The 72089-nt window shown below is 38.8% G+C and overlaps 1 protein-coding gene across 1 annotated transcript; it reads left to right on the forward strand.

The window, feature by feature from the left end:
• Positions 1 to 70699: 70699 nt before the first annotated feature.
• LOC141618691 (uncharacterized) lies at positions 70700 to 71050 on the forward strand. The gene has a single exon (XM_074435774.1). It carries the CDS (start codon positions 70700 to 70702, stop codon positions 71048 to 71050), a length of 351 nt encoding a protein of 116 aa, XP_074291875.1.
• Positions 71051 to 72089: the final 1039 nt, after the last annotated feature.

The raw sequence follows: 72089 nt of genomic DNA on the forward strand, positions 1-72089 counted from the left end.
GGTAAGCCTCATATGCTTCCCTAGTGGCCGCGGTGGACCTAGTGGAGGGCTCGGGTGGAGAGGCCTCGGTAAGGTAACGAAGCTTGTCGTCACCTTCGGCGGCTAATTTGAGTTGGGCATCCCATTCGGATAAATTTGACCCATTCTTTTCAAGTTTACATCGATCCATAAAGGATCGGAGCCATGACGACCTAGCGAGAGGTGTGGCGTTAGGAGTTGGTGTTGGTGTTGCCATTTGTTATGAAAAAGAAGTGGTCTACAAAAAAAAATATAAGGAGTAAAACAATTGTCGTTTTAATAATACTCGTAAAAATGTATGATTTAACCAAGTTTTATGCATTTTTCTAGTGACCTCTACCCAACTAGATAAATGATTCCAAGACCCAAATTCATATCGACTTAGGCACGGTAGGGCCGATTCATCCTTTATCAATATAACTCGGTGGATTAACGTTTAATCGATTCTACTTTTAGAACTCTTGGTTGATAATATTACATTAACAATTATCTTTAGCCCAAAACACATTCGACAAGGGCACGGTAGGGCCGATACATCCCTTATCAAAAACTTTTGTTGAGTTCAATCCAAATTTCGAATAAATGTGTCCATGATCCAAATCCATATCAACTTGGGCACGGTAGGGCCGATTCATCCCTTATCAATACGAATTCGGTAGATTAACATTCATCACCCACTTCCCCTACGTAACAAGGTTTGTACCCCGGTAGGGCCGAGTACACTCCCTCGCGAAATAGGTTTTCATGGTTTCTACTATTTGGTAAGGCTATGTCTCAATTAATTGTTTTAGCGAGAGGTCATGTCAATTTATTATCTATCACGTTTTAAGTGAACTAAAGCGGTGAACTACGATAATTCTAATTGACACGGTCGATAAACTCGATAAAATGATAATGCATGTTTAGTTATGGCGATTTAGCGATGCATGTGACATAAAATAAAATGCAAGCATAAAAATAAATAAATCCTAGTATGGCCTTTCCTAAAAAAGAAAAACTATTTAACTATTACATATTCGGAAACCAACTCCATTGGTCCCTTGAACTTCGGTTGTGGCACGCATCTCGAGGTAACACCGTCTTTATGTATCACCATTCTTGAAGAAATCCGTCTTTGGGAACTCCGGAATGAATAAAATTACATAATAAATTACATAATTTCCTATTATACATTTGTAACTAAAATAAAATAAATCTATTAAATTACAAAACGGTGATACGAGATCACAATAAAAATTACAACCGAATCGATATTCCCATACAGTTCGGGAAATACCAATTAAAATCTAAGGCCATACTAAGTAAAATTACATAATTCAAAATTACATAAATTAAAATTATGACAATCATAAAGGAAAAATGCAGCATTATAATATGTATGAACATGCTCAATTTTATGCTAAATCGCCTTTAATTAGCCAATATCGTATATTACTCGGTTTTTACGGATTTGCGTGATTTCAACATTTTATAATCACAAAAATACATAAACTCATACTTATGCATAAGTTAATTACCCTAACCTCTTAGGACTCAAAATTTAGTCTTCACTAATAATTTGACCATAATTAACCCATATTTTATAAAATTGTTCATAAATGGACCAAAAATTACAAAAATAGGCTATAAACTTCAAATAAATCACAAAATTTCAAATAAATTTAAAATTTGAAATTTAAACTTATGAACATTCTGGAAAAATACCATGACACTCATAATGTTCAAAATCTTAGGTTAAAAATTTCGAAATTTTTCAGGAAAAACAATGTTGCGGTTTATCGGTTTCTAATAAAATAATCATAAAAACATGGAAAAATATGTTCATTAACTTTTCAATTTTATATCTGAAAAAGATAATAAAATGCAACATTAGACGTTTTTCCTAAGTCATAGATTATGTTTTATTAATTTTCCACTAATAATGTCACTATTTATGCTATTTTTCTTCAAAAATCCATAAATCATGCAAAAAGACTTCTTTATAACCAATTATTTTACAGACATCTTGTAAAATTGCATGTGACGACATATTAATTTTCTATGACCAGATTCGAAATATAACTCATATTAACCTATTTTTCACTTAAATCCGAATTTAATAATGAAAAATTCATTTTTCGAGCATAACAAGTACAAAAATTATGAAAATTTACAGGTTATCTCAAAATAATATATGTGACAACATATCCAAAAATCAAATGAAAATTCGAAGTATAGCTAATTTTAGACCAAAAATGACATTTTTACTCATAAAATCATATTTAAATGCCATTATAGTATAATATGAACAATAAAAATCCGTAAAATTAACCAAAATATCCTAAAACATTTTAGGACCAGAAATATTAACATGCATGAATTAATTTCGTGATATCTCATAATAACACAAATTTTACAAGTTTTATATGTTATTCTTATAACTCGGAAAAACTTTTAACCGATTTGCATGCAAACAACCGTGGCTCATGATACCGATTGAAGGAAATGTAGATCTTTATACATACTAACATACTCATATATGTCTTAATTAATTTGTCATAAAATTAAATACGGATTTTATGCATGCAAACAATGATAAAATAGAGGAGAAATCATGTCCTTACATTGGTGATTTCGGTTTTATGGGCACAAAAGAAATCTCCTTTTCTTTTGTTCTTGTGCTATCCTTAAATGGAAGAAACAAGATCCAAGTATAGGATCTCTCCTTTGGATTAATACCCAAAGCTTACCCTTAATATAATTAATATTACATGAACTAGTATAATATTAATTAGTAGAAAAATGACCCAAAAATAATATAAACACTTAATTATTTTCGGTTTTGTAGAGAGAAGAAGAGGAGGATTATTATTCTCTCTAGAATTGTATTTTGGATGAGTGATTAGAATGAATTGTGATACAACACATTTTGTATATTATTAGGTAAAAATATATGAAAAACCATGATGGCTTTTGTCTTCTCAAAACCGGGTAAGAGGAGGGATTTTGGGGAGCCAATGCATGCACACATTTGTCTTCACAATGTTTGATAGGGTTGCATGGCTAGGTAATAAGGTAATCATTGTGTTTACCATTATCTTAATCAAACACAATATTAGCCCATTTCTTCCCCTAATTTCGGCACATATGGATAACAAGTAATCCATTTTATTTTTGTCAATTGTAAATATGTCACATGTCATATGTGACATAAATTTGTTATGTATTTTTAACATATTAAAAATCAACGTATTATAAAAATACATCACATACAAAATCGACTTAGTAATTTCATAATTACTTGTACCAAAATATTTTACCATTTATAAATCACAATAGATTGTATTTATAATAATTCATTCAATTCCGATTGTTTCTTTAAACAATAATTTCATCCGAGTAATGATACAATTCAATTACTCAGACCGTATCTCATTTAATCACATTTTAATGTGATACGTAAATTTTACTTCCAAAATCGTCCGTCAATTTTTCAAGTAATTTAATTAACTCGTAACATTATACGTTTAATTAAATAATCAATTAAGAGTGTTGCCCTATAGGTATGACCTAGGGGGTCAACTGATAACCACCGTCGCACGACACTAATGTCAAACTCTAGTCAGCCAATCATTACCGATATATGTTGACCAGTTGACAGTAACAAAATTACTTCCCAATTGTATTCTTTATAATGAGATTTAAACATGTGATCATCATGATCAACAGTCGTGATCGCATTATTGTCGGAGGACACATATTCCAACATCCTTACCTTGAATACCTCTCTAATTCTAATGTCTCTTACTGATGTTAACTAGTTACCTTTACTATTGACTCCTTTAATCTCACACCTCGTCATGTTCATGTATCCCCTTGAAATTTCCCATCATTTCTTGACCTAGTTATTAACCTTTGTTTCCTTAGTGTAGTGATGGCATTGTTGGCTACGTTGTAGAGCGAGTGAGATGCTCTTTGAGGGCCCTTTGTGAGCCTTTATTTCGTCGAATTTGGATTAGTGGAACTTGAGTTGAGTCGAGTAGAAAAAAATTGTATAACGAACCTATTTACTTTTGGTTGGTGGTCTTTATGAGTTGGGAAATGTGGTCATCTATGCTTGTGAATTCGGGTGTGAATAAGATTTTGGTTTGGAGTGTTAGAAAGTATAAATACCTTGAGATTTTGACCTTTGATTAAGGATTTTACCATAGTGAGAACTCCTAGTAGCCGATAGTTGGTTATGTGTGTAACTCTTTTAGTGGTTTTGATCTTTCGTGGAGTCGTTATAAATGATTTATATTTGAGAGTTATGGAATCACAATTGTGGTGGAGTGACTTGACCCACGTGATAGCATAGGAGTTAAGTGTGCAAGTATTTTGAGGAAATTCTTGGGAGTTATATGGTTATGAGTTTTGTGGTTAGGAAGTTTTCGGAACCGTTCAGGATGACATTGTTGTTTGAGACCTGAGTACTTGGCGTTTCCTTGCGGTTTAAATTCCTTCCTTCTTTAAGCATAAGCCTTTCAATTCATACCTCTCTTCCTCGTTTCATCATGCTCCTCCTTTAAATTTGATACTCGTAACTTGCGAAACTTTATCTTTGACATCCTTGTGAATCTGTCTTCAATTCTTACTCCTAGGAAGTTTATCATAGCTCTTTCGTTGGTTAAGTTTGAACCCTCTTAGCGTACCTTGTTTTCATGATATCTAAGTTCTCTTCATTTAGTACTATTTCTAAATATTTCAAGCTACCACTTTTTGATCCATTGTTAAAAGTTTATGTTACTCTTACAAAACCCTACCTATCTTAAAGGTTTGAAAATGAGAATTTGATTTAATTCTCCTTTTGTTCTACGAGTATAACTTCTTTTTATTGATTTTTAATTGCTAAACCCGAGTTACTTTTATCTTTGCTCAATTTCTAACTAGCTTTGATCTACTTATGATTTCGTTGTCAAGAGTTTAATATTATATTTTCAGGAATTTGACTTCCTTTTGAATTTAGAACTGAAACCTCTACTTCTATTTTAACCTTTGCAAAAGAAAATTTGAGTGAATTGCCTTTTTCTTTTGATTTTGACGTTGATCGGATGTTAGAACTCGTTATTTGAAACGTTTAATAACTTGTTCTACACTTGTCGGCGAATGATTTTTGTTTTAAATTTGTCTTTGACTTGGAAAGTTAGCGTTCTTGTGTGCACGACAAGAACAATTTCGTTCCATGAATGAGACTTATACTTTTGAAAACTCTTCATTAATGTTTTTGAAAGTATTTTGATTTTCGATTTATACAAATGATTTGCTTTTGACCATATCTTCGATTTGGAATGTGATGTTCTTGAATGCGCAACGAGAGCATTTTCGTTCCTTTGATGAGAATCTGGTTCTGTCGGAAAATTTTAATTGAGACTTTTGAAAGGATTTTTATTCTTACGATAAGTAACCTTTTGAATGTTTTGGTTACCGATTTTAAAAGTTTAGTTTTACTTTTTATAACCTTCCTTTTCTACCTTCAAGTTTCGAGGACGAAACTTTTTAAAAGATGGGGTGATTGTAACACCCGCGAATTTTCCTTTTTGACATTTATAATTTAATTAACCATCTACTGTCTTATTTATATTTTAAATTATTTAATTTAATTAATTTCATTATTAAATATGATTTTTATAAATATTATATTTTTAAAGCTTAAGTTATATAAAATAAATATTTTGGTCGGATAATAATGATAATAATAATAATATTTCCCGTCTTGAGTTATAGTAGGCTTGAGACGAAAATTCTAGTGGAAACCGACTCAATTTGAGTTGTTGGGCTTTTTATAACTCATGAGCTTTTCCCTTCTCTTTTCCCTTCACAAAACCCCCAACTAAACCCTCACAACTCCATCTCCCTCACTCCTAAATTCTGAAAGTTCCCAACAAACACACAACTACAACACCATTGTTACACAACTTCAACCCCCTTCACTAAAATGGCCATAAAACCTTCATTTCTCATTGGTTTTCAACGATTTTCGCGTCTATCTCTTCCTCTCATCGCCCTCCATCTTTCTAGGTAAGAAAGGATCCAACTTTCCTCCTTATATAGGGCTGTCGAGCCATTTATACACGGTACCCTTTTTCTAGTTTCGATTCTTAGTCTTATTTTGTGTTTTCTTATGTTTAGGAGAAAGTTTAGTTGACCCGGAAGTGGATTCTTGAAAGGTAGACGATTATATTGTGGATTAAAGAGCTAAAAGGTAACGGTGATGGGTTACTCGACTTTTATGTTAAAATTGTGTGAATTATGTAGTATTTGACTCATATGAATGTTAAAGTTGGTATCTTTCATGACTTATAGTGATTTGGTGTTGAGTAGAATACTTGTATGATGTTTTCCACATGTTAATGAGTAATTTTCATGCCTTGTGATAAGATGGTGAAATATGAGATTTGTCTTAAAGGAATTCCCTCATAATTGCATGATTAGACCTCACTTTAATGATTAATAATCAATCCCATATGTTAATTACATCTTGAATGTAGTAATTTTCCATGTGTTCATCATATTAAAGGAGTATAAGATGATTGAAATTAAGATGGTTGAAATTGGAAGACTTTAGATGGTTGTTTAATGGAATTTGCGTGTACAGTGATCCCCTGCCGGTGGGCCGGCAGCCGGCCTACCCAACCGGCAGCGAGTATATGCGATTTTGATGGCTTTTATAATAGGGTGTATTCCCTGCCGGTGGGCCGGCAGCCGGTCGACCGGCAGAGAATACATAATGTACAAAGTTGAGCTTGTTTGACTCTAGGGTGTATTCCCTGCCGGTGGGCCGGCAGCTGGTGGACCGGCAGAGAATACACATTGAGCATTGTTGACCTTGTTTACCTTGACCTGTATTCCCTGCCGGTGCAGCCGGTGGACCGGCAGAGAATACACTTTCAACTATTTTGGCTTTGTTTTATCTTGGCTTGTATTCCCTGCCGGTGGGCCGGCAGCCGGTGAACCGGCAGAGAATACACCTTCACCTAATTTGACCTTGTTCTACCTCAGCATGAATCCTCTGCCGGTGGGCCGGCAGCCGGTGCCCACGCCGGCAGAGAGCACTTGGTAATCATTATACTCTTATGTTTATACACGCTTCACATGAATTATTTACGTTATGTTTGTATAATCATTGTTAGTCGTATTTGTGACCGGAGTGTGACGGTTTACATTGTGTGACGACTTGACATTCCTTACTTTGCCCTCGGACCTTGGGTCACGGTTAGGTGCCATTGTTTCCGAGTTGGGTTATTCCTTCCGCCTCTTCGGTTCGTGGGTCACGGTTAGGTGACAAAGTTCCGATTTGGGGTTACTCGACTATTCGGTCACGGTTAGGTGTACCATGTTTCGAGTCTTGGATGCGGATAGGTCACCGCATGTCGAATCGGGTGTCGCCCATCCCGAGAGTCTGGCCAGATTTAGACTAGGACCGTATTATGATCGTCGTCCTACCAGGAGGTTGGAGTCTAGGGGTTGTCTTGTTTTGAGTCAAAGCTTTGTAAATGTCTTGCTTGTTACGGTCATTGGCATGTTCTTATATACGAGAGTTCACGTCTCCTATTGTTTGTGAGAGTCTTGGTCCTATCGGATACTAGTGGTGAGATGCAAGCCCCTAGTTGCGATACGATCGCCGGAATTGATGTTCCCATCCGTTCTTATGGTGAGATGCAAGCCATAAGTATGAATGTGACATTAGTAGCCACGTCCCGTGCTATGGTTGTTAAGATGTTTTCAAAGTAATGGCTATGGTTTCCATCCATGTATTTTCTATTTAATTGATCCGTTATTTACCCTCTTCATATGATTTGATGCCTAATCTCATATCCATGTTTTGTTACCTTGAATGCATGTTTAATATAATGTACCATGCCTATCTCATTATGAATGCAATATGCCTATCTTATTATGATTATCCTTTATATTCCCTTGTTCATTATTATTCAAGTATGATGTATGATCAATATGTTTAATTAAGTTCTTGCTTACGTGCATTTCGACATATTGTGGCTGGGAGAACCCTGAGTTACTCCCCACTGACTGTGGCGTTCATGTTTACATGAATGACAGGTTTGTGATGCAGATTATGGGGAAGACGTGTGAGCTAGCGAGAACGTTGACCCTTGGACCTTAGTTATAGTTTGCTTAAACTCACCTATCGTTAGACTTGTGTTTATTCATGGGATATCTTTTTCCCAACGCACTTGTTTTAAATTGTAAAACTTAATTATCTTTCTTTTCATTTTTATTTGATCACTTATGGTGGATTTCGCACTTTAAACTTTTAAAAGTTTCAAAAATCTCGTATTTTCCGCCTTAAATTTGATGCCCTATCGAGGGGTGTCACAAATTGGAAGAGGGATAGATATGAAGAACTCATCCTCCTGGATGAACGTAGGCTACGCGCCTTGCATAATATCCAAACACATCAAGCACGTATCAAACGAGCTTTCAATAAAAGGGTTAAGACAAGGAACATCAAGGAAGGAGACTTAGTACTCAAATCGATTAGAGCTCTTTTACCTGTCGATCCACGGGGAAAATTCAAACCTAATTGGGCCGGGCCATTTCTAGTAAAGTCCATACTTCCAGGGGGTGCGGTTAGAATTACAGACCTAGATGGGAATGAATTTTCCAACCCAATACACCTCAACCAACTAAAGCGGTATTATGCCTAGAATAGGAACAAAAACGCGCCTCGCGTAACCTCACGTGTCGCTCTTGTGGCACTAAATAAACGGCCCCTGGCCAAGCTGAAATAAGCTAAAGCCACTCTGCTCTTGCATTTTGACAAATTTGTCATCCTCATATCATCAAATAAACTAAATTTGCACCTTAAGAGTAATTAAAAAGCTCATGCTTATTTTCTAAAGTTCATTACAAGCTCTTGATTAGAACAATTATTCTTTTACATTTACTCGAACTACGCACAAGGGTTTGATTACATTTTCTTAATGAATAAGTAGGCAATCCTTCACGGGATACAACCCATTATTTTCAAAATGTAAATAGAAGGACATTTGCATTGCATTTGGAATTCGACAAGAATAATAAATAGAAAATCACAACGGTTTCATAACCAATTAACCTTTTTTTATTTCATCCATTTTCTAATAATAATACGTCACATAATAAAATCATAAAAAAAAATATAGGCTAGGATTCTAAAAACCCCACCTTCGTATTACAAGAATAATAATAATAAATAATAACAAAGACTTAGGCTATTCCTCCATCTTCCCTTAGCCCTTGTCGTTCTCGTCATATTTCTTGTCACGACCTCGAGCCGGACGCTCTTGCGCTACTTCGGACCTAATCACCAACGGTTTTTCTCGAGGCCTAGCCTTCCCATTCTTATCAATCACTTTGTCCACGACAGGAGAGGTCTTCGGTTTCTTCGAAGGATGAACAACTCGAAACCCGGATTCCTCCTCTCCCTCAGTCAGATGCTTCTCTTTCTCCTTTTCCACCTCGCGCACCTTGTAGTCAACAGGCTCGCGCTTCCTCGATATCTCGCGCTCCTTCGGAGTAGTAGCCTTCCTCCATCGCAGATAGGAATCCGACACCCATAAGGCACTAACAGAAGAGTTCAAGAACCATACATTTCTTTGAGCCCATTTAATGGCCCACTCCCTTCGGCTCTCAGTAGTAAGCGCCGCGGCATTCTGCGGGACAGTGTCAAGCTTCGGGATCATCTGCTTCATTCCAACTTGCCTCATCAACCTCTCCGGGAAGATGCATACCATGAACTCCTATCCAGGAATGCGCACAGATCGAGTAGGATCCAAGGAAGATACTCCAGTGACAAATTTGAGGTGCCACCATGGTACAATCCACCTAATCAAGGGGCCATCATCACTCTTCAATTTATTCTCCCAATAATTGCAAACTCGAGTGAAGTCCACCATGTAAAGTCTGGTCCTCATTGCAATCGAACGAGCATGATAAGAAGGAACATGAACTGGGGGCTCGATCAATCGAAGACGCTCCATAAGCCAGACCTACCAAAAGCGAGTATTAGACATTTAAAAAAAAAAACAAAAAAAAAACAAAAAAAAAGAAAAACAAAACGAGCGAAAAAAAAAGGAAAAAGAAAGAAAAAAAATGTTCTTTTACCTGCAGAATAACGGGACTTCCCAAGTACGGTAGGTCGCGATTGGCTTTCCTATTATCCAAGCCCAAAAGGATCTCTCCTAAGCATAAACAAGCTGGGCTCCTACGCAGCTCCATTTGCTCAACTAGGCCCAGGAGACGGGGATTACCTATCAAATCTTCATCAACATGCCCTTGAAGGACATATACATGCAACAAACAAAATCCGAATGCCCTTCGCCAAGCAATATAAGAAACTGTGGGATCGGCCCTGTTAATGAATCGGTCAATGAAGTCCAACATTCGCACTCCTTTCGAGGTCACTAAACGGTCCACCTCGAGCCTTGTCAATCTAAGCAACTCTCTAAATTTTCTCTTATACCCTTGAGAAGTAGAAGGAATGGCAGGCAAGTGTTCTGGGTCCCACCCACCGATCGCAGCAATTTCTTCAGGAAATGGGCAAATATCGCCTCCGGGGAACGCAAAAACATGATAATTCGGGTCCCAATAATCAAGACAAGCATCTAGAAATGGTTTGACAAGCTTGATAAGCTTCAAACTCAACAACGATCCAAGATTATAGGCGCCCATGTCGTGCTTCTCCATGTTGGAAAACTCATTGGTCCACTCTTTTAGGTGAATCTCCAAAGTATTCATGATTAGTGATTATATTGAGAGTTTATGTAATAAGACGAAGAAGAGACAAAAGAATTGTGTGAATAAAACATCTATCAATGTCTCTATTTATACTAAACTGTGTTTCCTAAAATCGCGAGGAAAACAAAGCGCAAAGCACTGCGGCGCCTCTTCCAAGGGACGAGCTCTCGCCTGCGCCTCTTCCTCAGCAAGGTTTCTGTGATTTTCCGCGTTGGATCTTTCCTAAATTCCTTGGCAAATAATTTCCTATTCCTACGGGTTATTATTTTGGTAAATACGTGAAAATTGCCATATTTCATGTTTCCTAATCTCGCGGGCACGTATTTCGAGACAATATCAGCATTTTCGTCATTTTAACACACTTGTGTATTTTCATTTTAGGAAATAATTTTCATTTTTTAATGTAATTTATTTCAAAATCATATATACTTCTTTGTAATCATTTCATTTCTAACTTATAGGTTTATATTTTTTTCATTTTTTAGAGGTAACCCTCCCTACCGTCCGGTCATTTTCGGCAATTTTTTTGCATTTTAACGCTTTCTTTTGCAATTTTTTGCACTTTTGAGTCATTCATTTTGCGCTAATTTAGGCCATATGCATTTACAAATGTATGTTTTACGTGATTTCTATGTAAATTTCGGCAGCGTGACAGCATAAACCGTCATCTACCAAACCTGTTCAAAGCTAACCTGCAGATACAAGCAACACAACCCAGCAGCAAAGGCCCTCAGGCCATCATATATACAGCCAAAAAAGGGACATGTACAACAAACTGGGGGCTCGAGCCCCAAGCAAAGTCCAAAATGTCCAAAACGAAGGTCCAAAATGTACAAATGTGCAATACAAACAACAACAAAACAAAACTACTGCCAGTCGCCCTCTAGCTCCGCAACTCTTGCCGCGAGAGCAGCAACCTCGGCGTCACGAACCTCGAGCTCCCTCAACAAGCGAGCCGTCTTCTCCCGAGACTGGGCCAACTCTCGCTCTAGCTCGCGATCCCCCTACAAACAACAAAATTGGCTCATGTCAATCATTTCAAGCAATTACAAGAAAAATTGGAAAATCAAAATTCAAAAATGAAATAGACACAAAGTTCATACCTGACGACCTCGACCGCTGACAAGCGCCTCGATGGCAGTAGCTCGCAGCCGGTTGGCCACACTCCATAACGCCACAAACCGAGACGGTGCAACCTGCATTTTCTAAAAGAAGTTCTCAATAATTGAATAAACTCAATCAAAGGTGTTCTTACACAAAAATCATGCAAATTAGAGGCTCACCCTCCGAATCAGATGCTGCCAATCGTCCAGGCCAGCATCCATCACAGCCACGTCAAAGTCACGTAGCTCGGAGATCGTCGTCCTCCTGGTCGTGTCAGTGTACTCGAGGGTCTCGGGGTACTCTGGGGGCTCGATGCCTGCCGCCTCGACCTCCTGCAAAGTCAAATGTTTCTCGTTAATTGATAATCTTTCATCGTATTCTCAAAATCAAGGATAAAGAAGGATAAAGCACTTACCACAATCGGCCAGTACGCCAACCTCCCGTAGAGGAACGCCGAGTAGTCCTCACCAGGATGAAGGAGGGCGTCACCACCAACGCCAGCCAAGTCAGCCTCCCTCTCAGCCTCAGAAGGCTCCCTAAACATCATCCTAGGAGGATCGATGGGAACCGTCAGGACATCCCGAGAGCACTGACGAGCCAAGCGCTCGCCCAAGTACCACACAGGACCCATCGACGTCCTCAACAACAGCCGGCTCGAGCTTCTAGGTCGAAGGACCTCAACCACAAAAGGAGGCGCTCCAGCGTACTCCACCCAAGGCCTGGGCACCCACTGGGACAAGACAAACACGGAATCATTCTTATGATCGGTTAAAAGTAATAAAGAGTCAAAATGAATATAACTGAGATGTTCACGCTGTCCAGCTAAAGAGCGTTCACGTCCCACCGGTAGACATCGTGAGAGGAACGCTTGCTCCTCGTCCGACACGTCACCTAATTCCTCACGACGGGATAGGCCTTCTCCAGCGGTTCCGTCCTCTTGGGCGAGAGGCTCGGAAAGTAGGAGTACACCCATGCTTGTGAAACAAGATAGTCAATAACGATATTTCGTAATTTGATAAGGAAAAGAATTGATTTTATTCTAAATGAAGGTTCATACCTCCAACAGTAGTCTAGGGCCGACAGCACCAAGAGAAGTCCCTTTCTCCATCAACTCCGGATGAACCATGGCCTTCATGAAGCGGATGAGGACCGCAAAACCAGCAGTGACCCAGTCCCAACGCCCTAGGGAGCTCAGGTCAGAAAGGAAGGGAAGAAGCTTCGTCGACAGCCTCTCTCCCTTGTCTCCGAGGTAAATCGAAGGCAGAAACCACCAAAGCCACAAACGGGCCCTCTGCTCAGTTGTACAGGGAGGAGGAGCCGTCTCTCTCCCATCGAACACCACCAGCGCCGGGGTCTTCCCCGCAAAGTAGTCTCGGACATAGAAATTGGGCACCAAACCAGGCATTGTAACAGCCTTGGCGACACGTTCCAGCCGATTAACCTCCTAGCCTTGGCCGAGTCCACCCTCATGGCAGTCTCCGGCCACTCCACCGTCTCAGTCCCACACGGCAGACCAAAAATCATGCTGTAGTCCTCCAAAGTGACTCCCACCTCACCAAAAGGCATGTGAAAAGTGGAAGTCGTGTCCCAGAATCGGTCCAAGAAAGCACGGACCAGGCTAAGGTTAGCCCGTAGCTTCCTCTTCGCGATATCCCTCCAAGCCTGCACCAAGGCACCGAACGCTCCCCGCTCAATCATGGCGTGATCCTTCGCCGACAGCCTCTCGTAGCACTCCATCGCCGTCGTGTAACCCGAGAACAACCTGATGTTCCCGGCCTCCTATTGTGATTTAAACAAAAGCTATCTTTAGTTTTGAAAGAAAATTGGGAAAGATATGAGCAAGTGAAATGAGGGAAGATGAATGATGGGTGATGAATTTAAAATTACCAAGCTCTTCACCGTCCTGCAGGACAGGTGACCCTCCGCAGCCCAAAGCATGTGCCTGTTGTCCCAGGTCTCAGCCCACGCGGGTGATCCCTTCAGCTGATGACCTCCTTGCCCAACGTTGGCCCGCCTCGGGGCCTCCTCCTCCTCAACAGCCTCCTCCTCGTGGACCTCGTCCCCAGCAGCCATCACCGCGACGGTGAAAGCCTCCTCCAAAGCCTCCTCGATAAGACGAGAAGGGTCAACAGTAGTGTCTATCTCCATGGGAGCCCTCCCAGAAGTAGAAGCCTCGTCGCCTGCAATGTTAAAGTAATTTTAGGCCGCGTCACGTGACAACAAGCCTGGATTAGGGGACTTTCGAGCCTTCAGAAGCCCTGAAATCGCTCTTTTCTCGCCATCTTTGGCTATATTCTCACAAACCCGATCCCTCATGTGGTAGTTTGGGTCAAGTCAAGCCTAAGTTGAAGCCTAGTCATGGGTTCGAGTCGAAATTTCGGCAGCATTTCGTTATAACGGCGATTATGCCCTAGAAAAGTGTCCTGAAAAACCCGTCACAAACCAAAATTCTGAGATGGTAGGAAGTTTACCCATCATCCAAGGATCCCAAATATCGAGTTTCATCGTAAATGGGAAATCCTAAGGCCATTTTCGAAGCAATTTACGGTTTAGCTGTGAAACCGTCTCAATTTCACTCAAATGCGCAAAACTCAACGAAAATTCGAAACAAATACATAGTTATGATCCTTATACTACCAATTAGCCATTTACATTATCAATTTTACAAGGCAAGATCATTTGGGGGAAAAGCCCCAAATTTTCGACATTTTAGAGTTGAAAACCCTAAATTTTGTCGATCAAATTCATCCATTGTTGAAGATTAATGCAAGAATGATATACATACCCCGATTAGTCATGATGAATGCAAGCTTTTGGATCACATTTTGGCGGAAATGGTTAAGATTTGAGAGAGAAATTGTTAATTTGTGTTCCGACCAAATGAATTGAGTCCCTCTGTTTATCGCGTTTTTACGCAGAAAAGACACACTAAGGAATAGACGCAGCAGGCGCTGCGCCTCTTCCAAGAGATGCAACTCTTGCTGCGCCTCTTCCTGAGGTTCCCTTCATACGAGTTTTCAAAAATTCGTTATGAGTTCGTTATTTGTGGGCCCATCTTTGGTGCGCCTCTTCCTCGATGCTGTTATATCTTTTTTTGGTCCGTTTGACGATTATTCTTCGTTCAGACCCGCATTCCTAAGCCAACTGCAGACTAATATACATTATTTATTGCTTCCAAGACTTTTGCTTATCACAACGAGCCAGTATTCCTTCACAGGTGTTTCGACACGCCTTCATTATATTCCCCCAGCGAGTGTAAGTGGACAGACAATCCCTCTCGAGACATGGAGATAAGTTCCTGATTATGTTCCCAGCGAGATTAAGTGGACAGACAATCCCTCTCGAGACATGGAGATACATTCGTGATGAAGTTCCCAACACGAGAGTTCGCGATATACAATCGTCCTTCTCAAGTTCTTCCGAAGTTTGTTTGATGACGACCCAAGCAGATTTCTCCCAGCAGTTCCCGCCCGTGTCCTGCTACTCGCAACATTTCTTGTTTTCCCGCGGAGTGCAATAAAGGTGTCGTTCTCCCGAGGTTCACAGACCGGTAGAGTTCTTACACTCAAGCCTTAGTTACCCTTTCAGATAACCTTCAGTTACCCTTTCAGATAAACCTTAGATGACCCTTTCAGGGTAATCCTTCCTTCAGCATTCCTCCCTTCAGATAATTCTTTATTTCTTCAGACAGTTTCAGACAATCCTTTCAGTATCCCTTCTGACAACCCCTTTCAGTCCTTTAGAGAGAGTTGTCATTCAGCCTTCCCTTTTGGAGATAGCCTTCAGAGTTAGCCTTCAGAAGTATTAAGAAGTTCCTTCAGAATCCTTGTGATCCCTAATGCCTTCAGACACCAAGTTATCTTCAGACCAAAGAGTTTTGCCGAAGCGTCTTCAGTCCCGTTTCACCCAGGGTGAAGGGAAATATCCGTAAAATTCCCTTAAATTTTAAGGATTATAACGCAAATTTAACATGCGATTAATTTTTTTTTTTTTTTGGTAGAAAGTAAGAATTTCCATTAGTCTTTGAAAGTCCACATACACTGTTTTATCAACCATACAACAAATTAACGAATTGGAGAATCCAATTCTGATCACCTACTCAAAACTAGTACAATACAAAGTCAGACAATAGGCCAACATAAAGCTCTCCTTGTCCTATCCTTGTTCTTACTATTAATACGAATCATAATGTCATTCTTAAGCCGTCGAAAAATGACTATAGGGGACCAAACCATCTGTGTGACTCTACACTGATTACGAGCCCACCAAATGTGGTATATCAATGCCAAGATGATAGCTGCCAAAACCTCTTTATGATCCTGCTGACAGTGCCACCAGTCCATAAATTGTTGAGATGGTATGACACCTTTGTGATGACTTCCATTCACCAACTGCAAACATTTCTTACTGAACTCACAATCAAAGAATAAGTGGTCATGAGTCTCAGTATGAACACCACATAGAGCACATAGAGAATCTGACCCAATGCCCATGGAACATAATCTGTCTCTAGTAAGCAGTCTCCCTTGCACCCAAAGCCAGCCAATGAATTGCTGCTTTGGCACATTAAAGCTATTCCAGATGAATCTATCCCAAGTGACACCAGGACAAACAGTACCCAGCCATTGATATCCCTTGGCAATGGAATACTCTCCATCCTCAACAAGCCAACTAGTATTCACATACCCTGCAAGAAGTTGATCCTTAACCCTGCAAATTCGTTTCCAAGCCCAACTACTCCCCTGAGCAGGTTTGTATTCAGGCCAGGCAACATTTTTTATATAGACACAGTGAACCCATTTTACCCAAAGATGATCTTTCTTGCTCATAATCCACCACACATATTTCCCTACTGCTGCCACATTCCATCTTCTCAGGTCACACACCCCTAATCCCCCTTGATTTTTAGGTAAGCATACCTTATCCCAAGAGACCAGAGCAGGAGAGTGAGAAAAAGCCTCCCCTTTCTAGAGGAAACTCCTGCAAATAGATTCAATTTTCCTCATGATACAAGAAGGGATAATATATATTCTGGCCCAATAGCTATGGAGAGTACCTAACACACTCTTGATCATCACCAGCCTGCCTGCATAGGACAGCTTTTTGGCCCCAAGAGCTCTAATACGATCAACAATGCGTTCCACCAAGATGCTGCAATCAAGGACTGACAATTTCTTAGCAGAAATAGGCACCCCCAAGTATTTAAAGGGGAGGGCTCCTATTTTCAAACCAGATACCAGGGAGAACTGATACAAAATCTCCCTAGGCATGCCATTCCCATAGATATTGGATTTCTGCTTATTCATTTTTAACCCTGAAGCAACTGAGAATGTATTAAAAGCTTTTATAGTAACAACCATAGACTCCCAATCTCCTCTGCAAAAAACAAACAAATCATCTGCAAAGCATAGATGTGTCAAGTTCAGTTTTTTACACTGAGGGTGATGCTTGAACCCATCAATATCTTTCATTCTGTTAAAGATTCTAGTAAGATATTCCATGCAAATAGAGAACAGAAGGGGGGACAGGGGGTCCCCTTGCCTTAAACCCTTTTTCCCTTTAAAATAACCAAAGGATTCACCATTCAAGGATAAGGAATAGTGAGGAGAGGTCACACACTCCATCAGAAGATTAGTGAAGTGAGGGGGAAACTTCAAAGCTTTCAACATACCCTCCAAAAAATCCCATTCAATAGAGTCATATGCTTTTTGCAAATCCAACTTCATTATCACTCTAGGAGAGCAATGCTTCCTGTTGTATAGCTTAGTAAGGTCATGACAAATCATGATATTCTTCACAATATCCCTATCTTTGATAAAGGCACTCTGTGTAGGACTAATAATATCAGGGAGGATTTCCCCTAATCTATTGCACATAACCTTGGCAATGCATTTATAAATTGTGTTGCAGCATGCTATAGGCCTAAATTGAGTAACATTTTTAGGCATATCCACTTTAGGTATAAGGGTAAGGGTAGTGTTGTTAGTCTCTTTAAGGAGTTTCCCAGTGATGAAGAAGTCCTGAACAGCAGCAATAACATCAGCACCAATTACCACCCATGTATCCTTAAAAAATTGGGAGTTAAACCCATCAGGCCCTGGAGATTTATTACTAGGAATAGAGAAGATCACTCTCCTGATCTCATCCCCAGTAACAGGTCTGGCAAGACAGCTATAATGCTGATCATTCAAGACAGGACCCTGCCTAACAGTAGGAAAATGAACCCCACTAACAGGACAATTGGTTCCCAACATGCGATTATTGTCATAAAACGAAATTACAATAGAAACGATAAAGAACAAAGAATCAACCTCGGGTCCTTGCAAATTCGGCCTAAGAACAGAAATCAAAGTAGATTTCCTCCTAATCGTTGCACCCAAGACCGTCTGAGACTATGCCCCTTGTGCTAGAAAGTGCTCTCTAATTGACTTGCAATATTGAGAGAGTTTATGTGAGTTTTCTGATGAGAGAGATCTAAGATTTTCAGAGAAAATTCTTCTCCAAAACCCTAATTTTCTTGCAAAATGATGCTTAGGTAAAAAAGAGAGGGACTCCCCTTTTTGTTCCATTCGGTCGACCAAACCGTGGGTTAGGGAGGAAGTGGGCTTTCCACTTTCTCTTTATTTTAACTCGTGGTTTGACTCGATTTTCGCTAAATGTATATGACGGGATTTTATCATAAATCGTCATCGGTTATCGGTTATTAAAATATCAACTAATAACATGACTCAGTCGATATATTAATACTTGTCCGACACAGACGATATTGTATAATAAATTAATTCAATATACATTAATTAAATATAAATCGTTTATATTCAATTTACGAATTAACCGCTTAATTCGCCTTAGCCCGTATTATTTAATCCGTATTAAATAATTATCTCAACATCGCATTTGACTAATTACTAGTCAATAACTCCGACTAACTGCTTAGTCATTTTAGGCATCAACATGACTGTATTTTCATACCGTCACATCTCTCAAACGTATCCTATAGGTGTGACTTTTAGGGACCAGTTGATCACCGCCATCTGTATGACAATAACGTCAAACTTATCTAGCAAGCCAACCGTTATTGATAAACGTGGACCAACTGATAATAATACAAAAGTATACCCTTTGATCCTTTTAGAGATTTAAATGTTATTACACTAACTGTAGAGGACACCAGCCCCAACAAGCTCCCACTTGTCCGTACAAGTGTATGTGTAATAATGTTATCCGCACTAACTGGAGGACACAGCTCCAACAAACTCCCACTTGTCCGTACAAGTGTATGTGCGATAACCGATTCTCATATTCATTTAAAATTTCTCCCACTCAATGTAAAACAATTTGCAGATCCGGATCCGCAAAGGTCGTATTTTACAATCGATCTGTATCTAGAGTGGTTTCCCCGACTAGAGAGTAACTTAACTGATAAAACGAATCCGTATTCGAGCATGGCCATGCATTTCGATTCTGACTCCTCGAGTGGCCCCGAGAAATATCAAGTACCTGATAAAGGCTGAATATTTCCTTCAACTCGACTCCTTCCGATCTAAGCACAACATGAAATGACCCAGAAAAAATCTACTTGGCCCCCTGTTACGGATGACCGTGAGAAAGAAACCAAAGTCACCCAAAATCTGCCTTAGTCTCAAGAGACAGTCGATAGTCAAAAGAATCGACTCTTAGGATCACCATGGAGGTCCTATCCATGACCTCGGCACCGAATGTTATAAAACATTTAGGACTCCACGTCGATGTCACAATTGTGTCCTACGAGATATCCGTATAACTCGCCTCTGTGATTGGTCGGTCAATAGGTTGACTTATGGCTCGTTGAACCCACCATCAACCAACGTCACAAAATAATTGCCGAGTTATCAGCTCATGTGGGCAATTAAGGACTAAAAATATAATGTTTGTTCAGTTCACTTTGTGGTGTTCAAAATTGTCGTACAATTCCACATGAAAAACAAAATATATAAATATCAAAACGATGATGTCGTATAGAGTACACAAGAAAATGAATCTAATCCATAAAAGAGTACTACAACTCAGGAACACGTTTAATTCCCATGGAATTAACATGCCCTTCATGCTTATCTTGTCGTAATGGTTTAGTGAGAGGATCTGCTATATTATCATGTGCAGCAATCTTTTCTATCACTACTTCCTTTTGCTCCACGTAATCTCGGATTAGATGAGCTGTCCGTTGTACATGTCTAGACGCGACATGGTACTCGGACTCAGTCGTAGAATCTGCTGTAACACTTTGTTTGTAACTCTTCCGGTGATCGTAGCGCCATTAAGAGTAAAAACGAATCCGATCGAGATTTCGAGTCATCTCGATCCATAAGTCAATGCCCAATCTTTAGTCCTCCGTAGGTACTTAAGAATGTTCTTGAGAGCCATCCAATGTGATACACCTGGATGCTGTTGGAATCGACTTGTCATACTCAATGCATATACCACGTCTGGACGTGTGCATATCATGGCATACATGATTGATCCTATAGCCGAGGCATAAGGAATCCGTGTCATGCGCTCTTTCTCTTCCGGTGTCTCTGGTGCCTGAGACTTGCTCAAATGCACCCCTGGAGCCATAGGAAGAAACCCCCTTCTTGGAGTTAGTCATGCTGAATCTCTCTAGAATCTTGTCTATGTAAGACTCCTGATTGAGAGATAACATCCGACGTGATCTATCTCGATAGATACGGATGCCCAAAATTCTTTGTGTGTCACCCAGATCTTTCATCTTGAAATGGTTCTTCAACCATACTTTTACCGAAGTTAAGAGAGGTATGTCATTCCCAATCAGGAGTATGTCATCAACATACAATATTAGGAAGACAATCTTTCTCCCACTTGACTTGATATATAGACATGGTTCCTCGACTGATCGAGTAAATCCATTGTCTTTTATCACTTGGTCCAAACGATGATTCCAAGTCCTAGAAGCTTGCTTAAGTCCATAAATGGAGTCCACCTCGGATTTCATGGCCTCAAGCCATAGCTTTGAGTCGGAACTAGTCATGGCACCTTTATAGGTTGCGGGTTCACTACTCGTTAAGAGTAGAATGTCATCTATGTCATGTTCCTCGACCATACCAATGTATCTGTCCGGAGGAATAGAGACTCTTCCCGACCTCCTAGGTTCCTCAAGAATATTCACCGCAGCCGGGATTGAAGGAATTGGTTCCTCCAATGGTTGCTCGGTATTTGGTTCTGGAACCTCCGACAGCTCGAAGGTTCTATCACTCTTTGCATTCTCGAGAAATTCCTTCTCTAAGAATGTCGCACTAGCCGCAACAAATATACGTTGTTCGGTTGGCGAATAGAAGTAATGACCAAGTGTTCCTTTAGGATAACCTATAAAGTATGTCTTGACCGATCGCGGGCCGAGCTTATCCTCGTGTCTCCACTTGACATAAGCCTCGCAGCCCCAAATCCGTATAAAGGACAAGTGAGGGACCGTTCCCTTCCATAATTCATATGGAGTCTTGTCAACAGCTTTAGACGGACTTCGGTTAAGTATTAGAGCAGCTGACAGAAGAGCATAACCCCACAATGAGTCGGCAACACGGTGTGACTCATCATGGATCGAACCATATCAAGTAGTGTTCGATTTCTCCGTTCGGACACACCATTCAACCGAGGTGTTCGGTGGAGTTAAGCGTAAGGCAATCCCACAGTCTTTGAGGTGTTGATCAAACTCGTGAGAAAGATACTCGCCACCACGGTCCGAGCGCAGTGTTTTAATCTTTCTACCCAGTAGGTTCATACCCGATCTCGGTATTCCTTGAATTTCTCAAAGGATTCACTTTTGTGCTTCATTAAGTAGACATAGCCATATCTACTTAAATCATCCGTGAAAGTGATGAAATACCTATAGCCTTCTCGTGCGGTGATTGACATAGGCCCACACACATCCGTATGTATGAGTCCTAATAGGTCAGCAGCGCGCATTCCAACACCTTTGAAGGAAATTCGAGTCATCTTACCGATGAGACATGATTCACACGTGCCAAATGATTGAAAATCAAAGGCCGAGATAGCTCCATTCTTTATGAGTTGTTTTACGCGTTTCTCATTAATGTGTCCCATACGGCAGTGCCATAGATACGTTTGATCTTTGTCACCAACCTTTAACTTTTTATTCATTACGTGTAATATTTCGGTGGCCTGATCTAAAACATAAATTCCATTCATGGAGACTGCCTTGCCATAAATCATATCGTGTAATGAGAAAATGCAAGAATTATTCTCTATTATAAATGAAAAACCAAGTTTGTCAAGTGCAGAAACTGAAATAATGTTTTAGAAAGACTGGGTACATAATAGCAGTTATATAAAAATAACTTAAATCCGCTAGGAAGCTGGATCACATATGTTCCCCTCGAGACGGCAGCCACTCGTGCTCCATTCCCGACACGCAGGTCCACCTCACCCTTTACGAGGGGTTCGATGTTTCGGAGCCCCTGCACATGATTACACAGATGAGAACCACAACCAGTATCTAGTACCCAAGTTCCGTAACTTGCGTGGTTAATCTCAATCATATGAATAAAAGTGGAAGAGGAAGAAAACATACCAACAGGTTTAACGCGACCTGCCTTTATGTCCTCATGGTATACGGGACATGTACGCCTCCAATGCTCAGTCTTGTGGCAATAGTGACACTCCATGTTACCATCCTTGCTCTTTGTCGCGCCTGATGAGTTGCTCGACTCACCAGGACCACTCTTACCTGAACCCGACTTCTTGAACTTCGCCTTACCTACTGCTAGGTCTGCTTTAGCTTTGCCCTTACCCTTGCCCTTGTTTGACACAACGAGAACATCTTGTTTCATGCTCCCACCGAACTTCATGTCCTTCTCGGTCACGTACGAGAAGGGAGTGCGAGTTCATGGGGACTTTTCTTCAAATCATTCATATAGTAATTCGCTCTAAAGAGCGCAAAACCATCGTGGAGTGAATGAAGCATGCGGTCAATCACAATGTTCTCGCTGATTTTACAATCAAGCGTCTCCGGCTTCTCGACATTCTCAATCATCGAGGATGTGTGGGCTAACGGTTGGCCCTTACGGAGTCCGACATCAAAGAAGCGAGTGGTATGCTCATAGGTCACGATTCTCGGTGCTTTCGAGAATTCCTTAGTGAGCGTGGTGAAAATCTTGTTTGCACCATGGGCTATGAAGCGTTTCTGCAAATTTGGTTCCATTGCAAAAATGAGTACGTTTTTAATCGCACCCGCTTCCATATAGAAATCGTTAAACTTGGCGATCTCATTAGCTCTAGCCGTGGGACCTGGGTTTGGCGGGATGGGCTCTATTAGATATTTGAGCTTCCGTCGGCGGCGGCGGCATTCCGTAATGCCGCCTCCCGGTCCGCGAAGTTTGATCCATCATTCTTGATCGAGTAGCGATTCATCCGATTCATGAAGATCCGAAGCCAGGACTCACGGTCCAATGTGGCACTTGGCATTGGGTCGTTAGTAGCACCAGCCATTTCGTTATTAGCAGTTTAAATATTCGTGTTCTACACTGAAAAAGAAAGAAAAACAAAAACGAAATAAGCAACTCATCGAGGTGATTTAAGTCTATTTAAAAATTCATTTTAACGTGTAGACTCTCGCACTTGCATAATTGATCTCCCTCAAGAATGATACAAGTGATTCCAAGACTCAATTTCTGTAAATTAATAAGCCAACTGTTTAGCTAATTCTTCCGTAAGAACTCTTGGTCGATAGATTTCCGTAAATCCTATCTATAGTCCACCATAATCACAGGATCGTACGAGTGACCATAGTGTTGAGATAAAATAGGTCAATCGGTTCCAACTTACCAGACGTAGAAGGGGTCATATTATGCCTACCGACGAAGAAGGGACTCATTGGAGTTTGACCTATAAAGACTATTCTCAATTTTGGTTTATACGAGGAAGATCCCATCAACTTAGTTTAAATTCATTTTAAGTGAACGAAAAACTAGCAACTGCGTGAATGAATTAATTTAGATGATGGCTTAAATCGTGTGACATATGAATGTCATAGAAAACTAACGGGTGACCTCTATATGAGTCAGTTTTCATGCAATTATTAGGGGGTTTTGTTTTTAGGCGGAATATGATGCAATCTATCGTTACGATAAAATAAATAAAAGAATGCAAAACGTAAATAAAAATTCCTAGTGTGGCCTATCCTAGTAAAAAGAACATAATACAACTTTGGAATCCACCGTTGGACCCGAGAAGCTTGTCTTGATGTTCCATCTTTGTCCATGCAGCGGGAGTGAGCATCCGATCTCCATCTCTGGTCTTCTCAAAAATTACAATTAAAATTTACAAAATATAAACCTATTTACATTCTAAATAAAAACTGTAATTACAAGTGAAAAATCCAAAATGGAGATGCGAGATCTCAAAATACAACCAAGACCGTGTTCCATCATTACGGTAACACGTTCTACTAAGGCCACACTAAGTTACAACTGTTTGTAAATAAAATAAATACGTAATTAAAAGCATTCAAGGCATTCAACAATAACGATAAATAAAATGCATCAACTAAAACAAATTTATTCGTGACATAATTCCGTAATTATGTTAAATTTATCCAAACCACCTTTTAACGATTAAAATTATGTGACAAAACTGCTTCTATCAACTTAATTTTAATCCATTACAATCCGTTACTTTAAATTCGCTTTAAAATAACTATATGGTACGTGAGTGAACCGTTTCACTATCAAGCGAGTGTACAACATCCGTATGATGTACATTTTATGGCCAAAAGAGAATTTAAAACAAAAAGTATAAAATTCAATGCTGCCAAAACGAAATCCCTCGATCCAGGGACAAAAGTTCTCGATCGAGGAACAAAAGGGCTCGATCGAATGATGCTGCCATTCGATCGAGAGGATTGCCAAACATGAAGTACTCGATCGACAGGACTCGAGGTCGATCGAGGACTCATATTAGCAATGCTGCTCGATCGAGTACGAGGATTTCTCGATCGAGCAGTGGGGTTTTAAAAGAGGTCGATCGAGTGAAGCATGTGCTCGATCGAACGAAAACAACACTGATAGAGGTCTCGATCGAGTAGAACATTGCTCGACCGAGTGCAAAACATGCTGAAACTTTAAAAACCCTCGTGAAAACAATTGGTAAAACAAAAACCAATGCAATTTTCATCTAAAATGCATAAAATCAATTCTACAATTTACAAAACTTAACATATTGCTATAATCTCCGTATAAAATAACAATATGCAAAAGAACAAATCAAAAACAAGATCAGACGTGTGTATACATGACACGGTTTTCAAGAACAGAAAACAACCGAAATAAAAATTCCAGCCGCACGGTTTTCTAGACAAAAACAAGATCGTTTCAAATCGATTTATGGAAAAACACAATGAAAATTTACGTGGCCTCGCTCTGATACCACTTGAAGGGAAATATCCGTAAAATTCCCTTAAATTTTAAGTATTATAACGCAAATTTAACATGCGATTATTGTCATAAAACGAAAATACAATAGAAACGATAAAGAACAAAGAATCAACCTCGGGTCCTTGCAAATTCGGCCTAAGAACAGAAATCAAAGTAGATTTCCTCCTAATCGTTGCACCCAAGACCGTCTGAGACTATGCCCCTTGTGCTAGAAAGTGCTCTCTAATTGACTTGCAATATTGAGAGAGTTTATGTGAGTTTTCTGATGAGAGAGATCTAAGATTTTCAGAGAAAATTCTTCTCCAAAACCCTAATTTTCTTGCAAAATGATGCTTAGGTAAAAAAGAGAGGGACTCCCCTTTTTGTTCCATTCGGTCGACCAAACCGTGGGTTAGGGAGGAAGTGGGCTTTCCACTTTCTCCTTATTTTAACTCGTGGTTTTACTCGATTTTCGCTAAATGTATATGACGAGATTTTATCATAAATCGTCATCGGTTATCGGTTATTAAAATATCAACTAATAACATGACTCAGTCGATATATTAATACTTGTCCGACAAAGACGATATTGTATAATAAATTAAATCAATATACATTAATTAAATATAAATCGTTTATATTCAATTTACGAATTAACCGCTTAATTCGCCTTAGCCCGTATTATTTAATCCGTATTAAATAATTATCTCAACATCGCATTTGACTAATTACTAGTCAATAACTCCGACTAACTGCTTAGTCATTTTAGGCATCAACATGACTGTATTTTCATACCGTCACATCTCTCAAACGTATCCTATAGGTGTGACTTTTAGGGACCAGTTGATCACCGCCATCTGTATGACAATAACGTCAAACTTATCTAGCAAGCCAACCGTTATTGATAAACGTGGACCAAATGATAATAATACAAAAGTATGCCCTTTGATCCTTTTAGAGATTTAAATGTTATTACACTAACTGTAGAGGACACCAGCCCCAACACAGGGGTATCTCAGGTATGATCTCTTCTTATGGCTGGCTGTAATACCCCGTATTTTATATCGCTAATTGAGTCGAGTTAATTGTTTAGTTGTATTTGATATCGTAGGATCGAGTTATTCGTAAACTTGTTAAGACGGGTTAACTGAACAAAGTCACGACAGCTAATTCTTTTTCTAGACTTACCCATTTACCGTTGACCCAGGCCCGTTTACCCATGACCCAATTAACCATTTAACCTAAGTTTAACCTAATTCTACCCTAACACAAAACGCCCTACTCCCTCAACCCGCCACCCTCATTTTTCAGCAACACCAATCCCCATCTTCACGCAATTCGAGAGAGAGAGAGAGAGAGTGGTTGTTGACGGTGCAGCAAGGACGAGCAAGGGACCATTGTCGACGACCTAGGGTGGCCCTGGTGGATGTTGTGGTGGCGGCAAGGTAAGCTGTTCAATTCCTTTCTCTGTTTTTCGATTTGGTGTCGGGCTTTTGGGGGGTTGTTTAGTGTCTTATAGAGGTGATAAGGGTGGTTGGTGTCGGGGTAATGGTAAAGTGTGGTTAGTGACGAGGGTAATGGTGGTGGTTATGGTGGGTTTAGGTGGTGTTAGTGGTGGTAAAAGGGAGCAGCGATAGGGGTGGTCAAAACGGGTTTGTGTATGGTTTTAGACGGGTTTTTGGATGGGTAGGTTTTGGGTGGCACCACCGTGGACTAGGGGAGGTCGAAACGGTGGTCTTTGTGGTGTCGGTGTTCGTGGGTTGGCAACGAGTTGACTGGTGGTTGTTTGGGCAGTGGTTAATTAATGGTTGCGGTGGTGGCAGGTGGAGAACGAGGGGTGTTGGTGATGCGTGGTGGTGAACCAGGCCAAATGGCGGCCTTGGTTTGAACCGCGGCGGCAGATCGACCGATGGGGGTGGCCGTTGGTGGTTGGGTTGAAGTGGGGACCACGGCTGGTGGTTGACACGGCCTCGTGGTGGCTTTGTGGTGGCGGGTGAGCGCGTGGGAAGGGGTTGTGTGGATGACGGGTGTTTTGGTTTTTGAAGCGGGTTTTCATAATTCAATCGTTATATTTCGTAATGGGTCATATTCTTAATGAATTAATTAATCCCCGAGTCTTCTAAATAATTTATTTGAGTTAATTCCCGAGTACATTAAAATATTTAGAGACGGGTTTGAGTCGGGATTGTTGAGTTGCTCAATGTTTGATTCGGATTCTTTTAATCTTATAATTCATTTAATTATCATATTAATTATCCAATTTAATTTAAAGTCAGTTAAATAATTCAAGTCGGGTTTTGAATCGGGTTGTTGAAATAGAAAAATTACTATATCGGGAAAGTTTCCATTTTTAGGAAGTTCTATCATTAATAACCCTCTATCTTGGGAACGGGAATAGTGAAGTAATTGTTATCATTATTTATCTTTCAGAGAGCGATTTCGTGATGAAATATTATTGGGCATCTGTCCATTGGACTCGTTTAAGCGCTTAATTGGAATTCTTTGGCACTTTGAGGTAGGGAAATACACTTGTCTTATTATCGTCATTGTTGAATTGTGTTGACTTGATTCCTGGTTGTTGATTTACGTTATCATTTATATTCGGAAAGGTGATTGACTGATTTGATCGTATTGAGTATGATATCACAACATCGGGTAACTGGCATGACTTTATGATTTATCAGTTCAGTGATTTATATACATATTGCATTGCATTAATTACTGTTGAGCATTTCATATGCATTGGAGTTGGAGGATGAGGTGGTGGTGACGATGTTGAGATACGATGTGATGTTGTGATAAGGCCCAGGCGGGTTCTGCAGGACTTGCCCTGGTGTCCTCGGTGTTGGTGCGGATCGGCTTCGGTCGATAGATAGTCTACCGGGGATCGGTATTTGGGTTGTCGGGTTATGAGATGTGTGTGATGAGTTGAGATGGAGATGGAGGTGACGGAGTATCATGCATATCATATTTTATTGTTTTATTGTTTTTCCCTACTCAACCTCGTGGTTGACCCTATGTATTCGTGAACACCTGTGATGAACCGTTTTATGGGGAGCAGACTTGTGGGTTTAAGAGATAGGACGGGAGCTTGATGGGCGTGAGACACTGGATCGACGACCTAGTAACTAGATCATCATCTAGAAGACTTCACTTTTATTTACGTCAGTTCTTGTAATTTAATTTGAAAAGAGAAATTGTAATAATTAAGTTAAATATTATATAAATTGCCTTGGAGTTTGATTTGTTATTCACTACCTCGGGAAACCGAGATGGTAACAGTCCGGTTTATGAGGGAATGTCTTGACGAGGACTTCTTTTATAAACCGGGGTGTTACAAAGTGGTATCAGAGCGAACGATCCTCAGGCCTAAACCAATGAACCCAATGAACATAGGAAGAGTCTAAATAAAATGAACCGGGATAGAAGCGTTAGGAGCACACTAAGGTAAGGTATGAGTTAGGGGCCCCCTCACACCGAACCGGTGGTCCTCTCGGTTGAACCAGGAAACCATGAGTGTATACGAGAGAAAGGGTAGAATAGTTGTTTGGGGTTGAACAGGAAATTCATATATCGTTGCCTAAATGTCAATTGATTGATATATTGATTATTGCAGGACAACGCTACGGTAAGTAATTTGTATGAATGATGACGTGAGCATATGATGTTGTAGAAATGAGAAATAAAATTTTCGAGTTCAGGTTAATAATCAATGAAGTGTTGTGGTAGCCGTGAGTATGAAAATAATTGCGGGTCGATGATAGTTACCTAGTTGGATGTTGAATGATGTGTTGATTGTACTATTATGCCTAGTAATATGCGGTTATGTGATCCCGAAGCTATGCTAGTATAGTATTGTGATAGTAATTAGAAACACTGTTGAATTGCATGCTTTTAGTCATAGCAATCGTGATTTAGATGTAAGGAGTAGATCGAGATGCGAAGGGATTCTACGGAATAGATGTTTACAAAAGTACAGTGTGAGATTTAAGTTAGGATGAGTTAGTATCGATAGTATGGTTGTAAGAGTTTGAAACATAGAAAATGAATGACCTAGTCTTTGAAACACGTTGTATGATTTTACTCTCGAATTGATCTTACTGCCATTTCTTTTCTGTTTATTGCATAGGGATGAAAATTTTATGTGAGATAGCCTCGTGAGTTAGTGTTCATTTAGCGTTGGTTTCATGCTTATATGATATACGGATTAGGAGTAATAAATATTTTAGTGGGCTGTGGTCAGGAAGTTCCTGTGCAGTGATGTTTTGACCAACGATTTTGTAAAAGTCCTCATTTAAATTGTATTAATAATTTTTGCATAACTCCAACTCCATCGATCAGAATATTCGCATATGTTTTCAAATTAACAAACCACGAAAATTCTTGATGTCTCTATATTAAATGGTAGGTTTTGCAAACTGATCCAAGTCTTGGACCAATTGCTGTCACATGTTTGTTTGGACCAACTGGGTTGTAAAATTCTTTAAAAAATGAAATTTTTGTGCTTTGGACCTAATTCTTTTCCCCTGTGTTTTTAACTCTCCGTGTTTTATAAAAATAATATAAATCAAGTTTTAATCGGACGGTTATTTATTCGTGATCTTTGAAAGTTACAACGTGAAACATGACTTGTAAAATGTGCGTTCTAGGTTGAGTTTCATGCAGTTGTTTGAATAATTCATGAGCCTTAGTAATGTGAATTTATAATGCTTTATATGACGATAGTAGCACGCATGTTCAGTAGTTATGTGTCTTAACAAGTGTTAAAATTAAACTTAGTTGATAACATTGTTGGCATGATAGCGTGAGTAAAATGGGATAGCTTAAATTGATTCTTAATCAAGGGTGAAATATTTTATAAGAACCCCGTTGTTGCATATTTTATGTATGTTTGGCATATTGTACTATCTCTAGTATGTTCATCATATTTGCATGATGGTCGGATATATATAAATATGAAACTATGTTGTCATATCTTGGTGAAGTTGATGGCGTTAAAAGTTAATTGATTGTTCTAATATCCACGTATGAATAATTATAATAATTATGTCTAAATGTTTACACATGGATGGTAGTAATGAGTATGTCTAAATGTTCACACATGTAGGATGCATCTGAGTTTTAATGTCTTTCATATGAGTTGTGTGCCCATAATTATATTTATTACCTTCATCGCATTAAATTATGTCGATTGGACCTACACCTATAACATGATAATAAACAGTGTTGTTATTCCTTATTGAATATGTTCGTTATTACAATGTCATAAAATGCTAAAGTGAGTCTTGCAAATGTATGGGTGTGATATAAAGGAAACTAGTGGATATAACACGACAGTTGGCATACCTATATTCTCGAGTCGTTACTATCGATTATGTTATAATAAAGATTGTTATGATAACTATATTGACAATTATAATAAGACAACCCTTTGATGATTCACATGATATGCATTGGTTTAAATGATAAGTCATTATAGTTACATTTAATTGAGCCTACGAGTTGCCTAATTATTCAATCATGCAAATCGGAGGAGTTGTTCAAGTTGCTAATCTTTTATCATAACTAGTGTTCTACAAAGTATATGATGGCAAATATATGTTTAAACTATTTATACAATATCTCTTGTTTCTTTGAAAATGAATTATACTAAGTTCTTTGGACACAATTGAATGATATGGTTGCTAAAATGTGAAACATAGGTGTGATATGGAAGTAATGTTGTCGTTGTCATTGATCATATGTAGTTACTTTTATTGGGAAACATGTTTTCAGAATTGATATCGTGCAAACAATTTTTATAGTTTGAAATATGAATTATGAGTATGTTGTTGATTGCTTAAATTCATCGACCTAATTCGTGACCTAAACCAGTGAGTGATTAAATGGTTGTATGGACATGTCAATAAGATCCTGTGATTGTGATAGATAGTAGTGGTAGATCTATTTATGTGATATGTTTACAAATGTGAGAAGTTCTTAAATTGTTTTGTTGATTTTGCTCTCGCTCGTTCATAGTCTATAATTGATCATCAAATTTATTAGTTGTGAAACCGCGTAAACCATGATTCCTTTCTTGTTGTTCTTTTAGTTGATGTTGTGTTTTAAGTTACGCATGAGCTAGTAATAAATGTTACGTGTTGACAATCAGTTAATTCCTTAGTAAAACCTTGTTTCGACCTTAATGTTGATGCGCAATCTCTTATCATGTATTCTTTCCTGTCACGTGTGGTTGATAATGATTTTGTTGCATAGGTATATGAAAATTTGAAAAAGAGGTTACGAGGACGTAACCATGTTTCTAGTCGGGTAGGATTGTAAAATCTTAATGTTTATATTGCACTTATTTGTAGATTGTAGTTTTGATCAAGTTGATGTTTCGTTGTGGGGTACCTATGCAAATGAGTTCTATATATTTTGTTCCTACTTTTGTTAGTTGGTGGTTGTGTAAAGGAGAGTGTAGTTAAACTGTTGATATTGGGATTGAGATTGGCCACTAGTATTGAGTTGTGGGGCCTTTGTGTCGAGTTACGTTCACGGTTCAGTGTGACCTTGGTTTTTGAGTTACTTGAGTTGAGATCGGAATTTTTGATTGAAGATGACGGTGTTCCCAGATGATTATTTAGTTGTTATACATTTGTGTTCTCAGGTAGTTATTAGTTGTAGTCAGTTGGGTCAAGTGAAGATGAGTTAAACTTCGGGACGAAGTTTATTTTTAGGAGGGCAGAATGTAACATTTCGTGTCTGTTAGGTTTAATTGATGTGTCAAAAGTGTGTGTTAACGGTGTTAGAAATGCGTGACGTCCGTATGTACGATATACGATACCCTTCTGTTGTTTGAGTACGGGAGCGAACTTCGGGACGAAGTTCATTTTAAGGGGGGAAGACTGTAATACCCCGTATTTTATATCGCTAATTGAGTCGAGTTAATTGTTTAGTTGTATTTGATATCGTAGGATCGAGTTATTCGTAAACTTGTTAAGACGGGTTAAGCGAACAAAGTCACGATGACTAATTCTTTTTCACTTACCCATTTACCGTTGACCCATGCCCGTTTACCCATGACCCAATTAACCATTTAACCTAAGTTTAACCTAATTCTACCCTAACACAAAACGCCCTACTCCCTCAACCCGCCACCCTCATTTTTCAGCAACACCAATCCCCATCTTCACGCAATTCGAGAGAGAGAGAGAGAGAGAGTGGCTGTTGATGGTGCAGCAAGGACGAGCAAGGGACCATTGTCGACGACCTAGGGTGGCCCTGGTGGCTGTTGTGGTGGCGGCAAGGTAAGCTGTTAAATTCCTTTCTCTGTTTTTCGATTTGGTGTCGGGCTTTTGGGGGGTTGTTTAGTGTCTTATAGAGGTGATAAGGGTGGTTGGTGTCGGGGTAATGGTAAAGTGTGGTTAGTGACGAGGGTAATGGTGGTGGTTATGGTGGGTTTAGGTGGTGTTAGTGGTGGTCAAAGGGAGCAGCGATAGGGGTGGTCAAAACGGGTTTGTGTATGGTTTTAGACGGGTTTTTGGATGGGTAGGTTTTGGGTGGCACCACCGTGGACTAGGGAGAGGTCGAAACGGTGGTGCTGTGGTGTCGGTGTTCGTGGGTTGGCAACGAGTTGACTGGTGGTTGTTTGGGCAGTGGTTAATTAATGGTTGCGGTGGTGGCAGGTGGAGAACGAGGGGTATTGGTGATGCGTGGTGGTGAACCAGGCCAAATGGCGGCCTTGGTTTGAACCGCCGGCGGCAGTCGACCCCAGTGGGGGTGGCCGTTGGTGGTTGGGTTGAAGTGGGGACCACGGCTGGTGGTTGACACGGCCTCGTGGTGGCTTTGTGGTGGCGGGTGAGCGCGCGTGGGAAGGGGTTGTGTGGATGACGGGCTGTTTTGGTTTTTGAAGCGGGTTTTCATAATTCAATCGTTAAATTTCGTAATGGGTCATATTCTTAATGAATTAATTAATCCCCGAGTCTTCTAAATAATTTATTTGAGTTAATTCCCGAGTACATTAAAATATTTAGAGACGGGTTTGAGTCGGGATTGTTGAGTTGCTCAATGTTTGATTCGGATTCTTTTAATCTTATAATTCATTTAATTATCATATTAATTATCCAATTTAATTTCCGAGTCAGTTAAATAATTCAAGTCGGGTTTTGAATCGGGTTGTTGAAATAGAAAAATTACTATATCGGGAAAGTTTCCATTTTTAGGAAGTTCTATCATTAATAACCCTCTATCTTGGGAACGGGAATAGTGAAGTAATTGTTATCATTATTTATCTTTCGTGAGAGCGATTTCGTGATGAAATATTATTGGGCATCTGTCCATTGACCGCTTAATCGCTTAATTGGAATTCTTTGGCACTTTGAGGTAGGGAAATACACTTGTCTTATTATCGTCATTGTTGAATTGTGTTGACTTGATTCCTGGTTGTTGATTTACGTTATCATTTATATTCGGAAAGGTGATTGACTGATTTGATCGTATTGAGTATGATATCACAACATCGGGTAACTGGCATGACTTTATGATTTATCAGTTCAGTGATTTATATACATATTGCATTGCATTAATTACTGTTGAGCATTTCATATGCATTGGAGTTGGAGGATGAGGTGGTGGTGACGATGTTGAGATACGATGTGATGTTGTGATAAGGCCCAGGCGGGTTCTGCAGGACTTGCCCTGGTGTCCTCAGCTGTTGAGTGGCGCAGATCGGCCGGTCGATAGATAGTCTACCGGGGATCGGTATGGCTGGGTTGTTCGGGTTATGAGATGTGTGTGATGAGTTGAGATGGAGATGGAGGTGACGGAGTATCATGCATATCATATTTTATTGTTTTATTGTTTTTCCCTACTCAACCTCGTGGTTGACCCTATGTATTCGTGAACACCTGTGATGAACAGGTTTAAGAGATAGGACGGGAGCTTGATGGGCGTGAGACACTGGATCAGACGACCTAGTAACTAGATCATCATCTAGAAGACTTCACTTTTATTTACGTCAGTTCTTGTAATTTAATTTGAAAAGAGAAATTGTAATAATTAAGTTAAATATTATATAAATTGCCTTGGAGTTTGATTTGTTATTCACTACCTCGGGAAACCGAGATGGTAACAGTCCGGTTTATGAGGGAATGTCTTGACGAGGACTTCTTTTATAAACCGGGGTGTTACACTGGCGAGCCTCCTTACGTAGTCTAATGGACTTTAAACGACCCTCCCCGATAGTCGACAGACTCTAAAATGTTCCCAACGACAGGTCCTTGGCTCAGACCCCTTGAGCCGCCTCGTGTCGCCATAGTCGTCAGGTTGTAATCTTCGATTGACCTGATGGCTATACTTTGACTTTCGCCTTGTCCAAGCCTCAGTCAAAGTGGGGGCTTTGTAGATACCTCATTTCTGCACCTCCCGCAAACCACCCGGTGATGATTGGGCCGCATGTTTGGTACGCGAAACGATTTCTGACAGTTCGTAAGTTTATCGTTAAGTGATTGCTCAAACACTAATGTCTACCTCTTAGTTGTCATCTACGCGCCGATACGGTCGTTTTGACAGTAATTAGAGTACATTTGGAGTCCGGGCCTAAAACCGTCTTCATTTTCTAATAATCGTTAAATCCCGAGTCAGAATGTTCTGGAATGTTCCGGATATTTCAATTCCATATTTTATAAATATTTCACAATCTTTTATTCTTTGGTAAATAATTTCCCGTAATATTCATACAAAATATTAAGGAAAACCAAATTATCCCGTCATTCCATAACTTCAACACAGAAATCTTTCTTCCGCTGGAGGAAACCACCTGGGAACAGACGCAACAGGTGTTGCGCCTCTTCCAAGAGACGCAGTGACTGCTGGGCCTCTTCCCAGGTCCTTTTCTGCGTATTTTTCGCATCTTTTTCGTATCTTTTCGAGATTCACTTCCAAAGTCTCTCCAAATGAAGGTGAATATCCGTATACTACCCTTTAATTGTAGGATTATAACGCAAAATTTATATGTAGTTTATAGTCATAAAACGAAAAACATAAAGAAACGATAAAGATATAGAAATAACCTTCGGTCCTAGTGCAAAAGGCAATGAGAGATCAAGTTAGATCTCCTCCTAATCGTTGCACCCAAGATGTCCGAGTAATGCCCTTGTGCTAGAGAGAATCCCCTAATTGCCTTGCAATATCGAGGGGATAGTTTTTGTGAGTTGTGTTGGATGTGAGATCCGAATTCTAGGAGGCACAATTCCCAAAACCCTAATTTTGATTAGCAAATGATCAATTAGGTTAGACAAGAGGAGAAGCTCTCCTTTTGTCTTTGGATGGCTCGGCCAAACCGAGTGAGGGGGAGCCTCTTGGGCTTTTTCATTTCCTCTTCACTTAAACTCGTGGTCCGGTCCATGACTCGCTAAGTGTATACGACGCGGTCTGATTATAAACTGTTATCGGTTATCGGAAATTAAGGCATCAACTAATAATACGGGTTAGTTGAATTATTAATACATGTCCGACAAAACAGTATTGTATAATTATATTCAATATACATTTAATTTAAATATAAAACGCTTATATTTAATTTTACGAATTAACTGGTTAATTCGCCTTTAGCCCATGATATTTAATCCGTATTAAATATAATATCTCAACATCACATTTTGACTAATTATTAGTCAAATAACTCAGACTAACTGGTTAGTCAAATTTGGCATCTACATGACTGTATTTTCATACCGTCACATCACTCAAAACGTATCCTATAGGTGTGACTTTTAGGGACCAGTTGATCACCGCCATCCGTATGACAATAACGTCAAACTTATCTAGCAAGCCAACCGTTATTGATAAACGTGGATCAACTGATAATAATACCAAAAGTATGCCCTTTGATCCTTTTAGAGGTTTATAAGTCCTTGCACTAACTGTTAAGGACACCAACCCCAACAAGCTCCCACTTGTCCGTACAAGTGTATGTGCAATGACGTTATCCGCACTAACTGGAGGACACAAGCTCCAACAAACTCCCACTTGTCCGTACAAGTGTATGTGCGATAACCGATTCTCATATTCATTTAAAATTTCTCCCACTCAATGTAAAACAATTTGCAGATCTGGATCCACAAAGGTCGTATTTTACAATCGATCTGTATCTAGAGTGGTTTCCCCGACTAGAGAGTAACTTAACTGATAAAACGAATCCGTATCCGAGCATGGCCATGCATTTCGATTCTGACTCCTCGAGTGGCCCTGAGAAATATCGAGTACCTGATAAAGGCTGAATATTTCCTTCAACTCGAACTCCTTCCGATCTAAGCACAGCATGAAATGACCCAGAAACAATCTACTTGGCCCCCTGTTACGGATGACCGTGAGAAAGAAACCAAAGTCACCCAAAATCTGCCTTAGTCTCAAGAGACAGTCGATAGTCAAAAGAATCGACTCTAAGGATCACCATGGAGGTCCTATCCACGACCGGGCACCGAATGTTATAAAACATTTAGGACTCCACGTCGATGTCACAAGTGTGTCCTACGAAATATCCGTATAAATCGCCTCTGTGATTGGTCAGTCAACCTGTTGACTTATGGCTAGTTGAACCCACCATCAACCAACGTCACAAAATAATTGCCAGAGTTATCAGCTCATGTGGGCAATTAAGGACCGTAAAATATAATGTTTGTTCAGTTCACTTTGTGGTGTTCAAAATTTGTCGTACAAATCCACATGAAAAACAATATATATATAAAAATATCAAAACGATGATGTTGTATTGAGTACAAAAGCGAATGAATCTAATCCATAAAAGAGTACTACAACTTAGGAACACGTTTAATTCCCATGGAATTAACGTGCCCTTCATGCTTATCTTGTCGTAATGCTTTAGTGAGAGGATCTGCTATGTTATCATCTGTAGCAATCTTTTCTATCACTCGCCTTTTGCTCCACGTAATCCGGATTAGATGAGCTTTCCGTTGTACATGTCTAGACTTGTTGCTAGACTTTGGCTCCTTAGCTTGGAAGATGGCACCACTATTGTCGCAATAGATGGTGATCGGGTCATTCGAACTAGTAGGCACTTCGGATAGCCCATGTAAGAATAGACGCATCCATATCGCTTCCTTTGTAGCTTCAGACGCGGCATAGTACTCGGACTCGTCGTAGAATCTTTGTAACAATCTGTTTTGAACTCTTCCGGTGATCTGCAGCGCCATTAAGAGTAAAAACGAATCGATCGAGATTTCGAGTCATCACGATCCGTTTGGAAGCTAGCATCTGCGAATCGGTTCGCATAGCTTTTGAGAGCCTCCATAAGTCAATGCCCAATCTTTAGTCCTCCGTAGGTACTTAAGAATGTTCTTGACTAACCAATGTGATTCACCTGGATCTTTGTTGGAATCGACTTGTCATACTCAATGCATATGCCACGTCCGGACGTGTGCATATCATGGCATACATGATTGATCCTATTGCCGAAGCATAAGGAATCCGTGTCATGCGCTCTTTCTCTTCCGGTGTCTCGGTGCACGAGACTTGCTCAAATGCACCCCTGGAGCCATAGGAAGGAACCCCTTCTTGGAGTTAGTCATCTTTGAATCTCTCCAAGACTTTGTCTATGTAAGACTCTGATCGAGAGATAGCATCCGTCGTGATCTATCTCGATAGATACGGATGCCTAGAATTCTTTGTGCCTCTCCCGGATCTTTCATCTGGAAATGGTTTTTCAACCATACTTTCACCGAAGTTAAGAGAGGTATGTCATTCCCAATCAGGAGTATGTCGTCAACATACAATATTAGGAAGACAATCTTGCTCCCACTCGACTTGATATATAGACATGGTTCCTCGACCGATCGAGTAAATCCATTTTCTTTTATCACTTGGTCGAAGCGATGATTCCAACTCCTTGATGCTTGCTTAAGTCCATAAATGGAACGCTTAAGCTTGCACACTTTCTTAGGATGTCTTTGGATCAATGAAACCTTCGGGTTGTACCATGTACAACTCTTCCTCCAAAAAGCCGTTTAAGAAGGCGGGTTTCACGTCCATTTGCCAAATTTCATAGTCATGAAAAGCGGCAATCGCTAAGATAATCCGAATGGAACGCAGCATGACTACGGGTGCAAAAATCTCATCGTAGTGCAAACCTGGCACTTGGGTGAAACCTTTAGCAACTAGTCGTGCTTTGTAGATATCTTGTTGACCTTCCACGGAATGCTTTATCTTGTAAAGCCATTTGCATTGAAGGGGACGAACCTTAGCAGGTAAGTCAACTAGATCCCACACGTTGTTCTCATACATGGAGTCCATCTCGGATTGCATGGCCTCAAGCCATAGCTTTGAGTCAGAACTAGTCATAGCACCTTTATAGGTTGCGGGTTCACTACTCGTTAAGAGTAGAACGTCGTCTATATCATGTTCCTCGACCATACCAATGTATCATGCCGGAGGAATAGAGACTCTTCCCGACCTCCTAGGTTCCTCGGGAATATTCACCGCAGCCGGGATTGAAGGAATAGCTTCCTCCAATGGTTGCTCGGTGTTTGGTTCTGGAATCTCGACAGATTCGAAGGTTCTATCACTCTTTGCATTCTCGAGAAATTCCTTCTCTAAGAATGTCGCACTAGCCGCAACAAAAACACGTTGTTCGGTTGGCGAATAGAAGTAATGACCACGTGTTCCTTTAGGATAACCTATAAAGTATGTCTTGACCGATCGCGGGTCGAGCTTATCTTCAGGTCTCCACTTGACATAAGCCTCGCAGCCCCAAACCCGTATAAAGGACAAGTTAGGGACCGTTCCCTTCCATAGTTCATATGGAGTCTTGTCAATGACTTTAGACGGACTTCGGTTAAGTATTAGAGCGGTGACAAAAGAGCATAACCCCATAATGAATCGGGTAAAACCGTGTGACTCATCATGGATCGAACCATATCAAGTAGTGTTCGATTTCTCCGTTCGGACACACCATTCGGTGAGGTGTTCCGGTGGAGTTAAGCGTAGGGCGATCCCACAGTCTTTAAGGTGTTGATCAAACTCGTGAGAAAGATACTCGCCACCACGATCTGAACGTAGTGTTTTTATCTTTCTACCAAGTAGGTTCTGTACCCTATTTTGGTATTCTTTGAATTTCTCAAAGGATTCACTTTTGTGCTTCATTAAGTAGACATAGCCATATCTACTTAAATCATCCGTGAAAGTGATGAAATACCTATAGCCTTCTCGTGCGGTGATTGACATAGGACCACATACATCCGTGTGTATGAGCCCTAATAGGTCGGCAGCGCGCATTCCAACACCTTTGAAGGAAATACGAGTCATCTTACCGATGAGACATGATTCACACGTGCCAAATGATTGAAAATCAAAGGCCGAGATAGCTCCATGTTTAATGAGTTGTTTTACGCGTTTCTCATTTATGTGTCCCATACGGCAATGCCATAGATACGTTTGATCTTTGTCACCAACCTTTAACTTTTTATTCATTACGTGTAATATTTCGGTGGTCCGATCTAAAACATAAATTCCGTTCATGGAGACTGCCTTGCCATAAATCATATTGTGTAAAGAGAAAATGCAAGTATTATTCTCAATTACAAATGAAAAACCAAGTTTGTCAAGTGCGTAAACCGAAATAATGTTTTTCGAAAGACTGGGTACATAATAGCAATCATATAATGATAACTCAAATCCGCTAGGAAGCTGGATCACATATGTTCCCCTCGAGACGGCAACCACTCTTGCTCCATTCCCGACACGCAGGTCAACCTCACCCTTTACGAGAGGCTTGAGATTTGGAGGCCCCGCACATGATTACATGATTAGAACCACAACCAAGTATCAAGTACCCAAGTTCCGTAACTTGCGTGGTTAATCTCAATCATATGAATAAAAGTAGAAGGAGAAGACATACCAACCGGTTTAACGCGACCTGCTTTTATGTCCTCATGATAAACAGGACATGTACGCCTCCAATGCCCAATCTTGTGGCAATGATGGCATTCCATGTTTTCGGTCTTGCTCTTTGTCGCGCCAGATGAGTTACTTGCCTCACCAGGCCCACTCTTACCTGATCCCGACTTCTTAAACTTCGGTTTGCCTCGCTAGGCCCGGCTGAACTTTGCCCTTACCCTTGCCCTTGTTTGACACAACGAGAACATCTTGTTTCATGCTCCCACTGAACTTCATGTCCTTCTCGGTATGTACGAGGAGGGAGTGCAATTCATGGGGAGTTTTCTTCAAATCATTCATATAGTAATTCGCTCTAAATTGCGAATAACCATCGTGGAGTGAGTGAAGTATGCGGTCAATAACAATGTTCTCGCTGATCTTACAATCAAAGGTCTCGACTTCTCGACATTCTCAATCATGCTTTGAGAATGTGTGGGCTAACTGGTTGGCCCTTTCGGAGTCTCGCATCAAAGAAGCGAGTGGTAAGCTCATAGGTCACGATTCTCGGTGCTTTTGAGAATTCCCTAGTGAGTGTAGTGAAAATCTTGTTTGCACTTTGAGCTATGAAGCGTTTTTGCAAATTGGATTCCATTGCAAAAATAAGTACGTTCTTTACCGCACCCGCTTCCATGGCGAAATCGTTATACTTGTCGATTTCGTTAATTTCGGCCGTGGGGCCTGGGTTTGGTGGGATGGGCTCAATCAGATATTTGAGCTTCCCATCAGCAATGGCAACATTCCGTAATGCCGCCTCCCGATCCGTGAAGTTTGATCCATCATTCTTGATCGAGTAGACGATTCATCTGATCCATGAAGATCCGAAGCTAGGACTCACGGTCCAATGTGACACTTGGCATTGGGTCGTCCTCACGGCCAGCCATTATGTTATTAGCAGTTTAAATGTTCGTGTTCTACACTGAAAAAGGAAGAAAAACAAAACGAAATAAGCAACTCATCGAGGTGATTTAAGTCTATTTAAATTCATTTTAACGTGTAGACTCAATGCACTTGCATAATTGATCTCCCTCAAGAATGATACAAGTGATCCCAAGACTCAATTTACGTAAATTGATAAGCCAACTGTTTAGCTAATTCTTCCGTAAGAACTCTTGGTCGATAGATTTACGTAAATCCTATCTATAGTCCACCATAGTCACAGGATCGTACGAGTGAGCATAGTGTTGAGATAAAATAGGTCAATCGGTTCCAACTTACCCGACGTAGAAGGGGTCATATTATGCCTACCGACGAAGAAGGGAGTCATTGGAGTTTGACCTATAAAGACCGTTCTCAATTTTTGTTTATACGAGGAAGATCCCATCAACTAAATTATAATTCATATTAAGTGAACGAATAACTAGCGTTTGCGTGAATGAATTAATTTGGGTGATGGCTTATAATCGTGTGACATGCGAATGTCAAAGAAAACTAACTCGTGACCTCTATATGTGTCAGTTTTCATGCAATTATTAGGTGGTTTGGTTTTTAGGCGGAATATGATGCATACTATCGTTACAATAAAATAAATAAATGAATGCAATACGTAAATAAAAATTTCCTAGTGTGGCCTATCCTAGTAAAAAGAACAAAATACAACTTTGGAATCCACCGTTGGACCCGAAAAGCTTGTCTTGATGTTCCATCTTTATCCAAGTAGCGGGAGTGAGCATCCGGTCTCCATCTTTAGTCTTCTCAAGAATTACAATTTAAAATTTACAAATATAAACCTATTTACATTCTAAATAAAAACTGTAATTAAAAGAAATAAAATGGAGATACGAGATCTCAAAATACAACCAAGACCGTGTTCCATCATTACGGTAACACGTTCTACTAAGGCCACACTAAGTTACAACCGTTTGCAAAATAATTAAATACGTAATTGAAAGGCATTCAAAACATTCAAAATATAAACAAGAACGATAAATTAAAATGCATCAACTAAAAATTAAATTTATTCGTGACATAATTCCGTAATTATGTTAAATTTTTATCCAAACCACCAAAGATAATTAAAATTATGTGACAAAACCGCTTCATCAACTTAATTTTAATTCGATATAATCCGTTACTTTAAATCGTTTTAAAGTAACTTTAGTTTACGTGGGTGAACCGTTTCACTAACAAGCGAGAGCATAAAAACGTTTTATGCATAAAATGGCCGAATAAAAAAACGAAAATTTTTTTTTTTTTTTTTTTTTTTCTTGTACATCGTGACGTGAACAGTACCAAGGGCCAAAATTTTTTTTTTTTTTTTTTTTTTTTTTTTTTTTTTTTATAAATTAAATTTGAAATGCCGAGAGCTTTAAAAGCCAAAAAACAAAAATTTAACACGGACTCAAAACGTGAGCAATGAAAGATCAAAACAAAACGGTTTGATAAAACACAATTGCAATTTTAATCTAATCCGTATAGAAATCAAATTACAATTGTTAATCTTCAACATATTGCAATAATTATCGGTTAAAATTACAACATGTGAAGAAAGATTGAAAACATGAGATCGAATGACCTAAAAATCGTGTGGCACGCATAACGATGCAAAAAAAAAACAGAAAACAGGCCGAGTAAGATGGAGGCCACACGGTTTTCAAAAAAAAATTTGCCACACAAAATTTTATGCAATCATTTTGATCGATCTTTGACAAATTGCAATGAATATCGATTACAATACAATATGCAAAGATCGAAAATGAACACAAAACAAAAGACAAACATTACCGTGTAAACTTGACACGGATCACAAGGAACAAAACAAAAAAAAAACGCAGCAAAAAAAAATTTCTGCCGAGTTAAAAAAAAATGAGCCGTGACATTTTTTTTAACCAAAATTCATCGTTTCAACAATCGTTTGATGAAAAACACATATAAAAATTTACGTGGCCTCGCTCTGATACCACTTGAAGGTGAATATCCGTATACTACCCTTTAATTGTAGGATTATAACGCAAAATTTATATGTAGTTTATAGTCATAAAACGAAAAACATAAAGAAACGATAAAGATATAGAAATAACCTTCGGTCCTAGTGCAAAAGGCAATGAGAGATCAAGTTAGATCTCCTCCTAATCGTTGCACCCAAGATGTCCGAGTAATGCCCTTGTGCTAGAGAGAATCCCCTAATTGCCTTGCAATATCGAGGGATAGTTTTTGTGAGTTGTGTTGGATGTGAGATCCGAATTCTAGGAGGCACAATTCCCAAAACCCTAATTTTGATTAGCAAATGATCAATTAGGTTAGACAAGAGGAGAAGCTCTCCTTTTGTCTTTGGATGGCTCGGCCAAACCGAGTGAGGGGGAGCCTCTTGGGCTTTTTCATTTCCTCTTCACTTAAACTCGTGGTCCGGTCCATGACTCGCTAAGTGTATACGACGCGGTCTGATTATAAACTGTTATCGGTTATCGGAAATTAAGGCATCAACTAATAATACGGGTTAGTTGAATTATTAATACATGTCCGACAAAACAGTATTGTATAATTATATTCAATATACATTTAATTAAATATAAAACGCTTATATTTAATTTTACGAATTAACTGGTTAATTCGCCTTTAGCCCATGATATTTAATCCGTATTAAATATAATATCTCAACATCACATTTTGACTAATTATTAGTCAAATAACTCAGACTAACTGGTTAGTCAAATTTGGCATCTACATGACTGTATTTTCATACCGTCACATCACTCAAAACGTATCCTATAGGTGTGACTTTTAGGGACCAGTTGATCACCGCCATCTGTATGACAATAAAGTCAAACTTATCTAGCAAGCCAACCGTTATTGATAAACGTGGATCAACTGATAATAATACCAAAAGTATGCCCTTTGATCCTTTTAGAGATTTATAAGTCCTTGCACTAACTGTTAAGGACACCAACCCCAACAAGCTCCCACTTGTCCGTACAAGTGTATGTGCAATGACGTTATCCGCACTAACTGGAGGACACAAGCTCCAACACCAAAAACCCTATTCTTTCACGTGATTAGTATAAATAGGAGCCTTCGCTCCTCATATTTCTCACACGAGTGTCCGCCCTTCTCTTCTCCCTTTGCATTCTAGACCACGTTCTTACTTTTTGGCGTCTACGTGCTTGAACATTCGACCACGTAAGCTCAGATCTTTCTGAGTACCAGCCTCGTTTGTATGACCGACCAATTTGAACAACTCCACAACTAATCAACTTAATTAATCTAATCGTTTTACTCTTACGAGGGCACTTTAGTTACATCGAGTCGAGCATCACTAATCGTAAACTTAGTTCATCTTGTTTCGTCAAACATGTAAGTCTGAGGTTGTAAATCTTTCTTTATTTATTTTTCTTTATCTTTTTGTATCATTAATGAAAGGTTTATGTCGAAAACATCTCTTAAAACCGATTTATAAAACCTCGTTTAAAACCTTTTTTCGGATTACCAGAAGACAAACCGTCGAGAAAGGACGCAGCAACTGCTGCGCCTCTTGAAGGAGCGCAGCGATTCTTTGCGCCTCTTTGTGAGGCTGCCGCAGTTCCTGCTTCCTTTCTTCTTCCTTCGTCCTCTGTAATTCGTCTTCTTTATTTGTTTTCGTTAATTCTTTGTTATAATACCATAATAATTTCACATGTACATAATTTATCATTCATTAGTATATAATTCGTCATTAAAATCCGACTTGAATCCCTTATAATCTCATATTTGCGGGTTTTCGTCATTAAAATCAATCCGGGTTGTAGAGATTCAATTTGTTCATATTGAGTTTCTGGAATTCAATCTTTGATATATTTTCATCTGTCTATTGTCATATTCGTCATTAATTCTTCATTAATTCGTCATGTCTAATCTTCCAAAGGGCGATCTGCTACTTTGTTCAGTGGATTTACGCCTCGAACTTCCGTTCTGCCTTGACCTGATTAATTAGTCTACGTATAATTAACTATTAACCGTATTATCACCCTAATTCCTGTTCGTTAATTCCTTTATTCTTTCTTTTTCACAAATTATCCGTTTTAAAGGTATTTTCGACATAAATCGCTAAACCCATTGTAATTTTTGTAATTTTTATTATTGTAATTTTCTATTATTGTATTTATCATTGTATTTTGTATCATTTGTATGTTTTCACATGTAATTGAACCTAAATTCCTACTTTGACTAAATTGTTTGCTAATTAATTGTTCACCGACTTAGTCTAATCTTCACTTGCTAGGATTAAAACTTGGATCTTGCATTGCATGCATATAATAGACGATATATCGAGTATAGACGATTTCCCTAATCATTAGTAGAGGCCGCTATCGAGGCGGGCGGGATTAGGTGTTCGATCAAAAGAGCTTCCTAATACGTACCCTCACCCCTTACTCCAGATCTCTGTTAACATCCGTGTTCATTGGCATCCACGAGAGTCATTCTAGACATAGAATGCTAAGGGTAACGAGTTCTTTGTGTTCATGTCACTACTTTGTGTCTTGACATGACACGAGTTATTCGAACGGTTCCAATTTCCCATAAAAATTGGTGGCGACTCCACAAATGCAAACGCTTGTTTCCCAACCGCCCCCGTGGCCCCATTGTCCACAACGACACCAACTTCATACATAACCAACTACCGTCCACAAACGCTGCTAGCTCCTTAACATATTATCCACTAGAAAATCAAATATCAAGATACTCATAAACATCAAACGGAATGTTACATTCTACCACCCTTAAAAGGAACTTCGTCCTCGAAGTTTACTCGCACTCATAACATCACCATCCAACTCTCAACCTTATCGAACTCATAAACACCATCATCCAACTCTCAACACTATCGAAATATTCTCCCAACTTCAAGCACGACCATGACCTTTGTAACAAAATCAACCATAACACAAATCCATCCTATATTCTCCATTAAGACTCAAACTTCCAAATCTGTTGCAACTCCTACAACCATCAAACTCTCCTTGCTGCATCCTACTGCTCTTAAGATAAATGTTACGTCCTCGTAACTTACTAATACCAGATCCTTAGCTATATCCTCTCATTATCTTCATCACCACCATATGTCAAAGATAACCGCCTATACCCTCACACTTATAACCATTCCTATTTCCAAGGCTCTCTTACTTAAAAAGTTCTCATACCTCAACTCATTCTGCATGCCATCTAACCAATACCACAAAATCCTGATCATAAGAGACACTCTAACTCTTCCACATTACCACAACACAACATACCTCTCTATATAAACTATATAAAACTCCTATCTCCAAAAGCATAACTCACAATCCACATCTGTTATGTACACTCACACTAGATCCTCAAGTTCCTTTCTTTCGTTACCGCAAAACTCATACATAACTTAACATTTCACTAATTCCAAACACCCTACACTCACTGTCTCAAAAATCTGATTATGAACCCTTTGCAGCGTCCATATCAGTACAACACATGTTCCACCAATCACTTGCCATGACTATGTGCACCAATGCCTGATCTACAACAAGATCACATGTACTGTAACAACTTCTCACAACTGTGTCCTATCAACAGAATATCACTATACCACGACAACGACGAAAACAGACACAACTTTTTATATCATACTTTACCCTCATTTCCAAACTTAAACTTGTAAGAACCATCAATAAACAAAACAACTGTCTATCTGTACAAACTGAAACTCGCAGGAAGCAACATCAAACAAAACAACAATCTATGTATATGACTGGTATGTACTTTCGAAACTCGAATCATAATCATCCCGCCTACTCCACCACAACCGGTGACGGCATCGCAACATCGTCACCAACAGCCACACCGCAGTGCGAAAATATCCGCATCACAACACTAAGTACCGTGCCCGGATCACCACCCGAGGCACAACAACCACATCGATAGGCATCACAACTACATACAATTCCCATAGACACTGACGCAGAAATAACTTCCCGGACAAGAAAACTTACTCAAGACCGCTTTACTAGATCACAACACCATATATCATGTGGAATAAACAGACAAGAATCTCATGCATACCATCCACACCTTTTCATGGAATAAACATACATCATGAACACATACAAGCATAACCAGCCATGCCAAAGCAGTCAAATCATTACCTTTTTAAGCATCATTCCATTACATTATCATATCCAACATGTATTACAGAACATTCAGATAACAACTTTATAATTATCACACCATACCACTTCTTGTGAGGTCAGAACCTCACACGAACATTTATATATAAAATAGACCCATAATCATATCCAACTAGTCAATCCTGATCACGTAAGTTACCACCTGATAGAAGTCACCTCTCACTCGAGCTTAACTCGTATGCCCCTCATAACATGTTCTCCCATTCGCATATCCATCACTCCCTGCCAAATGTAACCATACTATTAAGACTCAACTACTAACAACTGCCTCATATAACTACATCTTATACTCTCTCACAACCATACATATCAATCTGGTCTCTGCAAAATCAACCTCTTTAGAATTGCTACTTTTCTACTATACCATCACCCTTAACCACTAGTCACAAACCATAACACTACCACTGACCGGGCATCAAACCTCTTACACTCATCTCTAAACATCATGATTCCTTTCCTATCTTTGATTAACATCCCAAATAACGAACATCAAATCCATCAACAAAATTACCTCAACATTCTTCCCAATACTATCCTTAATTGTATCATCATCTAACTCTCCACCAAAATCTCATATCACGCAGATATTCTACCAACTTCTTACTTTCCTTAATTCCTCAAAACTCAAGACTAATCATGTTGTCCCTAAACTCCTATATAACCATTAACTAACATCCTCATGATTGGTATCACACATCTCGACGACTCCTTACCTCTATATCACATAACTTCGGTCAACATTTTCCTAGTTTTACTCCCCTCATTCTTTTCTTTTACACTCGACAAAAACAATTAACCATTCAACTCCTTATCACTTCTACCTAACTCTTTAGTGTTCCAATTACTTTCTCATTGCTCCAAAACTCGCATCTCATTATTTCATATCGATATCATCTCACTCTTTCTTACCATAAATATTCTCTTATTATGCCATCAATCACCCTCGCCACTAATCCATCCATAGAATCAACGTTTACTGTTCGACAATTGCATCTACTTTGTACTTCTCTAGAAATAAAAATTCCTTTCATACCGTTAATTGCCCAAGGAAATCCCACAGTAGTTTCACCTCTTAATAAACCAAATCTCCCAAACTCACTCACTGTCTACAAATCCACCTCGCGACATGTCTCCACAAAGTTCAATATATACCACTCTTCTCAACCCCTTTAAAACGAACTTTCACTATGTATATTCTTAACCCACACGACTCCTAACCATCTCCCTCCATAATTCTTTACACATCTCAAGTTATAACAGTTTAAAGACAACCTCTTTATAATCGAAAAACACAACTACTTGATTTTACTTCCAAACAACCTAAACGACAACAAGGTAAACAAAAACAACTCGATGCTCATAAAATCAGTATCCCTAACCACATGTTACTATCTTAAAAAGCCAGACATTAACATCTATCATGCTCATATAACATTCAACTTATCAATCATGTACTACCCGTATGCTTTAATTTTATAACTTTTCGTAACACAAAACATACTCATACATTACAAATACTACTTCCATGTTACTAATACAACCATATTACAAATCCACTTCGTCACCTAAACATATTCATAATCACGAAATTCATATTTTCATGCAATTGCCACTTCATCTTTTCCAATCAATTCATCTAGTTCAATCACATTCTTCATCTAACAAGTGCATATGATCAATAGTAGGCATGTATATGAAATCATTATATAAAATTACACAAACAAAATTATGTATAATCATATCACATCCCCTAATCACATGTTACTAATATAGTCGCATTGTAGATCATCCATCCTGCAACATCATTACTCATCACATGTTATCACATATGAACTACTTCCTTTTTCCACCACATTACTCATCATTCTCATACACTTTTCTAACAATTCCAACCAACATTGTAAACCAACTATCATTCAACATGCTTTCAACCAACAACATACAAAATCACACCGATTCATGCCACACATCACTATATTGGTACACAATTACAAATAAACACATAGCGATCCCGACTCATATCCCATGGTGACCGGTTCAAAATTGTAGGGCGAGTTCGCGAATTTAGGACGTCTCCCAAGCCTTTGCATTAGCTCCTACAACTTATACCCCGAGTTCATTTTAATCTGACTCCCTATGTTCATTAGGTTCATTGGTTACAGGTTTCAGGATCGTCGCTCTGATACCATTTTGTAACACCCCCATACTCCAAGTGCCTTACCAGGACCACTTAAGGCATGGAAGTGCTACCATCTCGGTTACCCGAGGCAATGATAATCAAAAGACAATGAAGAAACATAATTTAAATAACAATAGAGTTTAAAGTGATTACATGATCAAAACCAAAACTTTAAAACTGAATTACAAGATTCTCAGACGGTCTACTGCTAAAACTATCAAAGCTATAAAACATCGTCTGACACAGCGGAAGACTTCTAACTGCCACGTGATGACTCATCCCAGCTATCCCCTACGCGTCATATAATACCTGCTCAATAACTGCTCACCACCTCCGAATGGATCACCACAGTTTTTAAAACATTTAAACGGGGTCAGTACTAATCACACAATTTATATTATCCAACAACACAATAAACAAACAGCTCAATCATCACAGATATCCTCCGAACTCCATTCCCAACTCCATAATACAGACTACACACTAAAGTGGGTAGCCCTGCCAGAGTGCCCATCGCAACAGGTCACTACACGCTGCCAGTGGGGGACCGCAGCCGTACCCACCAAATCCCCGCTCATCTCCGTGGAGCGATAAACCCAAATTCCTTAATGTGCACATCCCTTCTGTGGCGGGTTCCACAGAAGGCGAATAATGGGCATGAAGCCACTCCCGCAAGTGACTCCACTCAGCCAGGGACGTGCCCCGAAGAACACAGACAGATACAAACAATCACAACTACTATCAGCAACCAAATCCAGCAATCATCACAATACGAGTATGATAATATTCAACAACCACAAAACACCAACAACACATTATGGGACTAATACTGAGTAGGGAAACCCTACCTGGAATGCAATCACTATTCAGACGATCTAGCAGCTGTCTCAAAACCTTTCTTCTATGAACCCTTCTCCTATACACATAATCATACAATCACAATCTAACATCAACAAAACATAGAAAATCCCAATTCCCAAAATTAGGGTTTAACCAACTTTAACAAAACAGTATAAAAATTATATGTAAAGCTTACCCTCGACACAAGGATCACAACGGTGTAAAGAACGATGAAATCCGACACCTCTAGCTCCGGGATTTGCTAATGATGCGATGATAGACAAACTACGTAACTCCTTTTCTCCTCACTTAGGTTTTAGAACAGATAAAAGAAACTAAGAAAGGTGACGGACAACCTTTTATACTTATCTCGCATCATTATCAAAACCCGACAAAACATTACCCGTAAACTGAGCCACTCGATCGAGTAACTGACGTACTCGATCGAGTGCCGCCTACTCGATCGAGTACCAAGGCTAGTCGATCGAGTACCCTATAGGTCAGAAACTATTTTAAAATGCAAAACACCCTTACTCGACAGAATAAGGCCCACTCGATAGAGTACCCAGAGGCTCATAAGTATTAAAATCTTTCTCCAAAATTAGAGAAATCATGATCCAAATTGTTCAAATTAAATTACTAATATTATTAGTGTAATATATGAGTATTAGTAATCAATTTTAAGGTATACTACTAAACAAATATCTAGCACATATTATTTAGTAGTGATAAGGGCTAGTCTTGGGTGCAATCAAAAGGAGTGGCTTCTATACTTGGAATCTTTGGAGGATCATCCTTATATTCATAATAGCTCAAGAACAAGTGAATATAGGAGACCTTACTTGTGCCCACAAAACCGAAATTAACAATGTAAGGGACATTGTTTTCTTATAAATCTCTTATTTTGTTATGCATGCACTAGATCAAAAGAACTAGAAATTAAAATGTTAATTTGTTCACTATTATAAGAGTCTTATAATAGGTATATGAACCTAAGAAGTGGTATCAGAGCATAGGATGTTGCATGCATAATCGGTTATTGTTTTTCCGAGTTAAAATGTTAACATATAAAACTAAAAAAATTGAGTTTTATGAAGATAAAGCCACGAAATCTTTTGCATGTTATATATTCTGGTCCTAAAATGTGTTTATGTCATTTTTATGATTTATGGAAATTTATTGCTCGTTTTAAGGATTTTTGGTCATTTTATTACATTTTTATGACTAAAATAGGAATTAAAATGCTAAAAATAGTTAAACTAAGTTTCTGAACTTTAAAATTTTATATGACCTCACATGAATAATTTACAAGTTGTGTGAAAAATCTCATATTAATTGGATTAATATTGCATGATTTATGATTTTTATGAGATAAAAATGGATTAAAAGAGGTAAAATGGTTACAAATTGTTAAACTTCGAACCAGGCCATGAAACTTTAATATGTTGTCGCATGCATGATTTACACAGTGTATGTAAATTTCGAGATGAAATGATCTCATTTAGCATGATTTATGAATTTTTAGAGTAAAAATGGCATAAATAGTGACTATTTTAGCATAAATAGGTAAAACGAATTGAATGGCATGAGAAAATTATTTTAGGTTGCATAAATATCCCACTTATCAGATCTAAAGTTTTAAAATTAATGGGAGTAAGTTTTGGATACTTTAGATGTTTTATGAGATAAAACCGATAAATTGCAACTATATTTTCTCAAAATTAATTCGAAAATTTTGACCATTATTTTGACATTATGAGTATCATGGAATTATTCCAGAATGTTCAAAAATTTAAAATTCAAATTTTGAAATTATTGCAATTTAATTTGGATTTATTTCATAAATGTTATAATTTTTAAGGTAAAAAATGAGCATAAAAATTAAATCAATTTGAATTATTGTCGAAAATTGAGTGATGACTAAGTTTTGAGTCCTAAGAGTGTTAGGATAATTAATTTGAGCTTAAATGTGATTTAAGTGTTAATTTGTGATTTTAAGAAGTTATTATCACACATTTCTATAAAATCGAGTAATATATACGATATAAGTTAAATAGGGCGATTTGGCACATAATTTGGCATCATAGATACATATTATAATGCTGCATATTTCAATTGTTGAATGTCTTTTGTTTATATAATTTTGAATTATGTAATTTTATCTTAGCATGGCCTTAGTTTTAATCGATATTACCCGTAATGAAAGGGAATATTGATTCGGTTGTAATTGAATGTGATCTCGTATCACTTTTATTTTTACTAGTTTTTCATTTTACAAATGTATAATAGGAATAGCTTTGTATTTTTATTATTATTTGTAATTATGGAGCTTCTTCAAGACGGTGCCATTCGGAAAGGTGTTCCGGCAAAGATGATGTTATTGGGAGGCGTGCCACTTGAAGATTCAAGGGTCCAAAGGAGTTTGTTTCCGAATATGTAATAGATTATTTGATTTTCTATTTCTAGGAAGGCCATACTAGGAATTTTTATTATTGCTTTGCATTTCTTTTAATATGTTGCATGCATTGCCAAATCGCCATAACAACACATGCATATCATATCGAGTCATCGACCGTGTCAATTATAATTATCGTAGTTCACCGCTTTAGTTCACTTAAAACGTGATAGATAATAAATTGACATGACCTCTCGCTAAATTAATAATTGAGATTTAGCCTTACCAAATAGTAGAACCCACGAAACCCAATTTCATAAGGGAGTTAATCCGGCTTCACCGTAATACAAACCTTGTTACGTTGGGTAAGTGGGTAGTAAAATCTTATTACATCGAAATTTGGATTGAGCTCAACGGAAGTATTCGTGACCATAGTCGCATGTGTTCCGGGCTAAAGATGAAAATTAGAGTAATTTTTATCGACCGAGAGTTCTAGAAGTAGAATCGATTAAGAGGTTAATCCACCGAGTTATATTAATAAGGGATGACTCGGCTCACCGTACCCGTATTAATATGAATTTGGATCACGGGATCATTTATAATAGTTGAGTAGAGGTCACTATATAAATGTAATACTTGTTTACAATTATTATTAAAACGATAGATGTTAATTGTTTACTTAATTTCCATTTTTGTAGTTATTTATTTGCAATCGATTCATGTAATAAATCCTACACCGATCACCATTAATTCATGGCTCCAATCATTCAATGAAAAATGCTCGTCGTATGACAATGACCCGATTAGAGAATTACGCCTTGGCATTGGTGAGGATGGAAATCTTTGTTATTTTACCACTTCTACACCTCCCACTCCATACTCATGCCCACCTTTCTGGTAAGAGGATCATATGAGGGGAATTTCACAAATTCCAAGGTATCCTTGTTTGATGAAGCAAGGAGAAATATCAAATTGAGTGGGAGTTCTAGCAAGAATGGCCTTGCAATAGAAAGGGGTAATGGTATTTATAAAGGCAAAGAAGGGTAAGAAACCCAAATCCGATTGTGAATTGGAAGTTGATAGAGAGACTACCACAAAACCAATAAGGGTGCCCTATCCTACCATGAATGTCATTATTGTAATGTCGTGGGCCATTGGAAGCGTAATTGCCCCAAGTATTTGGAAGATATCAAAGTTGGACTTGTTACTCCAAGTGGGACTTTGAAATGTGGAAAAGCTAAACAAGGGTGATGTAGATCTCCGACACTTCAAGCAAAGATGTACTTGTTTTAAGCTAATAACTTTGAGTTGTAATCAACATAATGGTGATTATGTACCCATTATATCCAAAACATTATTTCATGTTAGGCATCAAAGGATTCATATTTCGCCATCAAAAATAATCGTTGTATTTTGTTTGAAAAATTGACATGGCTGGGAGCCAAGTCAATTCTCTTAATGTTATTCAAGTTTTAGACACTTCCAACTCAAGCAAAGATATCTTCATAATACAATCCAAAAGACTCCTAACAAGTGATTCAAATGATTTGTGCATTTGACCTTTTTCGATTAGGTTACATAAATGAGTAACGCATTTAAAGGCTAGTGTCGACTAGATTTATTGAACCATTTGATTATTCAATCATATGGAATATGCGAATCTTGTCTCCTTTTCAATATAATTCGTACTCCCTTTAGTGGTAAAGGAACACGAGCAAGTGATTTGTTAAGACTAATACATGCCGATGTATGTGGTCATATGAGCATCACCGCAAGGAGAAGTTATGACTACTTCGTCACTTTTACCAATGATTTAAGTAGATAAGGGTATATTTACTTAATCAAATATAAAGAGAAGCATTTGAGAAATTTAAAAAATTTCTAAATGATGTAAAGAACCAATTGAACAAAGTACTAAAGCATTACGATTCGATCGTAGTGGCAAAGATCCAAGTAATGAAATTGATTTATTAAAATATGGATTATGACCTAGTGTCACTACCCTTAAGATCAAACTAATATGAGTCAGTTTGAGTTGTTGAACTCACTATTGGGCATTTTATATTAATCTGGAGGGTCAACCCGGAGATACCTAAATAGAGAGTCTATTTAACAAATGACATGGATAAGACTCGCATATGACGTGATTCAAACTGCCATAAAAGAGCTGGTCTTTTAAGTCCTAACATGTCAATCTAAACAAACTACTATTACTCCACCATATATGTTTGTGACTCACAAAGCTATATCTTAAGAAGATAGAATTATTTCTAAGAGATAGAGTGGGAGTAGATTGGATCGTCACAAACATGTCTTATAGTTAATGTGTTACTTTGTGAAAGTAATGAAACTATAATCTATAAAGATAGAGTGGGAGTATAGTTCAGTGGGAGTTTAGCAGACATGTCTTGTTGTTAAAATATTGCTTTGCAAAAGTAATGGTATTGTCCTAAATCGACTTTGTTACATACGAGCCATAACATTACAATCCAAAGATTGTTACTCGAAGAGTAGATTTACTTAAAGGCGAGGGTCTCCTTAAAGTGAATAGAGCTTTAGAGTAAACAAGAGCATAGATCGACATGAAGATGTTGATCAAAATAAATTATGTTAGGAATTGCCGCATTTCATTTGATAATGAATGGCAAATGAAATTTATATTCGCTTTTCTAAAATGGGAATTTGGAGAAGGAAGTGTTTGAAACACAAAACCTTAGATGAAGATATAATAATCCTAACATATTATGCGTAGCTATCTTAAGTGATCACAAGTTGGTCTTAAGCTAGCATTAAAGGATTATACTTTTCGTTCATGTGATAATAGTGATTGGTTTCATTCACATGATTGAAGAATCATGATTATACATGAAGTTAAGTGGGAGCTAGAATTGTTTCTGCAGGTCTTATATGTTGATAACATATTAATTATTGAGAATAATGTACCAATGCTCTCTTCTGTCAAGAGTGATTGGGAGACTAGGAAAGGGTGCGATATATTCTAAGGTTTCTGAATCTGTGTGAGAGAATATTGGCATGGAGTTAAGAGTCTTATGATGATAAGATCTTTCGTATCTGTTGTACATCAACAAGGTTGAATGGGTTATTCATGATGATGAAAGTGGAATTACTATGATGGAGTCATAGTCGTTCACTGAACCTATTAAGTTGTAGACTACATGAAATCGTTTGCTAATGTTTTCGCCATTAGAATGATCATGTATTCCAACAGACACACATGCCATGATGTGATATATGCCTAGGACATGATGAGTCAATAAAAAGATAATTCCCATGATATGGCTTGTGAAAGCCATAAAGAACAATTGAAAACTTGTTCATATGTTTGGATGATAACCTAAGTTAGGTGTTTAAGGGTTGCACAAACTTTATTTTCCAAACTTAAAAGGATTTGTTGAAATCCTAGGATGTCTTATTGACTAAGGAGTAAGAAACTAAGTAAATTGTGATAAGTTGGTCAAGATAGTGATTAAGAGTGAATCCATCTACAAATGACTTTATCACAGGTTATGTGATAACAGTGGGAGCATCTTTCAACTTAAAGGCCCAAGTCTAGTAAGAAGACTAGACAAATACTTAGAAATAAATTCAAGTTATTAGAGATAACATTGAATAGAAGGAAATAGCAATTGATAAAGTTGGAATATATGGATATAGGGTATATCCACTTGCCAACTTTTATTGCATTTTTAACTAGTGTTTATAATACACTAAAGATTATAAGATATGAAGTAGTAATAGTGTATTGACTATTCATATGTGATAATCGAATTTATCGTTTGAGTTTCATTAAACTCACCCATTACCTTGTCGTATCCGAATGGGTTGTAGAGACAAATTGAACCCCATTAAAGTGAACTGGATTGACATGGTATTCGCTCCTAGTCACTTATATGAGGTGACGTCTCGAAGTGACTAGAGTGTGATGCGATTGATGGCAAGTTCAAGTGCCATAGAGTCATATGGGATGACAAGTCGATCACATAGGCAGACTGTATAGGACACTCTGTCGGGCAGTGACCACTTATAGAGTTCTGGTAATTTTAAAGCCTGGTAGTGGCAAGAGCTACTATAGTATTCTTATGAGTTAATTCTTTTGACTAGAGACTATTCGCCCAAGTTGGCACAAATTTCTGATTAGCTTTGATTTATGCTCTACGACTATCGTAAATGAAGTCAAACTGGGTATATTTTGGATTATGATGAACTGTGGCTAAACAAAGGGAATAGTGCGATAGGAATTGTCCACCTCTTGTCAGGGTCGTTTGAAATCTCAAGGCCACTCGAGGAGTAGTGAAGTAGAAATGCTTGGCCACGCTCGGAAGGTATCTATGATAGATAATTCCGGTCAGACAGTTAGTCTCCAGATCGAGGAAATCACTCAAGATATGATCAAGTGCAAGTACGACCAGCAAGACACCTTGCATTGAGTGGGAGATTGTAATAGGACAAGAGAATTGGTGATGCACACTTGTCTCAGACAAGTGGGAGATTGTTGGAAAATGTGTCTTCAACAATAGTGGGATCACATGATTTAATATCATAATTAGATCTCATATAAAGAATACGTAAGGGATGATTCATTTATATAGTCAACTGATCAACATTACTCGGTAATGATTGGCTTGCTAGAGTTTGACGTTACTGTCATGGAACGGTGGTGGTCAGTTGATCCCTTAAGGTCACACCTAAAGGATGATGCCCTAATCAGTAAAGTTGATTAATTGTAGGATGATACAAGTTGATCAATTCCTTAAAATTGAACAATTCAGTTTGTGAGAGAGAATGTTTATATCTTATTATAATGAGATTAAATAAGATTTATTTTAGTAATTGAAATGCTTTATTACTAAAAATTTTTATTGTTTGAAAAACAATAGAGATGAGAATGAATGGTTAATTATAATTACAAGATGTTGTCAATTTGTTGAATGTAATTTAATTAATTTATAAAATGATATTTATGTGATTGATATGTATTAAATTAATTAATAACATGTAACATACTACATGTGACATATTGTGAGACAAATGACAAATTGACAAAATAAAATGTTAGTCCATTTTAAGAGAAGAAATCGGTTTTGGGTAGTATCAAATGGCTTTTGTTTGTTTGCATTTGTTCATAGTGTATGACATATGTGATAAGTACACTAGTCTAGTCTTACACCTAGTGTTTAGATAAGAACAAAAGGGAAAAGTGAAAGACCATATATTGGTCTCCCATCCTCCCAAAACCGTGACCCCCTTCCATATACTAGAGAATTATTATTCTCTATTCATTCAACTAATGCACATTCATTCATTAATGCATACCTCCCTCATACTTTGTTCATCTTTCTCCAAAATTAGAGAAATCATGATCAAAATTGTTCAAATCAAATTACTAATATTATTAGTGTAATATATGAGTATTAGTAATCAATTTTAAGGTATACTACTAAACAATATGTAGCACATATTATTTAGTAGTGATAAGGGCTAGTCTTGGGTGCAATCAAAAGGAGTGGCTTCTATACTTGGAGTCTTTGGAGGATCATCCTTATATTCATAATAGCTCAAGAACAAGTGAATGTAGGAGACCTTACTTGTGCCCACAAAACCGAAATTAACAATGTAAGGGACATTGTTTTCTTATAAATCTCTTATTTTGTTATGCATGCACTAGATGTAAAGAACTAGAAATTAAAATGTTAATTTGTTCACTATTACAAGAGTCTAATAATAGGTATATGAACCTAACATACATACCCATTTATTTCGAAAATTTGGGGCTTTCGTCCCAAATGGATTTGTCTCATAAAATTGACATTAGAAATGTGTAATTGATCATGTTATGAACACAACCATGTATTTCTTTCGAATTTTCGTCAAGTATTAAGGATTTGGGCGTGAAATGTGACGGTTTCTTGCTAGACCGTAAAACCCTTCGAAAATGGCCCTGTACTAGCCCATTTTTGATGAAATTTGGTGTTTTGGAACCCTTGAGTAATGGGTAAACTTGCTATCATGTCGAATTTTCAATTTGTGACAGCTCCTCCGGGACACTTTTGTGTGGCATAATTGATATTGTAGTGAAATGCTGCCGATTTTTTGACTCAAACCCGCAACTAGGCTTAAACTTAGACTCGTCTTGACTTAATCTGCCACATGTGTGGCCGGGGTTGGAAAGGCTGGCCAAAGATGGCTAGAAATGTCGTTTTAGAGGCTTGAAACGATTGAAAATGCTTGACATCGCTTTGTAAACTTCGGTTTGCAGAGGGTATTCCTTCTACGTCGGGGAGAGACCCCATGGACACTGACGTTGACCCTTCTACCACTATGAGAGCGACCCAGGAGATGGAGAAGGACATAGAGGAGGAGGCCGCGCGGAGGGCCAATGTGGGACGAGGTGGCCGTCAGCTTGCAGGAGCACCTGAATGGGCCGAGAAATGGGATGGTAGACATCTCATTTGAGCGGCGGAGAGCCACCTGTCATAAAGGAAGGTGAGGAGCATGGTAAGCCTTCAGCCTGTCATTCTTTTATTTATTTACTTCTTGCTCATTTACTTATGCTTATTTATTCCTATATTTTCTATGCTTAAGAAAGCTTTCTTTTGAATTGACGCTGGAGGCTGGGAACATAAGGTCCTTCTCTGGTTACACGACGATGATGAATGCCTTCCGGAAGCTATCTGAGGATGAGAAGGCTATCATCGTGCGGGGAGCCTTTGGTGCCATAGTACGAGGCTGGAGAGAGATCAAGGAGAGGAAGATTCGGGCTAATCTCAGCCTGATTCGGGCCTTTCTTGATCGATTCTGCGACACAAACTTGACTTTCCATATACCTTTTGGAGAGATCGGGGTTACCTTGGAGGACTACCGCATGATCACGGGTCTGCCGTGTATAGAGGAGTCGTTGGTGTGGCCGTTGACGGCCATGAGAGTAGACTCGGCCGAGGTGAGGAGTCTGATTGGCTGGAACTTAGCTACAGGTGCGGCCCAGGTTCCTGGTCTGGTGCCGAGTACTTACGTCTGGGACTACTTCGGCGGTAGGGCTCCGACGAGAGTGAGGATGGAAGGACGCATCGTGCCTCCACCACCTTGTACTACTGAGCAGCGGGCTCGTCTGTGGTTGTGGTGGTTCTTGTCTTCGATTTACCTCGGAGACAAAGGGGAGAGGCTATCGACGAAGCATCTTCCGTTCCTTTCTGCATTGAGTAGCCTAGGTTACTGGGACTGGGTTACTCCTAGTTTTGAGGTCCTCACGCGCTACATGAGGGCCATGGTTTGTCCGGAGTTGATGGAGAAGGGGACTTCTCCTGCCACTGTTGGTCCTAGACTTCTCTTGGAGGTATGAACCTTTCATGAAAATATGAAAGATCATTTTTGAAAATTTGAAAGATCATTTTTTGTTAGAGAATGATTTGTAATCATTATTATTTTGCCTACAGGTGTGGGTGTACTCTTACTTCCCTGGCTTCACGCCCACGAGCCCGGCGTATGTACCGAGAGCGTACCCCGTCGTGAGGGCTAGATAGTGTGTCGTTAGAAGAGCCAGCGGTCTTCTTACGATGTTTGTCGGAGGGCCGTGAATGGCCTGAGTTTAGACAGCGTAAGTGTCTTTGACCTTCACTTCATTTTTCCTTTTATTTAGAGATGATAATAGGAATGACCCCTCATTTTCTTGCTTTAATGGGTGCTCCGGCCTTGGGAGAGCTACTCTGGGGCTCCAACCTTTGTGGCTGAGACTCTCCATCCCCAAAGTTCGAGTAGGTTGATGTTGATGACGCCCATGGGGCCTGTGTGGTACTTGGGTGAGCGTTTGACTCGGCAGTGTTTCATGACGCTTTTACGGTTCCCATCGACCCTCCACGGACGATGTTTAGGAAGCCTTCAGAGGCTGAGAGGACACCTTACCTGGCTAGTGGGAGTGGTGACGCTCTCCTTCTTCCTGGCGAGGAGTACGCTGAGTTTGTTCGCTTGAGGCTAGCGTACTGGCTGATCGTGGTAAGCATATTACCGTTTATTTGTCTTTGATAAATCTGATAAATGATGAACGATCAGTAAAATAATGAACCATTTGAGTTTTGCTGGAGATCGAGGTGGCGGGCGTCGTGCCCCCAGCTTTTCCAGAGACACTGGAGTACACTGACTCGGCGGGCATGATAATGACTGACACTGGCTTGGATGAGTGGCAGCATATCATGAGGAGGGTAAGCCCCCAGCTTTGCCTATCTTTAGTATTTCGTGCTTTATTACATAGGAATGCATTTGCTTGAGCCTTCTCCGTATTTGAATGAAGGTGGCACCGTCCAGGCACGTGGAGCTATGGAGGATGGCCAACCGGCTACGAGCTACAGCCATTGAGGCCCTTACATGTGGCTCGGGGCGGCAGGTATGAACATTTTGTACCTGTCTCTATTTATTTTATCACTTTCAATTTGGTGAAGTGAAGTGAAGTGAAGCATCACTCAATTTCTCTGTGCAGAGGGAGTGTGGCTTGGAGCGTGAGCTGGCGCAGTCCCAGGAGGAGACGGCCCATTTGCTGAGATAGCTCAAGGCCAGAGATGCTGAGATCGCTGCTCGTGAGGCGACAGTGGTTGAGCTGACGGGTCGTCAGGACTAGTTTGCTGACCGTTGCTTGTTCATTTGTACATTTTGGATGTCCTTTTCGGCGGAGCCCGTACATTGATGTATATTTTTGCATTTTGGGTGTATATATGACGGCCTGCGTGCCTTTGCTGCTGGGTGTTTACTGTATCTGCAGGTTAGCTTTGAAAAAAAAACAGGTTTCGCATGTGACGGTTTGCGCCGTCATGATGCCGAAATTCACGTAGGAAATCACAAGGAAACCATATAGCAAAAAGAATTAACGTAGAAGTTAAAATGGCCTAAATTAGCGCGAAAAAAAGAAGAAAATGCAAAAAAAGTGCCCGAAAATGGACAAAAAAGTGCGCGAAAATGGACAAAATGACGCGACCTGACGGTATGGAGGGCTACCCCCTAGAAAAAGAATTTGAAAGAAATGTCTAAGTGTATCAGAAACTTTTTTGAAAGGAGGGAGTGAAATGATTCCCCGAAAAAGAAAGAAAATAAAAACGAGTAAGTGTGCGTATTTGGCAAAAATGTCGATTTTGACTCGAAAAGTGAACCCGTAACTGATCAGGGAACATGAATTTGGTAATTAATCGAAATTACCGAATTAAGTCCCTATAGGAATAGGAAACTTTAACTAAAACAGATTAGGATAGATCCCAAGGCTATCAAACGAGGAAACGAGCCTGGGAAAGAGGCGCAGCAGGAGGTGCGATCCTTCGAAGAGGCGCAGCAGCTGCTGCGTCTTTTCTCAAGCTTGTCTGTTCTCGACAGAAATTAGGAAACGTCGAATAGTATAAATAGGGACCTCAGTTGAGCTACTATTCTCACAATTCTCCCTTCCTCGACTTCGTCTTTTACATAAAACCTTATATATCCTCTCAAATTTTTCCAACAAAAATATGGATGCCTTTGAAAATCGCATTAAGGAGTGGACGAATGAATTTACGAATGTGGAGAAACACGACATGGGTGCTTTTAACTTGGATCAATCATAAGTTTGAAGCTGGTGAAGGTAATTAGGCCCTTTTTGGATGATTGTCTTGAATATTGGGACCGGAATTTTCATGTATTTGCTTTCCTGGGAGGCGCAATTTGTCCCTTTCCTGAAGAAATTGCTGCAGTTGGAGGATGGAATGCAGAAAGTGTTCCGGCTATACCCCTAGATCTCAAGGATATAAAAATAAATTTAGGGATTTGCTTGGATTGACCAAGGCTGAGGTAGACCGCCTTGTGACCTCAAAAGGTGTCCGCATGTTTTAGTTTGTCGATCGATTTATAAATAGGGAGGACCCTACTATCTCTTACGTGGCGAGGCGCACAGCTTATGGATTTTGCCTTCTTCATTACTATATCTTGCGAGGGCATGTGGACCCAGAGATTCTTGGGCATAGTGGAGCAAATGGAACTGCGCAGGAGCCCAGCATGCTTAGTTCTAGGGGAGACCATTCGAGGATTGGACAACAGGAAGGCAAATCGCGAGCATCCTTATCTAGGGAGTCTTATTATTTTACAGGTAAGAACCCGTTTTCTTGTTCTATTCGGCCGTTTTTTCTCCTTTTTTTTTCTTTTTTTTTCGGTTTTGGACATTAACTCCCGTCTCCTTTTGCAGATCTGGCTTATGGAAAGGCTGCAGTTGATCGAGCCCCTAGTTGATGTGACAGGATATTGCTCCTGATCAATTGCGATGAGAACGAGGCTATACATGGTGGACTTCACTCGAGTATGCAACTATTGGGAAAATAAATTGAAGAGTGAAGGTGGGCCCTTGATCAGATGGATCGTGCCATGGTGGCATCTTAGATCGGTGACTGGAGTATAGTCCTTGGATCCGACATTGTCGATTCGCGTTCCCGGCTTGGAATTCATGGTCCATACCTTTCCGGAGAGATTGATGAGGCAAGTGGGCTTAAGACAGAAAATCCCGAAGCTAGATACCGTCCCTCAAATGCCTTGGCGCAGACTTCGGAGTCTTGTCGAGAGTGGGCTATTCGCTGGGCCCAAAGGAATATGTTGTTCATACCCATTCCTGTTGGCTCTTTATGGGTATCTGACTTATATCTGCAGTGGAGGAAAGCTAGCACCCCTGAGGAGCGTGAAAATGCTAAGGAAGCAGGAGCCCGTAGACTATAAGATCCGTGAAGTGGCAAAGGAGGAGCAAAAGTACTTAACTGAGGAGGAAGAAGAGGCCGGATATCGGGTCGTCTGTCCGTTGAAGAAACCAAAGAATGCTCCTGCCCAGAAGATGGTGGTGGATCGAAATGGGAAAGCTAAACTGCGAGAACGATCGTTGGTGATTAGGTTGGAAATAACGCAAGAGCGTCCCGCTCGTGGTCGAGACAAAAAATGTGATAAGGGTGACAAAGGCAAGGGGAAAATGGAAGAGTCGCCTTAGCCATTTTTATAGTATTATTTATTATCATTGAGTTGTAATAAATGGCGAGGTTTTTAGAATCCTAGTCTAACATTTTAATTTTCAGCATTTTAAATTTATATGTATTTGGCCTATTACTATTATTTAAGGAATAATGAATAAATGATTTATTAGTTAAGAAACTTTTATAAATTTTCTTTATTTATTCTTGTCAAATTTCAAATGCAACATGCAAATGTCCTTCTATTTACATCTTGAAATGACGGGTTGTATCCTGTAAAGGATTGCCTACATATTCATTAGAAAAAATGAAATCAGACCCTGTACGTAGTTCGAAAAGATGTAAAAGAATAAATGTTCGAAGCAAGAGCTTGTAATGAACTTAGAAAAAAAGCGTGTGCTTTACTTACTCCTAAGATAATGCAATTCAATTTGATGATATAAGGATGTCAAAATGTCAAAACGCAAGAGTGAAATGTCATAAGCTTTTTAGCGGGCTAGCGGTCGTTTTTATTTCGTGTCGCAAGAGCGGCACGTGGGTTACGCGAGGCGCGTTTTATCCTATTTCTAAGGGTAGTACCATTTTAATTGGTCTAGGTTAGTCAGATTATAAAACTCATTCCCGTCTAAAACTGTGATCTTAACCGCACCCCCTGAAAGAATGGACTTGACCAGAAATGGTCCTGCCCAATTGGGATTAAATTATCCCCGTGGATCGACAGGTAAGAGAGCTCTGACTAACTTGAGTACTAAATCCCCTTCCTTGATATTTCTTATTTTGACCCGTTTATTAAAGGCTCGTTTGATGTGCGCCTGATATGTCTGCACATTGTGTAATGCGCGTAGCCTTCGTTCGTCCAAGAGGACGAGTTCATCATACCTATCCCTATTCTATTCAGCTTCTGGAATTTGACTTTCGAGTAAAATGCGTAGAGATGGGATTTCTAGCTCTACTGGTTGCACAGCTTCCATGCCGTTAGTCAAATAGAAAGGAGTAGCTCCAGTGGGCTTCCTAACTGACATGCGATATCCCCATAATACAAAGGGTATTTTGCTAGGCCAATCGCGGTAATTGTCGATCATTTTCTTGAGGATTGTGATGATATATTTGTTAGCTGCCTCTACCACGCCATTAGTTTGAGGTCTATATGTATGGCGAGCAATGGTGATGCTTGATCTTATATTTGGCTAGCAACTGTGCAGCTTTGGCCTGAAAGTGTTACCCGTTGTCACTGATGATTTCATGTGGGCAACCATATCGACAGATGATATTGGTTTGTATGAACTTGGCCACATGTTTGGCTGTAAGGCTAGTGTAAGATGTTGCCTCGGCCCATTTAGTAAAATAGTCGATAGCTACTAATATGTAACAGTGACCCCCTGTCCCAGCTGGAGTGATTTTCCCGATGATTTATATTCCCCAAGCAGAAAATGGCCAAGGAGTTGTCATAATATATAGCATTGAGGGAGGAACTGATGCGGAGCGATGTCGTCACTCACCCGATCAAACACATTTATAATACTCAACAAACTACTAGTTAGCGGTAAGTCGAGGTCGATCCATGGGATGGTGTGCTTTGGGTTCTAAGTCTATCTATCTCAATTTATGCTAGTGTCACAATTTGGTTAGGTTTGTAGTTGTGTCTAAACTAATGCAAGCAATATAATAAAACAAACAATAAAAGGAAGGATGTAAACAAATGGTTAAAAGTGCTAGGATATCATGGGGTCATAGGGGATTCATGGTGTTGATCATACAAACATGTTTACAAGGTTGCAAGCGATTAGTGTTGTGGAGGAACCGAGTTGGGTTATATCTTACGGTTCTTAGGAAGGGTTGGGTCCCGGAGCCGAATCGATTAGATTGTACAACACCTACAAGTCGACTTACTTTCCTCCTAATCAACTTCTATGCATGGTCTAACAAGACTCGAGTTGGTTTATATCTTACAAGTGAAGTTGAGTAGATAAGAGATGGTTGTAAATGCAAGGATTCATAGGCTTAGCATTTCATCAAACATAACATGTGCATAAAATTGACATCACAACAAGCAAGCAATTTAATCATGTGAACATATTAGATTAAGCATGAATCAATCCCATGTTGGTTTCCCCTAATTACCCACTAATCCTAGCAAGAGACTACTCACTCATTATCATGGGAAACATGTCATTAATGGTGTCAATCATCACAACATATAAACATGATAATAAAATGAAGAAATGAACAATAAAGATTAAAGAGTAAAGGAATTATACCAACTTAAGATGATCCAAATAATAAAGCAAAGAATAATAGAAGAACTTGATGATTGATGGAAGGTTGTCAATCTCCCAATAATAACCCAATAATCTTCAATTACCCAGTAATAAACTTGAATAATAAACTTGAACAATAATTATGGAGAGATTAATGTGTAATTTGTGGAAAGATTAAAGAGTAATTTATTCTAATCTACTCCTAATCTAATCTAAGAGAGTTTCCTCCTCGAAAACCTCCCCTCTTTTTGATTAATCACAAAGATGGGGTATTTATAGTAGAAATTAGGGAGGATGCATTAGGGTTAACTAAGGGCTAAACTAGTAATTACACTTTTGGAATTGAGCAAGGAGAAGCCGGTATTTTCTGAGAGAAGGGCTTCTCTTTTCGTAGCTTGAAGAATCTGGGCGTCCAAGGGTGAAGACGGGCTGATTTGTAGTTCACGTAGCAAGGAAAATCTCCCTGTCCAGGAATACGCCCGTCCCGAGCGAAATATGGACGTCCTGAGCCTCAACCCGAGCGGGTTGAAATTGACCCGAGCGGGTTCATCAGTATCCTGCTCCAGATGGACTTGACCCGCGCGGGTTGAGCTGCTATTCCCTTTCTTTTTGCTTTTAAGCCTAAGATTCCTCCATATACTCTTTATTTATTCTTCCTTGGTCATCATTCTTGCTTCCTCTTCATACTTAGTCCATCAAATATCGTCAATAAGCTTCCAAATATGCACGAAAGACGGGAATTTCCGCCTTATTATCTTCTTTCCTACAAAACATGTAAAATGCACTAGGAAAGCAAATAGGAAGGATTTGACGGATAAAATGGTCATGAAATATTATAAAAGTACGCAAAATAGGCTCAATTAGGGGACTAAATGTGCGCAAATAATGTTCACATCAGGAACATGTTGCACATTCCCGACGATCTGGCAATTATGACAATGCCTGACGTATTTGATGCAATCTGACTCCATTGTCGTCTAGTAATACCCTAGACGTGTAATCTTCTTTGCCATCATAGGTCCACTCATGTGAGGACCGCGTTCTCCACTGTGAAATTCCTCCATCACTTTCTGTGCCTATGAATGATCAAGGCAACGCAAGAGGACACCAAGTGGTGTTCTTTTGTACAACTCTCCCTGCATGAGGAGGTATTGAGAGGCAAGTAGGCGTATGGCGCGTTGTCCCTGTTATAGTATGTTTCCTTAACAATAGTGCGATCACGTATTTAAATCTTATGATAAGAATACGTATGGGATGATACATTATATAGTCAACTGATCAACATTTATCGGTAACGTTTGACTGACTAGAGTTTGACGTTACTGTCGTTTGACGGTGGTGATCAGTTGATCCCTTGAGGTCACACCTATAGGATAGAACCCAAATAATTCTGATAAAATGTATTTGTTACGGGTTGATCAATCCCTGTTATTTATATATGTATATATATATATATATATTTAATATATATGTATATATTTAGTTGTGTGAGTTTTGTTGAGGTCGAGTTTAGAACTCGAGTCAACGCAAGTTTATTACTCAATTATGCGGTGATTGACTAATTAAATTTTATATCTTATTGTAATGTGATTAAATAAGATTTAATTTAATAATTAAGCGTTAATTCATTAAATTAATCGAGGTTTTTGTATATTTAGAGGGAGAGGTTATTTGTTGATTATATTTACAAATGAATTGTAAATTAATTTAATTGGGCATTGTAGGACCCATTATATATTGATATAATGGTAAAATATCATTTAAAAGTTAAGTGTATATACATATTAATTTGTATCATATAATTGTTGTATGATCATATTAATACTTAATTATGCAAGATAATTAAGTATACCTTTTAAAGGCATTTGTGGGACAAATACGAAAAATCAAAACGGACATATTTTGCATGTGGAAGCCGGTTTTGTGAGCACTAGGGACAATGATGATTATTCTTCTCTATATACACATTCTACTATGTGACAATGACATGTCCTACAACCTTTAATCATATTGCTTTCCACTACACTCTACCTAATATACATAAGAATAAAATAAAAAGCAAAAGACACCCATTATGGGTGGGTGGAGCCGGTTTTGGCACTACAAAAGAGGACATTAGTTGTCTTATTTTATCACTTGCTTTTGCTTCTTATTTTTCACCCATCTACTCTCTAAAAATTTCTCACACAACCGCATTAATAGTATTTCCAATTACTAGAGTAGTAATAATAATATTAAGGGATTATAATTTCTAATAATATCTAGTTAATATCATTAGAAATATTTGGGTAAAGTCTTGGGTGCTATTGATAGGAGGTATTCTAATTTGGATACTTGTATTTTGGAGGATCATCCCAAATTAATTAAGCTCAAGAACAAGGTTGGAAGGAGTTCAACCTTGTGCCCATTTTCGTTTCATTATAATGTAAGGAAAAATCGTTTTCTCCTTTTATTTATCTCTTATATGTTTGCATGTAACTAGATCCACCACATCTAATTAATAAGTTAATTAAATTTATATTAGATGAGTCTAATAATAGGGCTTATGAACCTAACAGTCCCCTCTTATCCATATTTGGTGGGTATGTACCATTGAGCTGGAAATTTAGAATGGCCTGGAACCAAGGTTCCTTTGGGTTTTCCTGTTCATTTGTAAGCAAGTGAACATAGGCTGGCTCTGACCGCCGATCGATGCATAAGGGCATTTCATCCATGTTGTATGTCATATTAATCAAGGATGCGAGTTTTGCAAGAGCGTGCGCAAACTGATTTTCTTCGCGAGGCAAGTGTAGATAAGTAACCTGATCGAAGAATTGAGCAATCTGATCTATCCTAGCCTGATAGGGTTCTAGCCTTTTACTTCGGATTTTCCATGATACAGTGATTTGGTATGATTAAAGATGAGTCCCCGTGAACTCGAAGATGCTTGATGCCTAAACTCACTGCTGCTTGTAAACTAAAGAGACAAGCTTCATACTCTGCTGCATTGTTTGTCACCTTGAAGTCGAGTTTGACAGAAAGTGGTGTATGCTCGCCTTCAGGAGAAATAAGCAACACTCATGTTCCTAATCCTCTCAAATTGGATGCCCCATCAAAGTAAAGATCCCAAGAATCCGTACTGGTTTATAAAATATCCTCATCTGGAAATGACCACATGTCTATTACTTGCGTATCGTTGATAGGATTATCTGCGAAGAATTCAGCCATGGCACGTCCCTTTATGACTTTCAAAGGTACATATTTGAGATTGAAGTCTGAGAGCATTAAGGTATAAAATGAATATCTATGTATTTTATTATTATTTTGTAATTCCGGAGTTTCCTAAAGACGGAGCCATTCGGAAAGGAGTTCCGATCAAGACGGTGTTTCCTTGGGAGGGGTGTCACATGAAGTTCAAGGGACCAAAGGATTTGGTTTCCGAATATGTAATAGATTATTAGATTTTATATTTTAGGAAGGCCATACTAGGAAATTGTTTTTCTTTACATTTTCTTTCGTTATATGTTTGCATGCATGCCAAATCGCCATAACATCACATGCATATCTTCTTATATCAAATCATCGACTTTGTCAATTATAATTATCGATAGATCACTAATTTAGTTCACTTAAAAGAGATAGATAATAAATTGACAAGACTTTCACATTTTATAAAATTGAGCATTAGCCTTACCAAATAGTAGGAACTCATGAATCCCAATTTCATTAGGGGTACAATACGGTGTTTAAATATTATACCGGGGTGCTTTCTTTTAACGTTGGGTAAGTGGGGTAATAAGATGTTATTATACTTCGAAATCCAGTTGATCTAAACGAAAGTATTAGAGGGACCGTTGTCTCAATAGGTTCGTGCTAAAGATGAACTTAGCGTAATTTCATCGACCGAGAGTTCTATGTGTAGAATCGGTTAAACGAGTTAACCTACCAAGTTGTATTAGTAAAGGTTGTAGAGGGACCGTTGCCCCACAATTGAACTAGTATGAATTTGGGTCTTGGAATCGTTTATATAATTGGTTGGAGGTCATTATATAAATGCTAAACTTGTCTAAAATATTTACAAGTCTAATTTACGATAAATGTTCATTTTTCCTTCATATCATATTTTTGTAGTCAATTTGATTTATCACAATGGCATCCACTAGCTCATCCGCACCACGTCTCACTACCGTGTCATGGCTTCGATCCTTTATGGATCGTTGCAAACTTGAAAAGAATGGTTCGAATTTCACCGATTGGGATGCGCAACTTCGCTTAGCCGTGGAAGGTGATGACAAGCTCAAATACCTTACCGAGGCTTCTCCCGCTATTCCTAATGCTAGGTCAACACCCGCGGTTAGGGAGTCCTTTGAGAACTACCAAAAAGAATCTGTCGCGGTCAAGAATGTCTTGATTTTCTCCATTTAACCTGACCTTCAAAGGAGTGCCATAAAGATGAGCACCGCCTACGAGATATATACTAGACTTATGGCCATGTTTTCACGAGCTCCTAGGATTATTCAATATGAAGCGGCTTCCCAATTCTTTGACTTCAATATCAAAGAAGGACAAAAAGGGAGTCCTCATGACCTCAAAATGATTGAGTATGTTGAGACCCTCAAGTTGCAAGGGGTTGACAACCCCGAGTAACTCGTGATTGACCGAGTGCTTCACTCCTTAAGTCGAATCAAGGGCTATGTTCAGTTTAGAGTAAACTACAACATGGAAAACTTGAAAACCGATCTCCATGAGTTGCACAAAATGCTTGTGCAAGCCGAAAGGAACATGGGGCTTGATGTAAGCACTAGCAAGGATGTGCTCAGCATCAATGCAAAGAGTAAGAAAAAGTTTAAGAAAAGTGCTAACAAGGGTAAGAAGCCCTCTTCCTACAAAGGTAAGGAGAAAGCTATTGAGAATAGCTCTTCCAAACCTAAAAGGGGAGTTAAACCCGATGACAAGTGCCATTATTGTAATGGCATAGGCCATTGGAAGCGCAATTGCCCCAAATATTTGGAAGACATCAAAGCTGGACGTGTGACTCCAGTAGGTAATAGTTCTTCCAAAAGTTTATGATGTTGATATTAATTTTCCAACTCAACTTTGTATTAAGATACTAGTTGTGTTTTTCACCCTTCTTATTGAATTTAGGGCATGAGAAGAAAGGCAAAGCTAAGCAAGCATGAGGAGGAACTCCAAAGGGAGCTAGAGTATCCGCCGCATAAATGGAGATCTATGGACTTGGCTTGGCGTTTCATTTTGAAATATGTCTTCATAATAGTCTTATGTTTAAACATTGTCTAAGAACTTTATTTTGTTTCCATGTTAGACATGGAAATTTCATTATTTTGCATCTCCGAACAAGTATTATATTTGGTTTTAAATGACTTGGCTTTCAACCGAAGTCATTTCGGTTTGTGGCATTTTAAGTTCTAAGACATTTTCCCCCTTTCTCTATTAATATCTATAATATAAATTAACTCAACTCAATTGATAATATTGAAAGATGATGATTTGTTCAATATGGTAAAGACCTAAGTTGTGAATTTGATTCCCAATTAAAAGATTCATGGCAACATGATATTTCTTATGAAATATAAAATCGATCGATTGAAAGTAGAGATGAGTTGTTGAACTCATATTTGGGATGTTACTCCATGTTATTAATTGTTTAAAGTGAAAACGCGCAATATGAATCACGAACGAGACTCCATAAAAGATATGGAAGGGATTAGTCTCTAAAATGGCAACATATATTAATTGATATCTCAAGGATAACATGTGCCTATGCTTTTTGCATTAAAAGAAAAAAATTGTTTGTAGCTCTTAAAGCTATCTTCTTGGAAAATAGGTGTATTTCTAAAAGATAGAGTGGGCGAAAAATCGCTACAAACTTATTTTGTAGTATAATGACATAAGAAGATGTTTTAAAAGTCATACACGTGTTACAAATAGAGTTGCATTTTGAAAGTAATAGAATTATCATCTATCAAGTGAATTGTTGTTAGTGATCCAAATCAGAATTTGTTGCAAAGAAGTCATGGTTTTACAATCCGTCATAGATTCTATACGCAAAGCTAAGAATAATTACTTTAAGATTTTGGTCTCTTTAAAG

This window comes from Silene latifolia, chromosome X (assembly GCF_048544455.1).
Source record: "Silene latifolia isolate original U9 population chromosome X, ASM4854445v1, whole genome shotgun sequence".
In the NCBI taxonomy this organism is placed as follows: domain Eukaryota; kingdom Viridiplantae; phylum Streptophyta; class Magnoliopsida; order Caryophyllales; family Caryophyllaceae; genus Silene; species Silene latifolia.

Excerpts from the sequence above, each read along its gene's own strand:
- LOC141618691 (XM_074435774.1), top strand. The coding sequence starts at position 70,700 with ATGGAAAACTTGAAAACCGATCTCCATGAGTTGCACAAAATGCTTGTG.